Source organism: Ochotona curzoniae, unplaced genomic scaffold (assembly GCF_017591425.1).
Source record: "Ochotona curzoniae isolate NIBS_2020 unplaced genomic scaffold, NIBS_Ocur_1.0 scaffold_1852, whole genome shotgun sequence".
NCBI classification, from domain to species: domain Eukaryota; kingdom Metazoa; phylum Chordata; class Mammalia; order Lagomorpha; family Ochotonidae; genus Ochotona; species Ochotona curzoniae.
Genome location: NW_024467087.1, coordinates 16,024,207 through 16,096,295, shown reverse-complemented (window position 1 = coordinate 16,096,295; position 72,089 = coordinate 16,024,207).

Sequence of the window (72,089 nt, the reverse complement as noted above, 5' to 3'; positions counted from 1 at the left end):
TCTGATGCTGATGACTAGAAAATCCATGAGGATCAGTGATTAGTAGCTGTGTGTTCTGACCACTTAACCTAGGAAGACACAGATAATGAAAATGTTGGGCAGAAATATACAACTTTTTCCTTTGCACCAAGGACAGTACCTTTCCAAGGCAGGCTTGCTGTCAATTTTTCAATTCCACACAAATAGAATAGACATCATTAACCGGTCATTGCCTTCTTTCCTGCTGTGTTCAGATGAGGCCCCAAACAACTTCTCAGCACAGTGCCCTATGTGGCCACTACCATTCAATCAGAATTGGCCCAAAAGATTAAATGTATTTATCATCTTGGCTCCACAGAGGTCCATGAACCAAGCAATAGATTAGTCCCGGAAAGAAAATTGTTATGATTCTTTGATTTTTTTTTAGGCCAGAGAAAGGTATGAAATAATCCACTTAATGGCAGAGCCTGAGGCAAAACTACATACACACAAACATACACACACACACACACACACACACAGCACTCTCCCTGATGCCAACGTGAAGAGCTGGCACAGGCAGCAGAAAGGAGTATTGCCTGGCCACCAACTCTAGCCCTAACTTTGCATACTGTTGAAAATAACAAGGTTGTGTGTAAGTTGAACAAATAACCACCCTCCAAAAAGTACACAGAAATGTGTATAAGAAAAGCCTACACATACTTTTAGAAATCTCTGTACCAACACTTAGCATGCACTTTTCTTTAAATTTTTTAGGTGACATGTTTTAAATTTACTATGTATTCAAAGGCTTAATGCTCCACTAAACACAGATGAACACATAAAAATTAAAATGACCATAGTTCAGCAGGAATATAGGGAAGGGTTATAAACAATAATGAAATGAAAATGTCAACATGAACTTTGTGAGGTATCTTTATACGTGTATCTCATTCTTTTTACCAGCTAAGTCACAAGATAATTGAAACCTTCTTGTTCCTATGAGCAGTAACTGAAATATACCCACAAAGCCACCAAATTTCAACTCATGTCAACCCCCAAAAAGTTGGTTCTTCAAGAAAACAAATAGAAGAGACATCCCATTGGCCCAACTAACAAAAAAAAGCAGAAGACAGAATTAACATTGTCAAAGATGAAAAAGGGAACAGAGACCTCAGCCATACAAAAAATAATCAGAAATTACTACAAGCAACTATACACCAACAAATCAGAAGATTTCCAATAGATAAATACGTTCCTGGACTCATACCATCTACCAAAACTAAGTCATGAGGCAACAGAAAATCTAAATAAACCTATAACAGAGGCAGATATCACATCAGTAATTAAAGCCCTCCCAACAAAGAAAAGCCTTAATCCAGATGGCTTTACTACTGAATTCTATGAAGCATTCCAAGTAGAACTGGCCCCAATTCTTTATAAACTATTCAAAACAATAGAAAGGAAGGCAATCCTCCCACACTCTTTCTACAGGGTCAACATCACCTTAATACCAAAATCAGACAAAGACACAATAGAGAAAGAGAGCTACAGACCACTATCCTTGAGGAATATTGATGTTAAAATCTTCAACAAAATATTAGCCAACATAATGCAAAAATACATCAGACAGATCATTCACCAAGATCAGATGTGATTTAACCCTTGCATGCTGCTTAACATACACAAATATATAAGTGTGATACATCACATCAAGAAACTGAAGGACAACAATCATATGATAGTCTCAATAAACACAGAAAAAGCATTTGACAAAATCCAACATTCCTTCATGCTAAATACTCTAAGCAAGATAGGCATATAAGTAACATTCCACAACATAATCAAAGCAATATATGAAAAACCCAGTGCCAGCATCATACTGAATGGGGGAAAGATGGGAAGCTCTCTTACTAAGATCTGGATCTATACAAGGATGTCCAGCATTGCCACTGCTATTAACATAGTACTCGAAGTACCCACAATAACTATTAGACAAGAAAAAGAATTAAGGGCATTCAAATTCGAAAAGAGGAAGTCAAGCTATCTCTGTTTGTAGACAACATGCTCCTATACAGAGAACCAAAAGATTCAATGAAAAGACTGCTAGAACTTAAATGAGAGTTTGGTAAAGTGGTCAGGTACAAAACAAACAAACAGAAATCAACAGCCCTGGTGTATGCAAACAAGTACAAGATTGTAAACAACTAATCAGCATGGTACCTTTCATAAAACAGAGAAGGTACTGAAATACCTTGGAATAAACCTAAGTAAAGATCTAGAAGATCTTTATTAAGAAAATTACAAAACATTGAAAAAAGGAATAGAAGACTTTAAAAAGTGGAGAAATACACCATGATCCTGGATGGGCAGTGTTAATACCATCAAAATGTCCATATTACCAAAAGCAATGTATAAATTCAACATGATTCCAATCAAAATACCAAGAACATTCTTCACAGAACTGGAAAAATTGATTCAAAAGTTCATCTGGAAATACAAGACACCTCAAATAGCCAGAACTATCCTGACGAATAAGAATTTAGCTTGAGGAATCACAATCCCAGACCTTCAGACATACTATACAGTGGTAGTAATCAAGACAGCCTAATACTGGTACAGAAACAGAGAGGAAGACCAATGGAGCAGAATAGGAATATCTGAAGGGAGCCCACACATGTACAGCAAACTAATCTCCAGCAAAAGAACAAAAAAATAGCCCAGGAAAGAGAGGAAGTCTGTTTAATAAATGCTGTTTGGACAATTGAATAGCAGCCTACAGAAGTAAGAAACAAGATCCTCACCTTTCATCATACACAAAGATCAAATCTAAATGGATAAAAAAAAAATCAAAACCTACACCCAGAAATCATCAAACTTTTACAAGAAAGCATAGAAAATACTCTACAAGATATAGACCCAGGCAAAGACTTCCTAGAAAAATCCTCAAGAGCAAAGGCAGTCAAGACCAAAGTAAACAAATGGGACTACATCAAACTAAGAAGCGTCTGCACAGCAAAGGAAGCAATCAACAAAGTAAAAAAGTAGCCAGCAGATTGGGAGAAAACCTTTGCATACTACAGCAGAGCGGCTAATATTCAGAATGTACAAAGAACTCCAGAATAACCATAACAAAGCAAACAAGTGAAGAAATGGGCAAAGGAATTGAGAAGACACTTTTCAAAGGAACAAATCCAAATGGCTAACAGACATAAGAAAAATGCTCAAGCTCCTTAGCAAAGAGGGAAATTCAAGTGAAAGCACTGAGGCTCCATTTCACTCCAGTGAGATACAGAAAAATGCCAACACCTGCTGGTGAAGATGCAGTGGAGTAGGGTTCCTTTTTCCCTGCTGGTGGGATTGCAGGCTGGTGTGTCATTATAGAAGTTGGTATGGACAATAGTCAGGCAACAGAAAATTCGCCTACCATATGACCCAGCAATCCCAGTCGTGGGAATATACTCAAAGGATCTGACGCATGAGAAAGCAATTTGCACCCCTGTAGTCCTTGAAGCACAAGCAACAATCACAGAACAGGTAAACAACCTAGATGCCCCCTGAAGGAGGACTAGATAAAGAAACTATGTTTCATTTACTCCATAGAATACTATTCAGATATTAAAAAGAATGAAATTGTATCACTTTCATTCAAATGGCCCCAACTGGAGACCTTTATGCTAAGTGAAATGAGCCAATTCCAAAAGGACAAATATCATATGTTAGCTCTCATCAAAAATACAAAGCAAATTTTTTTTAATTAAGGAGATTAAACACACATATGTAACCCCACTAATGAAGGATGTAATGGAGACCAGACTACCAGGAATCAAGGGAAATTGATAGAAAGCATCTCTACTAAGGAATGACGGCAGACTCCCAATGAAACTTTCAAATATACCTAGACAACAAAAGATTACAATCCCTACTATTGCCCATGCCAACAGTGTCATGACCTGTGTAAAGAGTACAAAGTTGGAATCTTTTCTCTTTTATCTCTAATTTTAAGTGGCTGTCTCCTCATAATACTCATTGCTAATATGGCTGAGGGGTTGTTTTGCTCATCTTAGGGAATGGCTCTTGTTTCAATCTGCAGTTTTTTTGGTATCAAATCTAATTATTTTTACTGTGATTTTTAACTTTCCATGCTTTCTAGTCACTTGTATCCGTTTCAATATGTCCTTGTGATTCATTAATTGATCATCTATAAGAGAATTTTTGATTGCTTGTAAGTAGCACCTGAGGCTGTAAATGCCCCTTCCATCACTGTTTTTGCTACATCTCACGGGCAATGATGTTCTGGTTATTATTGCCTTTTCTTCAGCACAAGATGGAACATGCAGTAGCATCAATTTGCACAAGAAGGTTTTGGATTTTCTTTTTCATCACATTAGTGATGCATTCTGCAGCATGCTGTTTAGCTTCATATTGATGAAAATTTTCTGTTTTTCTCCTTGTTCTGGCCTGTATTTAGTGGGTTTGCATTTAAGGGGATGTATAATGGAAGTGTAGCACAGGCTGACATGTCCAGATGTGGAGACACAGTGCAGTCTGTTTCTCTTTGCATCCAGACCAAAGATGGACTCCCAGTGAAACAGTTAAAAACATCCCGACAGTACGATGCTGGACTCTCCGACATTATCCATGCCTATGCTGGAAAAACACTTCAATAGCTACATGATGGATTTATGGCTGTTCATGAAGGACCACCCATGGTAACACTAGGGGGGAAATCAATAAGGGCAAAAGGAGTCTTGGGGACAGGGGTGGGAAATTCCAGAACCTATGGAACGGTACCATAAAATAATTAAAAATCAATCAATAAATAAAATATATGCACAAAATCGTCTTTATGACCATTACTGGGCATAACCAAAGTGCACTGCTTTTTCTAGGAAACTCTTTTTCACCCAAACCAATAATAATGCCATATGCAAAAGAGACTAAAATAGAATTTTTAATGGAGCTATGATGATGAACCATGATAGAAATGCATACTTAAGAAGCAATAGAGTTTGTAAAATAATTGACACGTAGAAGTCTGGAGAGCTTTTGGTATATTCATTTTCTTTTCAAGAAGTCCTCAAAAGAGGGTAGGAATGAAATGGTCACTTGGCCTCAGACTGTCATTTTTGCCCATGTTTATGCTCCAGTGGGAATGTGGTCTTTTTGATTTTGCTTATTGAAGACTATGGTTAGTAGCAAATTAAACCTGGGGATATACAGTGGATTAAAATTGTGACTGTGCAAATACTGTTGAAGAGAGGGCAGGGATGGAGGGGGAATGGGAGAAAGCAGGGGAGGGAGGAAAGTGTGGCTATTTTTCTTGGAGTTGTGTCCATGAACACATGGAATCTGTTCTTTTTATTAATAACATAAAAGAACTCTGAAGTGTTTATTCAGTTTTCCTCTTTCTTCCAATAATTCTCATCCATAATTTGAGAACTAATCACCCCTTGCCTGGATCATTATATAATACTATGTAGTAATTCACATTCCCACCAACGATGTAAAGGGTTTCCTTTTCACCAGATACAAACTAGCATTTACTGTCTCTTTATAATAAACTTAACTGGAGCAAAATGGTATCTCACCATGCTTTTAATCTGCACTTTCCAGACAATTAGTAACATGAAGCATATTTGGTTATTTGTACATCTTCTTATGGAAAATGTTTATTCTGTTCCTATACCAAATGTTTAATCATATTATTTGCTTGCCTGATGTTACATTGTAGGAATAAATTATATACTTTGGTTATTATCCTCTTAGCAGAAATATTACTTGTAAACACTTCCTTGTGATCTATAGGTTGCCCCATTACTCCATTAAACTGTTTCCTCTGCTATATAGGAGGTTTTTTGATTTGATAAAATACCATATGTTTATTTTAAATGCAATTTATTGCCTGTGCTTCAGTGATCAAATAAAAAAAATTACCCAGACCAATATCATGGAGCTCTTTCTGTTTTACTTCCAGACCTGTAACAATTTATATAATGTGCCTTGGGTTAATTTTGTGTATGGTCTAGGACAGGGACTGGGGTCTAATTTCACTACTCTGCATCATGGATGCTCTGTTTTCCCTATACCAGTTATCAAAGAGATGGTGCTTTACCTGCTGCATGTTTTGGCACTCTTGTTGGAAATAATTTAACCATAACTATGTAGATTTAAGACACCCCACTACTACTAAAAGCCCATAATCTCTGATTGGACACTGCATTAAAAATGGAGGGTATGGAAAATGACACAGAAAAAAAATACATATTTAAGCCACATTTGCTTTCCAAAGCCAGAGGTGTCAGAGTTCTGACAATTGTGAGGCTACTCCTGTAAGTACCCATGAGAAACGAATGACCGGGCTCCACCTTTTCATCATGAGGGCATCCCTCTACCCCTTAGGTGGGACACCTCAGGATGGAACATTTCAGAGTTTTGGGCATACTCAATATTATCAGTGCCATGATCTCTTTCTCCCATACTCAGTATTATCAGTGCCAAGTCACATTATGCTTCAATATTCATCAACCGCATCAGTCATTACTTATTAAAAGGCAGAGTTAAGAGAGAAGGAAAGAGACAGGAAGAGATATTCCTGCTGGTTTACTCCCTAAATGACTTCAGTGACCAGGGTTGGGCCAGGCTGAAGCCAGGAGCTTCTTCTGGGTCTCCCACATGGGTCAAACACCTGGTCAAATCTTCTGTTGTGTTTCCCAAGGCACAGTAGCAGGGAACTGGATCAAACATGGGGTAGCAGGGACTCAAACCAACACATACATAAGATGCTGACATTGCAGACAGCAGTTTAATACACTATACCACAAACTCAGTTTCTTATTAAATTTAAGTTTCAAGTACTAGAAATAATGACCATTTTCATCTTAAGCACTTAACATGTATGACATCATTTACTTCTCAAAAAAAAAAACCATCTGAGGTACATACTATCATCATGGTTATTTTTAAAATTTGTAAGTCAGGACATGGGAAAGTTAATTATTTGCCCAAACTCAGAGAATTAGTAAATGGTTTATCGCATTCAAATCTAACATTAGCGCCAGTGTTGTTTAAGGCCCTGCAGGCCTTACTGCCGAGTTCCACAAGACTTTGGAGAGAGCAGATTTAGCAAAGCTTTGAAGTCTGCTGTTTCCACTGGCTTATGGGAAGGCGAGGAAATGGTCTTCAGGGTGGCCACACAAGGTGCTGGGACTGGCAGGAAGCACACTCCTAGAGGTGCCATCCATGGCATAGACGGGATGGACAGTATTTGCTGACCAAAGAACTAGAAGTTCTCTGAAATTCTGTAAATGTCAAGGGCTGTGAAATGTGTCTCCATCAAGAAAAGTGCTTGGTGCTTGATTTTCTTTTCAAACTCTCACACAGCAATGAAATTTCAGACATACTGATGAAATCAAACAAGATACCACAAAGCTAAGGGTGAGTTAGGAAAGAAATTGAAGTGTTAGTGGAGCAAGGAAAGGCTACCCCTACATGTAGTCTGCCGTGCCTCTCTTATGGAAACCCATCCCATGCTTGAGAGACAGAGTGTAAACATGAAAGGGAGATAGTTTATTTGTAGCCAGTTACATATTTTTCAGTTGAGATCACCCTGGCAATATGCACAGAAGGCCAGAAAAGCTGGAGTAAAACACACTGAAAATTTATAAATAAAGAAGCAAAAGGGAAATATCCTTGTAGCAAAATTCTTTGAGTGGTGTATTTGGCATCTATTTTGTAAGGAAAAAAAAAAACACTGGAAGAATTTAGGGAACAAAAATAAAGCTCAGCAGAAAATAAAATAAATGTGGAGAGGTTTGAAGTTATTAAAATAGTTAGACTGGAGCAAGCAATTTTTGTGTATATTTATCCTTATGGGAGCCATTGAGGTAACTGGAATTGGAAGTTCAACATTCAGGAAGCTCACATTTCAGAGTGTAGAAGACGACAGGTTACAGTTGATCAATGTGGAGCTGTTAAAACAATTCACATAGTGCAGGAGAAAATGATTAAACGTATGTGCCAAAAATGGACTGAGTTTTTGCTGGTGTTAAAGATGCCATGTTGGTACCCCATAATGCCACTCAACCCATGATGGAGTATCTGGGCACAAGTTCCATCTCTGATCCCAATTCCTGCTTCCTGATAGTAAGCAACCTTAACAGGTAAAAACTCAAATACATGGGTCCTCAGGGTCTGGGCCAGAGCCATGGCAAAGCAGCTAAAGCTTCTTCCTGCAGTACCAGATCCCATACTAGCAACAGTTTGAGTCCTGGTTGCTCCACTCCCAATGCAGCTACCTGTAAACAGCCTGGGAAAGCAGCAGAACATAATCCCAAGTTCTTGTGCCCCTACATTTATGTGGGAAACCCAGAAACTCCTAGTTTCTGGCTTCAGACAGACACAGCTCCAACCATTGTGACCATCTGGGGAGTAAACCAGCAGAAAGAATCCCTCTCTCTTTGTCTCTTCTTCTTTCTTTGTAACTCTGCCTTCCAATAAAATTAATGTATTATAATATAGTACATTATATTCCAAAAAATATTTTGTGTATTTTCTCATTAGTTCTTCACAATAACCCACTGCATAAGTTATCATTATCATCCTTATTTTATAAATGAAGAAACTTACTCTCAGAGAGATGAGATAGTTTAAGTTACCTGGCTAGTATGTTTTAGACCAGGGATGCCAGCTGATATTTTTCTGATATATGATTCTTCTTTAAGACAGTTTCATTTTTAAATTTGAAAAGGGGAGGAAGGGAGAGAGAGAGAGCGAGCGAGTGAGAGCCACTACTACTTCACTCCCCAAAATTCCTACTGCAGCCAGAGTTTGAGCAGGCTAAAGCCAAGAACCCAAAACTCCTTCAGGGCCTTCCAAGTGAGTGACAGGGATAGCAAGAACGTCAATAGCCTCTTCTGAAGAAATTCAACTTGAAAGAAAAAAAATCCACATAGCAGCACTTTGGGTTCAAAATAGACCTTCTGAATATGCATTAGTGAACTTCTTCAGGCTGCCCACCCAACCCACACACAGAAATCTCTCTGTCAGCATTTTATGAATCAAACACATGGAAGTATTTCAATAAAATTACAGGAAATGAAACATTCTTATTTATTTGTCTTGGAACTCAGAGTTAGAGAGAGAGAGCTTCCATGTGCTATTTCACTACCCAGCAGATTGGGGACTAATATCAAGGATTTACATAGTACTTCAGAAGCACAATGACAGCAAAACAATCAACCCTTTGAAGAAATGGGTAAAGGAAATGAGCATGCACTTTTCAAAAGAACAAATTCAAATGGCTAATACACATATGCAAAATAACGTTCAGGCATCCTGTCAGAAATTAAAAAAAAAAAAATTGAGGTTCCACCTAACTCCAATGAAACATTGAAATCTACATTTGAAAATCTACTGCCAACAACTGCTGCTATGGGTATGAGTTAAATGGTACCCTTCTCCACTGTTGGTGGGAGTGTAAGCTAATGCAGCTCCTATGTAAGTCATTATGGAGAGTGCTCAGAAAACTGAAAATGGATCTACCATTTGACCCAGTTATCCCACTCCTGGAAATATATCCAGTGGAAGTGAAATCTGCATATGAGAAAGTGATTTGTAAACCTATATTTATATCAGCACAATCTACAATAGCGAAGACCTGGAAAAAATAGAGATGCCCATCGAAAAAACAAGTGGATAAAGAAACTGTGGCAAATCTACTCCCCCCCCCCCCCGTGGAGTACTACTCAGCAATTAAAAAGAATGAAATTTTACCATTTGCTACAAAATGGTTCCCTTTCTACTAACAGCAGATTTCTTATCAGAAATCACACATGCCAAGATAAAGGGGTACAACCAGAGGCTGGCATGGTGACATATCAGGTTAATCCTCTCCATCCGTGGCACCAGCATCTCATATGGGCACAGGTACATGTCCCGGATGCTCCCTTCCCTGCAGAAGACAGTGGAGGATGGCTCAGTTCCTTGGATCCTGGCACCTATGTGGGAGACGCAGAAGAAGCTTCTGGCTTCTGGTTTCTGGATTCAGATCAGCTCAGCTTTGGCTGCTGTGGCATTTGAGGAGTGAACGAACATGCACAATCTCTTCTATGTGTCTCCATCTCCCATTAACCACACTTCCAAGTAAAAGAAATATTTTTTTTTTTTAGAAGCGAGGGCAGAATTCTTCAGGGACTGAGTCACAAAAATTGTCAATCCAACTCTTATCTCCAGCAAAATTATCTTTCAGAATATTCTGAAAATATTCTAAGCAATATTCTCAGATTCAGAAAATCTAGGGGAATTTATCGCCAGAAAAATTAACCTATCAGAGTGACTGATGGAAATTCTCTCATAAGAAAAATGAAAAACGAAGGTGCCTCAAAACATATGAAAGGAAAAAAACACAGCCAGCAACAATAATGACTACATCTAATGGACCTCTTTCTAGAATTTTCTAAATTATGTTTGATGCAAAAATTACAATGCAGGGCCCGGCGCGGTGGCGCAAGTGGTTAAGTCCTCGCCTTGCACGCCCGGGATCCCATATGGGCACCGGTTCTAATCCCGGCAGCCCCGCTTCCCTTCCAGCTCCCTGCCTGTGGCCCGGGAAAGCAGTCGAGGACGGCCCAAAGCTTTGGGACCCTGCACCCGCGTGGGAGACCCGGAAGAGGCTCCTGGCTTTGGATCGGCATAGTATCGGCCGTTGTGGCTCACTTGGGGAGTGAATCATCGGACAGAAGATCTTCCTCTCTGTATCTCCTCTCTGTATATCCGCCTTTCCAATAAAAAATAATAAAAATAAATCTTTAAAAAAATTACAATGCAATATCTGATGTGGTTCTGAATATATTTGGAGTAAATATTTTTTTAAAAATTACATTATAGATGGGGCAGGAAAAGTATATAAATGGTGGTAAGCTTCCATACTTCCAACTGGAAAAATGGTTACTGAAAAGTTATGTATGGATGTCATAATGCCAAGAACAATCACTAGAAATTTTATATAAAGAAATATTTGCCATAGGTCAATGAAAACATAATTCTAAAAATTACTCAAGGAGCTCAGAGAAAAGCACAGATTTAAAACATAGAAATAAAAAAGAGAACAAACGGACAACAGGGTTATATGGTAACATATTAATAATCATATCAAATATAAGTGATCTGAATACATGAAATAAAAGATGGGAATCAGCAGTGTGCTAAAAAACATGACCCAACATTATGCTATCTATAAAAAATCTCCCAAACTATAATGACAAAAACATGTTTAAAATAAAATGAGAAAAAAATTATGTATAATACAAGTAGCAATCAAGAGAGCATAGGAATAGCTACATTAATATCAAATAAAGTAGACTTCAAAGTAAATTACCAGACACAGAGAGGGATATTACATAATGATCAAAGTATTAATCTACCAGGACATCAGAGCAATTCTAAATATGAAAGCTATTGCTGAAAACACATATATGAAAAAAGGATATAACTTGATTTAGCATTCTAAAGAGATAATCCTGTTTGTATTTAGAAAAATAGAAAACATTATAATTATTGTTGGAGACTTTAATAGCTCAGTCTCAGTAATTGATAGAAGCAGTCAGAAAACCCATTAGGCTACGCTTGAATACACAACGAACCAATAGGATCTAGTAGACATATATATAGAGAATGCTATACACAGAAGTACAATATATATTCTTCAAGAGCACATGAAGCATACAAACTCAGACCAACCATATTCTTAAAACTAGCCTCAACACATTTAAAAGGATTTAAATCATAAAAAGTGTCTTCTGCCACAGTGGGATCAAGCAAGAACTCAGTAACAGAAACACCAGCAGGTAAGCACTTGGCATAGTGCTGAAGACACTGGCTGAGAGCATACATGCCACATTACAGTGCCTGGATTTAAAGCGTCTACATTGGCTCCTGTTGCCAGCTTCCTGCAAACATACACACTGGAAGACAGTAGGTGATGGCTCAAGTCCCCTGCCACCCACATGTAAGACCTGGATTGAGTTTCCAGATCCTGGCTTCAGCCTGACCCATTCCTAACTGTAAGAGCACTTGGGAATCTAATCAGTAGATGGAAATGGGAACTCTCTCAATTTTTCTCTCTTTTTCTCTCCTTGTATTCCTCCTCCACCCACTCCCCAGTGTGTATGTGTATGTAGCTGTATGTATCTCTACACTTGTATCATGCATATAAATAAAATTTAAAAGAAAATGGGGAAATCTGAGCACTTGGAAAACAAATAACATACTAAATAATCTATGAGTCAATGAAGAAATTTCAGAAGATATCAAATGCTGAGAAAGCTCAAACACAACACATGATGGTTGCAGAAAATTGCTGTATTAATGCTGAGGAGAAATTTATACTAATAAATACCTATATGAGGAAAACAGGAAAAGCCTCAACCCAATATATAAGTTCCCTCCTCCCTCCTCCCCTGCAGACAAAGGAGAAAAAACTGAAACTTGTGTCCCACCCACCTGCCTTCATACCTAGCCCTCCCCATCCTAATCCGAGGCCCACATGGTATGTATCCCTCTCACCTACGTAAGCAATATTAAAAAGAGTATTTTTAATTTTTGCAAAAATATTTTAAAAATATTTTAAGTTACCAGATCAAGGACCCAGACAAAATAAAGAGCATATATACCCAAACTGAACAGAAAAAGAAAATCATAAAGAGCAGATGCCAAAGAATTGAAAATAGAAATGCAGTAAGAACAATGACACAATGGGCTGGCTCTAAGAAATGACCGATGAAGTTGAAAACACCTCTAGAAAGCCTCACAAAGAGAAAAAGACACAAATCCCTGGCAATCTTAGGAATGAAATTGGATACTTCTACAGATGCCTATTTTTTTTTAGAGGTTTCATTTATTTTTATTGAAAAGTCAGATATACAGAGAGGAGGAGAGACAGAGAGAAGATCCGTTGGTTCACTCCCCAAGTGGCTGCAATGGCCAGAGCTGAGCTGATCCGAAGCCAGCAGCTACGAGTTTCCAGGTCTCCCACGCTGGCACAAGGTCCCAAGGCTTTGGGCCATCCTCAACTGCTTTCCCAGGTCACAAGCAGGGATCTGGAAGGGAAGTGGAGCAGCTAGGATATGAACCAGCACCCATATGCGATCCTGGCACATGCAAGGCAAGGACTTTAGCCACTAGGCTACCGTGCCAGGCACCACAGATACTTTTTATTAATAGTTTAAGGAAGGACCTGGCACCTATGTGGGAGATCTGGAAGAAGCTCCTAGCTCCATGCTGCCTATTGGCTCAGTTCTGACCACTGCGGTCACTTGGGGAGTGAGCCAGTGGACAGACGATCTGTCTCTCCTTCTCTCTATATATCTGCCTTACCAATAAAAATCAATATTTTTATAGAAAATAGGGGGGAAACAAACATGAAGTTGACAATTTAGGATCGGGAATGGCTCAAAAAATACTGAAGAAGCTGAGTCGACCTCAGCAGCAGAAAGATACCAGAAACACAATGGCAGGACCATTGGAAAAGGGGATTGATGGGAATTTTCAGACAGAACAGACTCCATAGGATAGTGAGCCAAGACAACATACTGACACACTGCCTCAGGCAGCCCCATAGCCAGCCACACCCTGAAGCCATGCAGCTGGCTGGCAGCTGCCAGCTGACCTCAAGTCAAAGGAGGAAGAATTTGGCATGTGTCCTACCTGTAGTAGCTTTATCTCAGAGACAATTGCACAGCTTCCCCCACTGATTTCAACCCCAGTTGACTGGGGTCTAAGCAACTCTTGTGCTCCAAACAGGAAAGCCATAGTCCCTCTCTCCCTCTCCCACATCTGCAAAGAGTCAAATTCAGTTGTCTGTGTAGAGTAGCACAACTGATTCTGTTCCATAGCTACCTGAAGCAACCAGAGCCAGGGTCAAAGCAACTTAAAGGATGGAGAGCAGACTTCTCTAACGTGGAAACTCTGGGGCTATGAGCACAAGCCCCAGAGGAGCATTCATTCTACAGAGCCCAGGGAAGCCCTCCCCTCCCTCAGCTTCTAGGGGCTAGTACCAGAAGCAGACCATAAAATATCTGAATCTGCCCTAAGCAAAGTTCCTTCCATATCTTCTAATTCCCTGGGAAGAAACCACAGCATCACTTTTATATGCCACATGAAAAGTAAGGACAGTTTAATCTGTGCCTTGAAGAACCAGGGCTGCTGATGTTGTTAGTATAGTCTTTGGAGTAACTCCCTCTCACTTGGTCTCTACAGAGCTTTATCTACTTCCTTGTGCTCAAAACAGGTAGCTACTTCACTATCAGCCTCCCACCCTGGGGGTTCAGAGAAAGGATCCCACTGCATCCTGCAACAGCAGAACTGCAACTATCATTACTAATGTCCTCAAACTCACTGCAGTCCACCTGATGGGACCAAGGGAAGGACATTCCATCTCGCTGGATCCATGCCAGCCAATCAGTGCAACATCTCCAATATAGCTTGTGGTCACCCTGTAGGACTGGAGCATGATTCAGCTCATATATCCCAGTCATGGGACTGGTACTTTATGAGAAGAGAACAGAACTGGGACTCCACAAAGCAAGCAAGCAATGAGCAAAATTGCTCTAAGCCCCAGCCCAGTTACACTCTCTCACCAGGACTTGGGGAAGTCCTGTCCACCTCACACAGCCCCAGAGCCATAGTTATTGGTGCCACAAGCTCCAGCATCACTCAGGCTTAGCAGTGGGACAAGGGTACAGCCTCTTTTGTATCCCTCAGCACCTAGAATATGGTTCTAGCTATCCTAATTACCAGCACAACTGATGCACAACCCTCTGGGGAACTGAACGCACACACCCTAGGAAGTCCACATTCAAAAATACACACTTCCACTCCTACAAGCTGCTGCTGAAGACTAGATCACTTATATTCACAGCTGATACTGATTAAAACAAAAGAGATCAGTCAGAGATCTACTCCTAGACTCATTAGAAGCCAAAGCCAAAGTAGGAAGTTAATGGAAATCCTGAATTACATCTAACCCATTCACTCTTTTCCAATAAAAATAGTTATAAACCAAATAAGGGACTATTGCACCAGATGTGCAGATCTTACAAAAATTAGAAAATGCTTGATGAAATCAAGGACACAAAAGATATTCCTTGCACACAGTTTGGAGCAATTAATATGATTAAACGCCTAGGCTACCTAAACGCAAACTACCACCTCACTCAATATAAAATACATAATTTAAATGTCACTACAACAAAATTGATTTTGTAATTTTAAAACTACCCCAAAAAAGATCAATAGGGCTAGGTGGTTTCACTGGATCCTAGGTGGTTTCAACTGAACTCATTTGCTATAATGATACCAAACAGTTAAAGAATTTGCACCAATTCTATACAATATTTTTCAGATAATAGTAAAAAAAAACCACTCTCAACTTACTTTATAAAACTTTAAATCAAAACCAAAGCAAAAAAGTGCTAACCAATATTCACAAATATAGATGTAGAAGTCAATAACAAATTATTACAAGAAATAAGCAACAAATAAAAAGAATTATTTACTATTATCAAGTATACTTTATACCAAGAATGCAAATCTGGTATACTACTTACCACTACAAAAAAAAAGTCATATAACTCATTAACAAGCTAAAAACTTAAAAAGCAAAGGATCATACAGCATCTGACAAAAGTTGCCAAACTTAAATAATAAAATTCTCGGGAAAATAGGAATAGAGAGGAACCTTTCCAACTTGATATAAAACACCTCCATAAATGCTACAACTCATAACATATTCATGATAAAATGAATGCTTCTCCTAAGATCAAGTCAAGGATATTCATTTTTTTATACTGATTTATTTTTTTATTTGAAAGGCATATTTCACAAAAAGAGGAGAGATAGAGAAGGTCTTCCTGCCGCTGGTTCACTCCCAAAATTGCTGCCGTAGCCAGAGCTGAGCTAATCCAAAGCTGGGAGTCAAAAGCTTTTTCTAGGTCTCCCACATGAGTGCAGGAGACAAGGACTTGAGCCATCCTCCACTGCCTTCCCACGCTATAAACAAAGAGCTGAATTTGAAGTTTTCTGCTGGGACACAAATAGGCACCCATATGGGATGCTGGAGCCACATTGCCAGGGATTAGCCTGCTGCACCACTGCACTGGTGGCATGAACATTCATTCTTATCACTCTTGTTCGACATAATGTTGGAAGGTCAAGCCATGTAGTGAGGCAAAGGACAAACTAGTCATCTAAACATGCAGATGGGAAAAAATAAGCCCATTTAAACATTCCCTGGTTAATTTACAAAAAATTTACAAAAATGTACAAGAAATTTACAGAAGCTCAGCATAGGAAAGATACAAAATCGCTGAAATCCTCTTTTGCCAACAAATTGGATGAGACTGGAAATGATTATGCTTAATGAAATTATCCAGTAGCCAAAAGACAAATATCATGTTTCCCTTATTTCCAGTAAATAACATACAGAGCACAAAAAGTGTAATGTATATGAGTGAAATGGACATTTTGATTATTGTTTGTAGCCCTTGCCTTTACTCTTAAGAAACAGTACTTTTTCTGCTTACTTTTTGTTGAATTTCTTATTTGGTGGAGGGTTACGTTTGTGGTTATAAAATTAACGAAACATGTCATTGTCAAAAAAAATAAGGAAGGAAGGCGAGGGAGGGTTGGAGTGTAGGAGTATAGGTGGGATGGAGGATAGAGTAGTAAGTATCATTACACTCTTAAAGCTGTACATATAAAATTTGTTCATCCCATATAAATAAAAAATTAAGAAAATGAAAATTCTAAGATGAGTTACAAATTTAACTCAATTTCTGCACTAATCTCAGCATGATATTAGGTTAATTATTATAAAATTTATTTAAAGGGCATGAGACTAAAATAGATGAAACAATCTCACCAAGTACAATAGAGTTTGTAGCTGTACAATGTGTTATCCCACTACTTGAGATACTGGCATTGCATATCATAGCAATAGTTCATACCCCAGCTATTCCACTTCTGCTCCAGTTCCCAGCTAAGCCACTTGAGAAATCAGCTAATAATAGATCAGTTATTTGAGCCCCAGTCATCTACACAAAGAACCAGATGGAATTCCTGGCTCCTTACTGCAGCCTGGCCCAACTTCAACCAACACAGCTACTTAGGAAACAACTAATGGATGAAGGATGTTTCTCTGGCACTCTGCCTATCAATCAAAGAAGAAATTTATTTTAAAGAAAAATAAGGGTGAGAGAGGCAAGATGGTGGTATGGGGTACAGACATGTTTGATATGATGAAGAATCTTTAGACAGGGTGAAGTACAAGAAGTAGATTACAGGGGCAAATTGGGGTCAGGCAGTAAGCAGGGGGTACCTGGAGAACCCCTGGACAAAGGGAAGCTGCAGCGATGGGACGGCAGTGTTGCAGTGAACTGAAAAACTCTCCAGCAGTCAGCGAGCAGCAACTCAGACCCCAGTGATAAACTGCAAGAGGAGCAGCGGTAAACTGCATGCACTAATTCAGTAGCACTCAGATATCAGTGTCACAGGACCAGGCACTGTTACACTGAAGGGATGACAGCTGAGCTGCCCAAGAACTAAGCTGGGAACAAAAATCATCTTCATCTTAGAGCACTGCACAGGCTCTGCAGAAAAAACAGCCCCAGCAGGGCATGCCACCAACTTCACCCAAAATAACTCCAGGATGGACTTAGACTTATCAGCCAGCTGTTGTCGACAAGATCAGTGTTGCCTACAAAATCAGTGCCACCAACAAACCAATTATTCAGGACAATTGTGTTTTCCAAATCCAGGACACTGGTTAAACATAAAAACCAACTTGTAGACTTTTAGGTAATACATGTTAGAGAAGATTCCATCAACCAGAATAGCAAATACAAAAGGTAAAAGAAAAGACAAAGGCACTATGATTGCTACTGAAGACTCTCCAGCAAAGAAGCCAAAGCTTCACCCACCCTCAGATTAACTGAGGAAGACATTGAAAAAATGGGGGACACAGAATTCAGAAAACTTGTTATAAAGCTTCTGATCAACAATGAAAAGCACATGTAAGAGTTCAAAGAATTTAAGGAATATGTTACACAAGAAATAGCAGCAATGAATCAAATCAAAGCTGATATCAGAAATTAAAAACACAGTAGAGCAAGTTAAATGTACAGTGGAGAGTCTAAAAAACAGAATGAATGAGGCAGAAGAAAGAATTTCAGAATTGGAAGATATTTCTTGTCACCATGAAGAAACAAACAAAAAGCTGGAAGCAGAGCTGTGTCAAGCTAAAAAAAAGTATCCAAAAATCAAAAGATATGATCAAAGGCCCAGCATAAGAGTTATGGGAGTTTTAGAAGGTGTAGAAAGAGAAGGTAGGATTAAAGGTGTATTTAATGAAATAATAAATGAAAACTTCACTAATCTGGAAAAGGAATTGGAAAACAATATACAGGAGGGCCACAGAACTCCCAACAGAGTTGATCAAAAATGAACTTCACCACGACACATGAAAATCAAGCTCTCTTCAGTTGAACAAAAAGAAAGAAAATCCTTAAATGTGCATGTGAAAAAAAAAATCTAGTGACATATAGAGGAACCCCAATCAAACTCACAGCTGACCTTTCAGAGGAAACACTAAAGGCCAGAGGAGAATGGAGTGACATATTCCAGATTCTAAAAGAGAAAAATTTTCAGCCCAGAATAACTTATCCTGCAAAGCTCTCCTTTGTCTTTGAAAATGAAATAAAATTCTTCCACAATAAAGACAAACTTCAAGAATTTGTCTCATCTAAACTTGCCCTACCAATGATACTCAAGGATGTTCCCATGAAAGAAAAAAGAAATAACAACCACCAAAAACAAAGGCAAATGTGGAGACCATCCACTAAACAGCTAACAGAGGACTCAATCATAGAACAACACATCGCCAAAATGACAGGACCAAACTGCCCCCTATCCATAATAACACTGAATATAGATTACTTAAACTCAGTCAAACACCATAGATTAGAGGACTGGATCAAAAAAAAACAAAACGCAGCTATCTGCTGCTTACAGGAGACACATCTCACCAACAAAGATCAGAGGAAATTGAAATTTAAAGGATGCAAAAAGATATCCCAAGCAAATGGTAAGGAAAGATGAGCAGGTGTAGCCATTCTTATATCAGATGATGTAAACTATGATGTGAAGACCATCAAAAGAGAAGAAGGATACGACATAATGATCAAAGGATCCATTCAAGAAGAAGAGATCACCATAATAAATGTATACAAACCAAATGCCAAAGGATTTAGCTATGTGTAACAAATATTAATGGGTTTGATGGGAGAAATAAACTCCAATACGATCATATTGGGAGACCTTAATGCCACATTAACATCAATGGACCAATCAAAAAACTAGAAACTCAGCAAAGAAATACCAGAACTCACCCTAAACTTAGAGGAAATGGACTTATTTGACATCTATCCAACTTTTCATCCTACAGACAGATAATATACTTTTTTTATTAGTACATGGAACCTTCTCCAGAATTGGCCATGTTATAGGCCACAAAACAAGCCTCAGCAAATTTTAAAAAGTCAAAATCATGCCATGCATCTTCTCAGACCATCAAGCAGTGAAGCTAGAGACCAAGAAGTCGAAACACCAAGGAAGACTTGCAAACACATGGAGACTAAATAATATGTCACTAAATGAGCAATGGGTTAGAGAGGAAACCAAAGGGTAAATTTAAAAATTGTTTGAAACAAATAAAGGCATCAACACAACATATCAAAACTTATGGGACACAATCAAAGTGATGCTAAGAGGAAAGTTCATTTCAATCAGTGCTTGTGTCAAGAAACTAGAAAAGCATCAAGTAAATCAACTAACCTTACAGCTGAAGGAACTAGAAACACAACAACAAAGGAATCCCAAGATTAGTAGGAAAAAAGAAATCATCAAAATAAGGGAGGAAATAAACCAAATAGAGTTCAAGAGAACTATACATAAGATAATCAAAGAGCTGGTTCTTTGAGAAAATCAACAAAATAGACTCCCCACTAGCCTGACTAATCAAAAAAAGCAGGGAGAAAATGCGCATCAATAGTATCAGAGACGAGAAAGGAGATATAACAACAGATGCCTCAGAAATACATAGAATCATCAGGAACTATTACAAGCAACTATATGTGAACAAATTAGAAGAACTAGAAGAGATGGATAAATTTTTGGGCACATACAACCCACCAAAAATGAATCAAGAAACAATTAACAATCTAAATAGACCAATAACATGCTCTGAGATTGAATCTGTAATTAAAACCCTCCCAACCAAGAAAAATCCTGGACCAGATGGTTTCACTGTGAATTCTACCAAATATCGCAAGAAGAATGTATCCCAATCCTAAACAATCTTTTTAAAACAATAGAAAGAGAGACAATCCTTTCAGGCTCTTTCTGTGAAGCTAATATCACCTTAATACCAAATCCAGATAAACAACAGAAAAAGAGAACTACAAACTGATATCCTTGATGAACATAGATACAAAGATCCTCAATAAAATACTAGCCAACAGAATCCAACAACACATCAGACAGATCATTCACCCAAACCAGGTGGGATTCATCCCAGACATGCAGGGATGGTTCAACATCTGCAAATGAATGTGATACATCGCATCAACAAATTGAAAAATAAAAACCATATGATCTTCAATAGAGGCAGAGAAGGCATTTGATAAAATCCAACACCACTTCATGATGAAAACCCTAAGCAAGATAGGCATAGAAGGAACATTCTACAACACAATTAAAGCAGTTTATGAAAAACCTAATGCCAGCATCATACTAAATGGGGAAAGATTGGAAGTCTTCCCATTAAAATCTGAAACTAGACAGGGATGTCCACTCTTACCACTACTCTTCAATGTAGTATTGGAAGTCCTTGCCAGAGCTATTAGGCAAGAAAAAGCAATTAAAGGAACACAAATTGGAAATGAGGAATTGAAATTATCTCTATTATGATTCTCTACATAGGAAAATCAAAAGACTCAGTGAAGAGACTATTGGAACTCATAAGAGACTTTGGCAGAGTAGCAGGATACAAAATTAATGAACACAAATCAATGGCACTAGTGTACACAAATAATTCCATGGATGAGAAAGAAAATGTAAGTACAGTCCCCTTTAAATAGAGGAGAGGAATTTTAAACAGCTAGGAATTAAGCCAGCTAAATATGTGAAAGACCTCTATGATGAAAACTATAAAAACATTAAAAAAAGAAATAGAAGAAGATCTTGAAAAATGGAAACCCTTACCATGTTGCTGGATTGGCAGGATCAACATTATCAAAATGACCATATTACCAAAAGCAATATAAAGATTCAACGCAATCCCAATCAAAATCCCAACAACATTCTTCTCAGAAATAGAAAAAATGATACAGAAGTTCATCTGGAATCACAGAAGACCACGAATAGCTAAAGCTATCCTGAAAAATAGAAATCAAGCTGGAGGAATCACAATACCAGACCTCAAGACATACTACAGAGCAGTGGTTATCAAAACAGTCTGGTACTGGTACAAAATCAGAGAAGATCAGTGGAACAGAATAGAAACACCAGAAGGGAGCCCACACATGTATAGTCAACTAATCTTTGACAAGAAAACTGAAAACAATCCAGGCAAAACTCCTGGTCTATTCAACAAATGTTGTTGGGACAACTGAATAGCAGCTTGCAGAATTAAGAAGCAAGATCCACACCTGTCATTATACAAAAATTAGCTCTAAATGGATCAAGGACCTAAATCTAGACCCAGAAACCATCTAACTATTAAAGGAAAACACAGGAAACACACTCCAAAATGCAGGAACAGGGAAAGACTTCTTAGAAAAGGTGACAAAAGCACAGGCAGTCAAAGCCAAAATGAACAAATGGGATTACACCAAACTAAAAAGCTTCTGTACAGCAAAAGGAAAAAATTAACAAAGTGAAGAAGCAACCACAACAAAGTGAAGAAGCAACCAACAGAATGGGAGAAAATTTTGTACAAGACACAAGTGGTAGGGACTAACATCCAGGATCTACTAAGAACTTCAGAAACCCAGAGACAGAAAAAAAAATGTACAAAGGAAATGAACAGACATTTTTTCAAAAGAACAGATTCAAATGGCTAGCAGACATACGAAAAGATGCTCAGGCTCCCTAGCCATCAGAGACACACAAATGAAAACCACATTGAGGTACCACCTAACTCCAGTGAGACTGGCCTACATTCAGAACTCAACTTACAACAACACCTGCTGGTGTGGATGTGGGGAGAAAGGCGCCCTCTTTCACTACTGGGAGTGTAGGCAAGTGCAACCACTGTGGAAATCAGTATGGAGAATGCTTGGAAAATTGCAAATAAACCTGCCATATGACCCAGCTATCCCACTCCTAGGAATATACCCAAAAGAATTGAACTCTGAATATGAGAAGGGGATCTACAATCCTATATTTGCAGCAGCACAATCTACAATAGCAAAGACATGGAAACTATCCAGATGTGTGTGCAAAGAAAAGTGGTTGAAGAAACTGTGGTACATCTACTCCATGGAATATTATTCAGCTGTTAAGAAGAATGAAATTATTCTATTTACAACCAGGTGGTCCCAACTAGAGACCATTATGCTCAGTGAAATGAGTCAATCACAAAAGAACAAATACCATATATTCTCTCTTATATAAGGAAAACAGCATGGAAAGTGTAACTCCAATAATCTGATCCATACTTTTTTTGTTTGTTTGTTTGTGTTTCTTTGGCTGTATCCCATGTGTTTTGATGTTTTTATTTCAGTTTGGTTCATTCAAAATAATCTCTTTTCTCTAGTCGAATTCATCCCGGGCTCATGAATTATACGATGGCATCATTTTTCCCAAGAGACTTTTGTGTTTCCTTTTTGTCACACATGTTGCTTACTCAGTGGCGCGTTTTTTTCATGGTGCTGTAATTTGTTGTTGTTGTTGTGGTGGTGGCTGTTCTAATTCACACCAGTTGTTGACCTTGTTTCATGGCTTCAATAATGGGAATATATAGTGATAGAGTACTGGGGTCTATCATATGTAGATGTGGGGGTATAATGGAACATGCATTCCTGCATCCAGATCAAAGATGAATTCCCAGTGAAACTGTTGGACATGTGTAGACAATGGGATGCTGGACTGTCGAACGCTGTCTGTACCAACAATGTTGGGGCACACGTAAACAAGAGACTGATAGAATTATAATTCCTTATGAAGGACTACATCATTGTAGTAAAATGGGAAAAATTTGTAGGGGGTGGGAGTTTGGGGGGGAACCCCAGTCTATATGAAGTTGTACAACATAATTCAAAATTCAAAATAAAAATACATTTTAAAAAAGAAAAATAATATAGGAAGAATCAATCTATATAATTTCAAGGCTCATCATACAGCTACAGTTGCCAAACTTGTGTGGTCCAGACACAGGGAGAGATATATAAATCAATGGAAAAAATAGAAAATCCATAAATATACTCACATAAATACATCCCAACTGATTTTTGACAGAAGTAGAAAAGGAATTAAATGAGGGAAAAATAAGCTTTTAACAGATGGTGCTGAAGCAAACTGACATCCATAGCCAAAATATGGACCTTCACCTAAATCCCATGTATTACTCAAAAACTAATTCAAAATTGATCATGGATTTAAATGTAAACATAAAGCCTTCAGAGAGAAAATGGAGAAATCCTTGACATTTAGACCAAAACAAAAGCAAAATCCATAGGAGGAAAATTGGCAAATTAAACTTTATCAAAATTTAAAACTTTAGTTCCATGGATATCCCCACTAAGAAGATAAAAAGGTGAACTACATAGTGGTAGAAAACATTTGCCAAGTACAATTTCTCAAAGTCCAATTTTTTTTGTAGTTTAACATAGTCTTTTTTTAAAAACAAGATTTATTTATTTACTTCGTAAATTTGCCAGTTTTATGATACAGTTTCTTAGAATCAGGGATTTCGCCTGCCCCCTCACTGATACGGTTTGTTTATTTTTAAAGGCAGATTTTTCAGAGAGAAGGAGAGACTGACAAAGAGGACTTCCATGCATTGATTCGCTCCCAACATGGTTACAATCGCCAGGGCTGAGCTGAGCTGAAGTTAGGAGCCAGAAGCGCTTTCCTAGTCCCCCATGTGGTGCCGGGACCCATAGACCTGAGCTGTCCTCTGCTGATTTTCCAGGCTATAGCCTGGATTGGAAACAGCAGCTTAGGACTACGGGACACTAATAGGCATAGGATTAGCTTGCTGTGCCACCCTGCCAGTCATCCCCCTCAAAGTTTATTTTCTTCATGTATTTTTTAAATTAATAAACAGGGCACTTTGTCAACACAAGCAGATTTCACAACTTTCATAAATCACTTTTCAATGTTAAAGATGAGGACCTGGATGCTTTACATTTCTGTTCCTCCTTCTGTCCCCTGTATTCATTTGCATATTCATAACAGTAATGATATCTTAAAGCCCAATTTTTAAAGCACTATTTTTTTATTTTTGTTTTTTTTAAATTTTTATTGGAAAGGCAGATATACAGAGAGGAGAGACAGAGAGGAAGATCTTCCGTCCAATGATTCACTCCCCAACTGAGCACAATGGCTGGAGCTGAGCCAATCTGAAGCCAGGAGCCTCTTCCGGGTCTCCCACGCGGGTGCAGGGTCCCAAAGCTTTGGGCCGTCCTCGACTGCTTTCCCGGGCCACAGGCAGGGTGCTGGATGGGAAGTGGGGCCACCGGGATTAGAACTGGTGCCCATATGGGATCCCGGGTGTGCAAGCTGAGGACCTTAACCACTTGCGCCACCGCGCTGGGCCCAAAGCACAATTTTAAAAAATGTACACACACAGCCAATGTATCTTCCTATTCTCTGTTACTTCTTCAGAGTTACATTCTTAGTTTCCTGTATTCTACATACAACTACCCCCATCGGCACATAAATTGCATTTACTCTGATTACATACACACACACACACACACACACACAAACACACACTTGAAGCTCCGTATGTTGTATAGCTGGATTTTGTTTGGTTATCTTACTAGACTTTATTTTGTTTTTAATTTCAATGCCTTTGGGTAGCTTAACTTTTTGTTTAGTCTTTATCCCTTAGTGCCCTGGTAGAATCAACCATTTGTTACTTATATGATTCCTGTAGATATTAAGTTTTTCAACATCTGACACCAACGACTCTCAATCAATCAGTAGCCCAAACTATATTCCTGTACTCCACAGAATATATTCAACTTTTTGCCACTAGTTTCATTTGGGTATCTGTTAAATATCTCAAAAACTAAGCTCATGAATATTCATTCACATCTTATCCTCCTGTGACCCAGCTCTCAATGAATACTTCTCTCAGACACTCAATTCCACCTGAGAGTTATACTGGCTCTCTCCTATCCATCTTACTACTAATATCCAACTGGTTTCCAAGTCCCATCAATTTTGCTATGTGAATTTCCCTTAAATGTATGTCCTCTTCTTCCCTATTTTCATGTTTTTAACTCAAGGCCTCATCATCTCTACATGGATCATTACAATGCCTCCATAGGGCAGTTCATGATCAGACTCCTACTCCTTCACCCTCAACTATTTCCACTTCAGTTCACATTTAAGGTCAGGCTTAGAACTCCCAGGAACTCTCCAAGTTCTCTACAATTCAGAGACTGCATGCTCCCTCTGCTTGAAACACCCTTCCCATTTCCCTTGTTTCAGGAAAACCAATACTGTTTTTATTTCCCCACGTCTACAATGAATGCTTTTCCCGACACCTCACATCTTGTATGCAACAGGCATCTTCAAACCTCTCACATATCTCCACTGATTTCTCCATTGACAGCGAATTATTCCCCATGATTTTTGAAGTGCCTTGTCCACAACAGCTCATAAACAATTCTTTTTAAATTAGTGGTTCTATTAATAAAGTGTGTCTCCACTAGACTGTGTCCAGAAGTCTTTGTAATCCAGTTCCAGCCTCCATTTTCATGCGGATCTGTCTCTGTGCTACTATGAGAATATTATGCTGCAAATAATGGAAACAGCTAAGAATATCACATTACAGCTTTCAAGTGGAAAGAATATCTGTAAAACTTAACAGTTATACTCACAGTCTTCATCTACCAGATTAGACATTGTTTTCCTGAAAACTGACTAGCTTTGCTTGGCCAGAAAAAGAAGTTAATTGCTCTGACCACTAAGTTCCTCAATACTCAAGATTCTCTAATCAAGATCCAACTTTGCCTTGTTTGGTAGTTTTGAAGTGTGTAGCTTTATCCCCTGCCTGATTATAATCCCCTTCAGAACAAAGAACATGCATTTTTGCACTCCAGATACCCAACAGAACCTTGAACCTGAACTTAGAAGATACCTAATGCATATTTTAAATGAATATTAAAACACAATCAGATTCGAGAAGCATTTTAACTAATGACAAATGCATCTGGCATTTGATTATTATCCCAAAAGTCAACTGCTTTCTGAATTTTGAAAAAATAGAACTCATCCACTCTGATAATTATTAATTATCATAATGTTGTTTCCCATTTACAAATATTAACATAGGGAGAAGGGGCTTTCAAAGTCACTGAGAGATGCCACTTTTCCATTTCTAAAATCAAACCTACAGAATATATTTATTTCCACATGGTCTGCTTCAACAGCAAAGTGACTGCCTCAGCTTCCAGACCAAGCTATACTGACAACTTGGAGGTATCGCTTCAAGCCCAGAGTAGGTCCCCTGGAGCCTTACCGAGAAAAAGAACTGTAGTTTAATTTGCCATTGCATAACCCAGTCACGGAAAGCATGAAGGAGTTCACGTTTTCATTCCCTTCATAGTAGACATTTAATTATATGATAATTACTTACAGCTTGCTGCTCAGCTTCTACTTTTATGAAATGTAAATTACACTTCACTCAAAAGTGCAAGATGAGCATTTAAAATAGTTCACTAAAAAGGTTCAAAGAATTTTCTGATATTTTTTCCCCAGGCCAAGAATTAGAAAGGCAATATCTCTTTAAAGAAATTTTCATTTAGATACACCAGAAAAGCGGAGTTCTTAATAAATACCTGAAAGGAAGAGAAGCTTCAAAAAAAAAAAAAAAAACCATAGTGAGCTCTAAACAAGCTCATTGGCCTCAGTAAAGCCAAAACCTCGTATCTCAGAATAAGTCAGTCATCTTATCAATTTTGCATGCTGGTAGATTCAGTAACTGAGTTTCTACTGGCAAGGTGGAGGAAAAGAGAAATTGATGACAATGACAAAAATGAAACCACTTGAACGACTACCTTTGGAAATGAATGTCAAGTATATCTTAGTATTCTTCCATTACCAGTATATTCCCCTGACACTAAAAAGTACAGACTCTAAACAGAGGTCAAGTGGTTGGGGAAAATCATTACTTTTGATGCTGCTGCATTATGCATTTAAATAGGAAAGCCAGTCTGGGCTGCCCAAAGTCACAGATGACTCAAAGGAGCCATGATGCAATCTCCTTCAAACTCATACCATGCGTTTGGAGGCCTTGCCACTGGTTATTGCTAGCTTCAAATGTAAGCACTCAGGATTCACTCTGTAAGATTTCTCTCTGGCAGTTCATCTTGGATCCTGACAGAAATTAGGAGGGGAATGTAAGCCATAAAGAGGAACTTGAATTTTCAACTAGGAAATAAGCAAATTATTGGTTGCAGTTTGAACAGGAAATAACCATGAATTTAGGGTCAACTACCCCTGATAATAAGATCTCATAATAAAGAACTTTATTTTTTCAAACTATTTCTGCATAAAATTGTAGTGTTAGAGCTACAAGGAACATTAAGATTTACCAGTGTAACTCTCCCTCACTTTTAGTATATCATGTTATTATATACACGTCTAATTAATAGATAACAAATGTAATACTGTCAGTGAACTGATAACTTTTACAAAACAAGCACATTTATTATTACTGCCTAGATCAAAACTTGGAACAAACACTATCTCATGTCCTTCTGAGCCTCTGCCACTACTCTAATTTGTATTACCACAGACTCATTTTCCCTGTATTTGAATTTCATATAAATGGTTTTCCTTTGCATCTGACTTTTCTCAACCTTACCTCTATGAAATTCATCCAGATCATTTAATATTTTAGTATTTCACTTTTTAATTGCTACATGAGATGTCATTATATAAATATACCACAATTTATCCATCCCAACATTATTCAAAGATAGCTTGTTATGTGCTAAGATAGCTAAAGTTACTGTGAACATTTTGCACATGTATTTAGGTGTACACATATACACATTTCTGATAAATATGTACATAGCAACAGATCAGTTAGATGGCTGTATACACATATATTCAATCTGAACACATACTAATGGCTTTCCAAAGTGGTTGCACCAAACTACACTACAATAAACAATGTCTGGAGTTCTACCAGCTGAAGCCTTGACGTATTTATTGTCACTGCTCTTTTTAGTCTTACCTATCCTATATACCTGTATACCAGGCACCATATATATAATGGTGCCTTATTGTGTTCTAATTTCCATTTCCATGATGATAAGCAATGCTTTCTGATGATTTCAATGTTCTAGTTAGTAAAATGCCTATTCAAGCCTTTAAATCTTTTAATATGGTTATCTGCCATTGTCTTACTGATCTGGAGGAGTATATATAACCTGAACATAAGTCTATTGCTAGTTATGTATATAGCCAATATTCTCCAGCTCTAATTTGCTTTTCATCATATTAATATTGCTGTTAGATGAACAGAAATTATTTCTTTTAATAAATTCCAAAAGAAAAGGTTCAAGTTATCAATATTAGAAATGTAAAAAGACTAAAATGCAAATAACTGTCAACTTTATGAATATAGTCCACACACTACCTATTTTCATTCTATGAGCCATCACCACTGTACAGATTTAAAGAATGAACAATTGAGAAAGTGGATTTCAGGTTGTTACTTCTCAAATACAGAAAGAAATCTTTACTTATTCAACATCAATTTGTGTCTTTTAGGTGTCAGCTATTATACGAAAAGATGAAGATGTAACAATAAACAAGAAAGGTCAGTCCTCACTATTATGTAGCTTACAAACCAGTGGAGACAGCAAACATTAATAATCTATATACTAATTCACTGCCATTATAAGCAGGTGCTACATAGAATAGTTACAGGGAATGATACAAATGTGTAATGGGGGCCTTATTAACACGAAGCACAAAAAAAGTATCTGAAAGAGTTAAGTATCTGACACTTGTAGGATAGTTATGAGCTTCCTAGGTGAGACAGGTTAGAGAAATAGAATGGCTAAGAGAAAATTCAGGAGAAAAAAAAAGAGCACCCCTTCCTACCCACTCACTCAAACATACATGCATGCATACAACCTATCTAGGGCTGTATGGCCCAGAAATCCAATGGTTCCATGCCAAACTTAAGAAAATTCTGAGTTCCAAAGCTAAGGCAATGGGAAGCAAAGAACTAAATCACTGTCCTAAAAATCAAAGTGGTCCTAAACCTTGGACAACAGAAGGGAGCAGCTGAGTTCAATGTCCAGCTCCACTTCTAAGTCCAGCTTCCTGTTAACTCAGACACTGAGAGGAAGTGGTAATGACTCCAGCAATTGGTTCCTGTCACCCACGTGAGAGACCTGGACTGCATTGCTGCATCCCAGCATGAGTCCTGGGCCTCATCCTGGCCATTACAGGGCATTTGAAGAGTGAATAAGTAGATTGGCAGTTAATGGTTACACTAGCTCATGTTGTCTCTGTCTCGCAATTTTGTATTTAAAAAAAAAAAAAAAAAGGACCTGAAGCTTTAAAGTAAAGTTATTGCAATTTTACAGTTTCCCAGGAGAATCCAGATGGCGGAATGGGGTAAGGACACGTTTAAACGGACAGAAAACATTTAATCAGGATGAAGCAGAGAGGACATATTTCAGGAAATAGGAAAGGACAGAACAACAGCAGAGGGGTACCTGGAGACTGACAGACACAGGAAAGCAGCAGGCACAACAGTGTGGTGTTGCAGTGAATGAAATTCCAGCACGGTGATCTGAATTCCACCAGCAGCCAGGTGGGAAGGGACTTTCACTGGAAGCTTGGGAGGTGAATCCAGACAAAGAACTGTCCGTCCTGCTGGTCTGTTTGATTTGACCAGGAGCAGAGACAGAGCAGCAAATCTCAGGTGGGCAGTGCAAGAACAGAGTGGATTTCAGAGCCCAGTCAGCACCCCAGAGCTGAATCGGGCGCCATTTTGCATAAGGAGGAAAGGGCAAGGGAAAGGACCAAGCATGGTCTGAGTTGGGAGTGAACTCATTTCTGACACAGTGAACTGCAACGACATGGTTCCACCCAGGGCAGGTCTGGATAGCCCTCAGATCTGACAGCCAGCAGATCAAGACCTGTAGTGGTGGTACATCAGGCACCATTTTGTGCACTGTGGCAATAGCTTTGGGACTACAGGGGACAACAGTGAACTGCGCACGTGCTAAGCTTGCAAGAACTCGCTGAGGTGCCACAGGAAAATACCGACTGAGGCATCGAATGGGTCAAAGTAGCTCCATGTGGCACCCAGATCTAACATCCAACAGGTTCCAAAAAGATCAGTACCACCAACAACCTAACTATATAGGACACCTGGTGTCTCTCTAATCCTGGGACTTGCTCCAACCGGAAGTGGGAGAAAGGTTGCAGAGACAACAGTGCAGCCTCAGTATGAGATCACAGGAGGTGGAGACTGGTGAGCCAGGAGCTGAGGCTACGAAGACCATGGTAGAAGTCTAACACAAGTACTCAGGCCTTGAATTCGCTGGAGGTTGTGACAAGTGGCTGCAAGCAAAAAGTTGTGTACCAACTGCAATAAGTAAAATTGAACTGTGGACCTTTGGGTGACACAGCTTAGAAACCTGCCCCAAGAAGAAGACTCTGCTAACCAGAAGTGCAATGATCAAGAGCAAAAGAAGAGACAAAGGCACAATGAGTATTACCGAAACCTCCCCTGCAAAGGAGTAAAACCCATTGCCAACCTCAGAGTTAACTGAGGAAGACATCAAGAAAATGGGGGACACAGAATCCATAAGACTCATTTTAAAGATTCTGATCAAAAATGAAAAGCTCATGCAAGAGTTCAAAGAATTTAAGGAAGCAGTAAAGCAAATCAAGGCTGGTATATCAGAAATTAAGAACACAGTAGAGCAAATTAAAAGTACAGTGGAGAGTCTCCAAAACAGAATGAAGCAAGCAGAAGAAAGAATCTCAGAATTGGAAGTTATCTCCTGTCACCAGGGGGCAGCATACAGTTTCCCACATAAAAAGGGGTCTGCTTTCATAACACTACTCAGGGATGCAGTAGGATTTCAAACAAAATAAAGAAACAGGCAATATGATAGTGAAGTAAAGCCAGCCTCTTCCCAGCCTCCAACCTCAGGGCCATTCCAGAGCAGAACTGCTGTTTCACTCTGCATAGAAATCCCTGTGTCTCAGCTTGGTCCAGGCTTATCAGAGCCACTAGCCTCGAAGAGACTGTGCAGACCTGGATAATGCAGATATAATGGGTGACTAGTGTATAAACTGAAGACCCAAGGACTCACTATGATTGACTTAAATGCTACACACCTAGCCTCAATGACTAAGATTGAATGTTCTATCAAGTTCCAGTTGGGAGGTATGGCTTGTGAGCAAATTAAATCATATTTTTTTAAAAATGTCATTTCTGTCACTTCACATTTTGGGGTAAAATTCCTGCCCACTGGGAACAACATGGTGGCATATCAGACTAATCCTCCACCTATGGCACCAACACGTAATATGGGTGGGCATCAGTTCTAGTCTTGGCTGCTCCAATTCTGATCCAGCTCCCTGCCAATGGCCTGGTAGGACAGCCCAACTCTTTAAGCCCCTGCACCAGCATGTGCCATGAATTCTTATTCAGCATGCTTCTGCAGCAAGAAGGGAGCAGCTGTGAGGCTCCTTGTATTCTCAAGGTTGGGCACTCATTCCTCGCAAGGCTACCCTTATCAACCTTATCAGAGGCATAGGAGCTACCAAGCTCTGAGAGACCAACTACCTGAGAAAGGTGGTGGAAGGCCAGCATTTTGGTGTCACTGTTGGAGGAACCTTTCTAGTTGATTGAGTGCTAATCTGAGAATATGTGTAGACCACCTGTAACCCCACTGTCAGGAACCACTAGGTGAAACAATAAGACCCTGTAATTTGTTACTATGGTTCTGTGTTCTTTGCATTTTTCTACAAGACCCTCAAATCTTTGTAATAACTTATTGGAGAAACCTAATAAAATCAATGCCTGGGAGCCACCCCTTCATTCACTTGCCTGAGACTGTGTTGAGTCCACTAGCCCCCACTATTAATCTTAAATTTTGTATTTGTATTTCTACATCTTGCAGCTCTTGTCCTTCCGCCTTGTTTCTTGCAAGAGTTCTGCATAATAGTATGCAACATATGTGGAAAATCCAGAAGAAGCCCCTGGAGCCTAGCTTTGGACCAGCCCAGCTCTAACTATTGCAGTCATTTACGGAGTGAGCCAACAAATGGGACATTTCTCTTGCGCACTCTCTCTCTCAATCTCTCCCTCCCTGACTTTCAAGTAAAATAAATATTTTTGTAAGAATCCATGCTCACTGACCCCTAGTGGCTAAAGTCCTCATCTTGCATGCACCAGGATCCCATATGGGTGCCAGTTCTAATCCCAGTGGCCCCACTTCCCATCCAGCTCCCTGCCTGTGGCCCGGGAAAGCAGTCGAGGACGGCCCAAAGCCTTGGGACCCTGCACCTGTGTGGGAGACCCGGAAGAGGCTTCTGGCTCCTGGCTTCCGATCATCTTAGCTCCAGCCATTGCAGCCACTTGGGGAGTGAATCAATGAATGGAAGATCTTCCTCTCTGTCCCTACTGTATATCTGCATATGCCCCTCTCTGTATATCTGACTTTCCAAGAAAAAGAAATAAATCGTTTTTTTAAAAAATCAATGTTCACTATAAAATGTAATATTGGAGGTGCGAGGCAACAGTAGAACCCAAAGAGAGACCCAGAGTAGTTGGGACCAAGCTATTGGTGTCTTTGATAGAACTACTTTGGTCATGAGCAGGGAAGGGGCAGTTAAAGGCCAGCATAAACATCCAGGATATGATAGCATGAAAGGTCCTTGCTCTTTCAGGAAGCTATTCTCATCTCCAGAAAGTCCTCTTTCTATCAGACCTCCATCTCTCCCACAGGAGACACACAGAAAATGCTGTGCTGCCTTTCTTTAATCTATTGCTTCCCAGCAGTGAAAGTAGACCTCCCAAGTGGCCACCAAGGTTGTAGGGGCAAAAATGTGCTTCATGCTTAACTGAGAAAGAAGCACCTCCTTGAGTTATGTGTCATTAGTGAATCTTAATGTCATTAGGTACCAGAATCAGAATTTGCATAGAAATCATTGCAGGGAATTGTTTCTTCCCCATGCTAGTATTGATTTCCCAGCACCGTTAGCTGCTTAATGCTACTGCTTTTAATTGATTACTCCAGGGGAGTCCCTCAATAGCAGGCTTCTTCAATTGAGATGCTAGAACATTCATTGAATGTGATTCGACAACCCCAGTTGTCTCTGGAGACCTCTGACTATTCATAGCATAATCACAACAGCCCCGCACAGTTTAATAAATAACGTGGCCCTTCCAAATCAACACTCAGCCTACAGCCCATTTAAAAATATGAACCTGTCCAGATCTCTTTACCTGTTAAAAATCAATGATCAACTCCAGCATTTGTAACTATATGCATAGTTAGGTATCAGAGGCTTATTTTCAAACCTCTGCTTGCTTCAGTATCTATAAATGTAGAAAAGTTCTGAAATCGCTGAGCTCACCGTCCTGTCCTAGTAAGTAGCTGGGTCGCTCTAGCTAGGCTCTCCTTGTCTAACCAGGGACCCCACAGTGTTTAGCATTTGGAGCACCACTGCCGCTATCAAAGACCAGAGAAGTTGACAAGTATTGGAATAAAATCAAACAACAGCTCAGGGAACACCTGAATCATTTACCCAGGCCCCAGCAGGAACTCCTTGTTTTCTGATTTACTTTTCTGCTAAATGTTGGCCTCAGGAAAAAGGGCCTGCTTCATCAATTCAACCCAATCGACCAAATATAGTGTGTCCCAGTGGGATTGATATAAACATCTACCCATAAATTCAGATGTACAAGAATGTTCTTAAAGCTCAGTCTATTTCGAGCCCCCTCCAGGTAATAGAAATCTTAACTTCATCAATTCAAACTATCTACAATCTCAAAACCAATGGCTTAAAACCAGAAAGTAATTGACGCCCTGGTTACCTGCTGCTCTTCACCCCAGAACGTGATGGGCACAGTCACGTGTAACCTTGTCCCTATACTTGTGTTGCAGAGACATTCAAGTTCCACTCCGGCCTTGGTTACAAGTACACTTACAGCACTTCTTAGGCTCTCTTAGGTCTCAGGGACTCTTGTGCATACCCAGGAAACACTGGCTCCATCCAATTATCTCACCAGGGTTCAGAAAATTGTGAGCTGGCTCAAGCCCCACTTCCTGAGATAACAAATGTAGCTAAAGCATGGTCACATTTGCTCTCAGATCTCTCTCCTCCCACCCTCCATCTAAGGTAATATTTTTCACCCAAAGTCTCACCATGGACAGCTTAGAATATCTCTGTCAAGGCACACATCAAGGATTCACATATTCCAGTAATCCTACACCTAACTTGGGGGAAAGTAAACATTGGCTTTGACTGATTCCCAAACATTTCAAATCTATTGGGTATACAATTAAGTGTATTTCCAAGGTTCTTAGTCACTTGAGCACTTGCAACTCAAAGATTCTGGTTCCTGTACGTATGCGCCAAATGCTAAGAATTTTGGTTTCCAGCTCTTCTAGTATAAAAGCCTTTCTCTTAGGTGATGACTGCCTTTGCTGAGTATGACACACATATCCCACAATAATTTAAAACATTATCACGTTATGATCTACTTAACGCCATGGTAAACACACACATAACTAAAGGAGACAAAAGAATAGGCACAGCCTGTGTGCTAAGGAAAAGGGTTTCATTTTGCAGATCCTAGCGCAAGTACCTGAGACATTCAACAAAATGCATCACCGGACACTGACAGATCCAAGACAACTGAACAGAGAGGCCCTGCACTCACGGTGCCAGAGAAGAACCAGAACAAAGGAAGAGCCACTTTTCCAGGAGACCATATGAGGGAAAACTTCAGTAAAGAGATCATGGGAACTCTAAACAAGAGCAGAGACTTTGAATGCCAGCACAAAGAAAGAGGGGGGAAGGTGGGAGGGAGGGAGGGAGAGAGAGAGAGAAAGAGAGAGAGAGAAACAGAGAATACCACAGCGCCTACTCTAGTTCCTTGGCCATGGTGCCCCACTTGCTGAGAAAAGGGTAAGAAGAAAGTTCTGCAATTCCTGCCATCACTGCAAAAAGGGCAGCTCTAACTAGCAGGACAATTACACTGTCCTTATCAACTTTCAGTCCAGTCTAGAAATCCGACTGGATTCTGAGGGACTATCTGAAGCAGACCTACTGTGAAACAGCCACTACTAAACTCCATTCTCAGGAGTTAGCAAGCAGCCCTGTCACTGCAAGGGCATTTCAGGGGACAGAGAACAGGTCCCTCTGTATCCCATGGCTGCAGCACTGTTGAACACGGGCCCCAGAGTAACACTCACTCATTCTATGGAATCTTGGAATGCAACCCTTTGCTGCTTGTGGCCTGGTGCCAACAGCAGGTGATACATGAGAACAATAGTTCAGACCTGAGGAAATCTCCTTCTGCATCTCCTGGCATAGGGTGCTGGCTAGGGCACATGCCCCAGCATCACCCTTACATGTCCTATAGCAACTGTGGTCACTCCTTTGCATGCCCTGCAACTCTAAGACAGTGGCTGTTGGTGCTACAATCCCAAGAGTAACTTTCTTGTGCCAGGTGGGAACCAGAAGGTCCTATCTGCAATCCCATGTTCCATATCTGTAGCTACTGGTGCACATTCACCAGCATAATCTGTGTGTGAAATGCCACACCTGGGTAAGGTCCTCTCTGAACCTTGCAGCTTCAGGACTGGGACTGTTAAATGTAGAAGTTCCTGTGGGACATGAGGAAAGCTCTGTATCCATGTCACTGCTGCAGGCCCACAGCTTTCAGTGCACAATCTCCACTAGACCCTATGCTTTACCTGTGGGGTTTGGACAGGTTGCCCTTTCTGCCCTGCAGTATCAGGACTATGATTCTTAAAACTACATTCCTCGGAGTCACATAAATCCATACTTCAGGACCTAGAGAACACCCTGCCTGCATTCTATGGCTCCAGGTCCACATCTGCCAATGCACAATCCCCAGCTTAGCCTGTATCCACCTGGTGAGCCTGGTATATTTCTTCCTTATTCCTGGGACTATGGTTTGCAGATTTTTAGCCCCAACATCACCCACATCAATCCAGGAGGACCTGGACAAGGTCTTATCCACATCACATACTTTACAGGGTCACAGCAGGGTCTGTACAAGCCCCAACAATATCACATAGTTTACAGAACCATAGCAGGTGCTGACACAAGCCCCGGTATCACTCAGGCTTGCCTGGTGGGACAGCCCCCTATGTCCAACTGCACTAAGAATGCACCTACAGCCATTACAAATGCTAGTGTAGGTCATGCTGAACATTCTGAGATCTAAAGACACACAAATTTTTAAGTCCACATCCACTTTAAATTCATACTACCAACAAGACAACAGTGGCATGCGTAGCCACTGCTGATTTTTATTACAACCAAGGAAATTACTCAGAGGTTACACTTTTCGGGTCACCTGGAACCAAAGACAAAGCAACTACCAGCTGACATCTACACTCCATCTGAACTTCAAAAAGTCTTTTATGATGAAAGTTACTCCATTAGAAAAAGAATGAACTTGTACACCATAAGTAAAGATGTCAGCACAGAAAAACAGGACCTGCGGTCCTGCCCCCATGTGGGAGACTCACAGAAGCTCTTGTCCATTGGTTTTCACCTGGCCCAGCCCTGACCACTGTAATCCTTTGGTGATCTTTCTCTCTGTCACTTTATCTGTTTCTATTACTTTCAAACCAATAAATAAATCTTTTAAAAACAAAAATAAACAAAGTGAAGATTTCTGAGAAAATAAAATAGTATCTACCACACTAAAAAAAAAGAGGAAAAAACAGAAATACAAAGAGGTGGAGCTGGCATGGTGGTATAGAAGCTAATCTTCTGCTGTGGCACTGGTGTCCCATATGGACGCCATAAGCTAGTCCTGGCTGCTCTACTTTTAATCCACCTCCCAGCTTATGGCTTAGGAAAGCAGCAGAGGATGGTTCAAGTTCTTAGGCCCTTGTGTCCTTATAAGAGACTCAAAGATAGTTATTGGCTTTGCATCAGTTCAGCTCTGGCAGTTGTGGACATTTGAGGAGTGAACCAGTAGATGGAAGGGTCCCAGGGAAGGCTAGATTGGGCCAGGCCACAGCACCTGTTGGCACACACAAGAGCCAGTACAGGATGTAGGCCACATTTGGTTTGGCTAGGCTGCAATACCTGCCAGAAGATTTGAGACTGCTAGTTGGCCATTCCAGAATGAGATGAAGCACCTGCCAACACATACAAGATTCAGGGCTACAATCAGACCTGATAGGGAAAACTTTGGGGACTCCCCTGCTAGGCTGCAGCTCCCACTGGGAAGTGTGAGGGTCATGACTATGGGCAGAGTGGGTTGGGCAAGGTTGTAGTACCCATTATCATTGGTATGCAAGTGGGCTCAGTTTGGGGGTGGTCCAGACTGAATTGGGTCCCCGCACGAGAGCTGTAATGGGTATTAGATGGGCCAGGCTAGGCCAAAGTATCCACCAGTTCAAGAAGAACCCAAAGTCTTAGGACCCTGCAGCCATGTAAGAGACCCAGAAGAAGCTCATAATTTTTGATAAAGGTGCCAAGAACTTACTGTGGAGGAAGTATGCTTATTTTAAATAAATTTTGCAAGTAAAACTAAATAAACATATATAAAATGAAATTAGATTCCTAACTTTCAACATATGCAAAAATACACTCAAGGTAGATCAAAGACCTAAATGTAAATGTATGAAATTGCCAGGAGAAAATATAGCTAAAGCACTAAAATCATAAATGTAAGTGATGATTTTTCAAGTAAGACCCCAAAAGAATATTAAACAAAAGCAAACCCAAACAAATGTGATTATATGAAATGTGATTAGAAGCTTCTGCACAGCACTGTAAACAGTAAGTGTGAACAGGCATCTAACAGAATGGGAAAAATGTTGCAAACTATTTATCTGACAAAACACTAATTTCCACAATGTAGCAAGGATTCAAACAACTCAAGAACAGAAGAGGAATGAATCCAGTTAAAAATGACCAAAGGAGCTGTGAGGCCAGCATGTGTCATAGTGAATAAAGACACCAACATCTCACACAGGCACCAGATCTAACTCTGCTACTTCACTTCCCATCCAGCTCCCTGTTGATGGTCTAAGAAAAGCAGTGGAGGATGATCCAAGTACTTGGGCCCCTGCCACCTACATGAGAGAGAGAACTGAACAAAGCTCCTGGCCCCTGGCTTTGGGCTGGCTTAACACTGATCTAACAGCCCTCTGGGGATTGAACCAACTGGTAACAGATACTCTGTATAAGAATCAAGATGGCAAAATAGGTAAGGACATGTTTAAACAGATGGAGAAACACTAGCCAGTGTGAAGCAGAGAGGGCACATTCCAGGAAATAAGAGAGGACAGAACAACAGCAGCGGGGTACCTGGAGACTGACAGACACAGGAAAGCAGCAGACACAATGGTGTGGTGTTGCAGTGACAGACATCCTAGCAGCATTCAGTGAGTGATGATATGAATTGCACCAACAGTAAGAACTCCACCAGCAACCAGGTGGGAAGGGTCATTTACTGGGAGCTCGGGAGGTGAATCCAGATAAAGAATTGTTCAACCTGCTGGTCTGTTTGATTTGACCAAGAGCAGAGACAGAGCAGCAGATCCCAGCGGCAGTGCAAGAACAGGGTGGATTTTGCAACCCAGTCAGCCCCCTAGAGCCAAATTAGGCCCCATCTTGTTTAAGCAGAAAAAGGCAAGGGAAAGGAATGAGCATACACTGAGCTGGGAGTGAACACATTTACAACTCAGTGAACTGCAACAACGGGCATCCCACAGGTTCCATCCAAGAGGTGAGGGTTCCTCAGCCCTCAGGCCGGCAGATCAAGAACTCTGGTGGTGGCTCATCAGGTGCCATTTTGTACCGTGTGGCAAAAGTTTTAGGACTGCAGTGACAACAGTGAGCTGTGCATACACTAAGCTTGGTGAGAACTCACTGAGCTCAGTGCATTGCACTGGTCCCACAGGGGAAATAATACCGAGTATGGCACTGTGCCGGTCAAAATAGGTCTGTGTGGCACTCAGACCCGATGGCCAACAGGTTCTGGCAAGATTATCACCAACAACAATCTAGCTATATAGGACTCCTGTTGTCTCCCTAACTCTGGGACCTGCTCCAACCAGAAGTGGGAAAAAGTTTGTACAGACAATGGTACAGCCTCAGCATGGGATCACAGGAGGTGGAGACTAGTGAGCCAGGAGCTGAGGCTACGAAGACCATGGTAGAAGTCTAACACAAGTACTCAGGCCTTGAACTGACTGGAGAGTGGCACCAGTGACTTCAAGCAGAGCCGTACAACAACCACAATAAGTAAAATTGAACTGTGGACCTTTGGGTGACACAGCTTAGAAACCTGCCCCAAGGAGAAGATTCTATGACCAAGAGCAAAAGAAAAGACAAAGGCACAATCAGTATTACTGAAGACTCCCCTGCAAAGGAGTAAAACCTTCTGCCAAATTCAGAGGAAGACGTTGATCACAAAGATCCTAATGGGAGAGATGAGGAAAAAGTCGACTGCAGAGGAGAAGATGGGTGACAGAAGCAGAGATTTGAGGGAAGGGGCCGAAAGCCAGGGAATGCGGCCATTTAGTAGAAGCAGAGAAAGCTAAGCACATGGAGATTTTTCCTTAGAGCCTGCAGAAGGAAGTAGCTCTGACTACACTATGATTTTCACCCCCAGTGAGATGCATTTTAACAGTTGACCTCGAATATCGTAAGACAACAAATCTGGGTTGCATTAAGCAAGCTGCCCCCCAAATTCTCTTAGATGTGCTATAGAACTGGAAGCTCACACAAAATTACTGCATTGGGTGTTATTGCAGAAACACAGTTGCTTAAAACTACTATTAAAAGATAAAGGGCAAACACATTAGGCAACATTGAACCTGTTGTGCCTTGGTCTGACTAGGTGACACAGTGTGTGGCTGCACACACATCGAGTAAGTGATGTTGGCAAATAGAAGTGCCAATAGAAGGTGGGGGTTGAAATTAAGATTCAGATTGAGATTGAGACAGAAAATTTAAAAACTAAATCCCATATGTACCATTTGTCATACTTTTCCCAGGAACAACCCAGTAGAAAAAGTCAATACTTGAATGTATGCATAACTTTTCTATATGACTAATCCAGTTCCAAGTCTGTCCCATAGAGCTCCTGGTGAGCCTAGAGAAAGATACAACTTTTTGTGCTTGCCAACTTTGTAGAGTCCCGGCTTTAGAAATGGACTATATTTTGGCCTACCCCAATAAGATCTGGAGTCTTTTTGGTATTTTGTAGAGTACCATTCTTCCAAGTATATTGGACATCGTTTTTTTGGTAGGAAATGTATTCCCACCACTTGGGTATCAGACAATGAATCAGACAGGGGAGTAAACAATTAGATGAGGTCCGATTATGGAATTACCTGATTATGTCAGTAGAGTTGTAAGTAGAAACATGTGTTGAATTGCTGAATCTCCTCAAAATCATCTCCTAAAATTTGTGCTAACTGCTATTTATATGTAGTCAGAATGAATTTTTAAACATGCTAGATTCATCTCATTGCTTCTTTGAATAAACACCAAACTGCATGGTTTAGCTCCTGCCTACTTCATTCTCTCCATCTTCTACCATTTTCTGTTTCTCTCTTGGTGCTACTCCATTTCACACTGTTTTCTTCAGGAGCCCCAGCTCCCTACTCTTTCAGAGCTTTTACATATGCAACACCTTCTGCTTGAATTGTGTGTCTTCATGTTTCCAATCTCTGTGTATCACATCAGGAAGGCCTTCTCTGATTTGTTTGCATAAAATCATATCCCTTTATTCTTTTTGTTTCCTTCTGGTGACAGGAAATATCTTCCAATTCTGATATTCTTTCTTCTGCCTCCTTTATTCTATTTTGGAGATTCTCCGCTGTACTTTTAACTTGCTCCACTGTGTTCTTCATTTCTGATATATCAGCTTTCAGTTGATTCATTTTCAGTGTGATAAATTCCTTAAATTTCTTTTATGCCTGCTTTATGTGCTTCTCGTTGTTGTTAAAAAGATTTATAACATGTTTTTTTGAATTCTGTATCTGTCATTTTCTCAATGTTTTTGTGATTACACTGAGCTCTACCTGCCTCACCACACACAAGGATACTCCAAGCTGATCTTTCATATCGACATCCTTAATCCAATATTAATCCCATCTGCAAACTCCTTTCTACAAATAAGGTAATATAGAGAGATTCTAGGGTTTTATATGTGAACACAGTCAAGAAATTCATCCCACCATCAGGAACATGTCACATTGTACCATGGTTCAAACATTTTCTTGTAGAGCTTATGGATTCTAGATTCTGTTTTTTAAAGACTTATTTCATTTTTATTGGAAAGGCAGGCATACAGAGAGGAGGGACAGAGAGGAAGAACTGCCATCTACTGATTTACTCCCCAAGTGGCTGCCATGGCCAGAGCTGCGCCAATCCAAAGCCAGGACCCAGGAGCCTCTTCCAGGTTTCCCACACAGGTGCAGGGTCCGAAGGCTTTGGGCTGTCCTTGACTGCTTTCCCAGGCCACAAGCAGGGAGCTGGATGGGAAGCAGGGCAGCCGGACTATGAATTGGTGCCCATATGGGATCCCAGCACATGCAAGGCGAGGACTTTAGCCACTAGGCTAACATGCTGGGCCTGGGTTCTAGATTCTTAAATATGAAACAGTTTAGTATTTATCTCTGCTGAATGAGTGGCATCCTCCAAAGTCTGAGTAAAGGTGGAAGCAGACGTTTGGGAACAGACTGGGAGACAAGACAAGAGCACAGCATAAAAGTTCTACGACAGGACATTTAGAATTGGTCTCTTACCTGACTAACTCTTCTGCCAATTAGGCCCAGGCTCTGCCTTGCACTTTCATTTGAAGCCTCATTTCATGATAATTCATTTTGGAGATTCTGCTGCTTTTCCAATACAATTTGCTCTTGAGCTCAAATGCTGCTCTCAGCCTGCTTGGAGATTGAAGGCCAGCTTCCTTCAACTCTGGCCTTGATCGAGGAAATAGGAAGTGGACATTTAGAAAATTTATCTGGGAAGGGAGGGAAATTAAAAGTGAAGGAAATCCAATTGTTCTTCAGAAATGTCTGAAGAAGTTAGAGCAACAGTGACTCACAATGACATCCTACTTAGCTTACAAACTCCCCTTGTTCAGCGCTCCTTGGGGCAGGAGACAGCCTGAGTCTTGGCGCCCGGGGAATCCTCATAAGTCTCAGGAGCTGAGGGTAAAGACATAGTGACGAGCAAGACAGGTGCTAACAAGGGCCACTGCTTCCTAAAGTTTGCCTTTTCGGAATAAGTCTATACAACAGCTAGCATGGGCTGTGTACAGGCTAAGCAGAGTGTTCAGCATACTGCATGTTTCTTGTCATTTAATCTAACCTTCACAATTACTTAAGCTCAATAATAGGTCCCTTTTTGTCAGGTAATAAGCTGAGGCACAGACAGGCTAAGTGACTCGCCAAGCATCAAATAGCTCCTGTAAGGGAGAGGTAAAATGGGAGTTCAAGTGTGTGTGTCTTGTGAGCCCATGTGCTTATGCTCTTCTATATGGAACTCTGGGGGACTGTGAATTAAAGATATGAACATTCATTGTACCAAGCACATCATCACATCAGCTCAGTAAAATGATTGGCTGCAAATACTTAGCATTTACTTAGGCTAAGCACAGCCTGGACCATTTTACCAGATTTTCATGAATCTTAGTATTTGGGTGAATCATGAAATCCAGGTACATGTATCTTAAAAAGCTACTTCTGTGATCATATGTTGGGCCACACACACTCAATGATAATATGACACACACTTTATCATGCAGGAGTAAATCCCTTCTGGAGAGGATGTGTACCTGATCATGGTGTCAATTCCAGCAAACTCCCTAAAACAGGTGATCCTCATTTTTTTTGCTTCACATACGTTCTGATGAAGTCTCACAAAGCCTATACACCTTAAGAATGGACGAAGCCCTACATATCATGTCTACCAATCAAAAGCTTCCATAAGTCACCTTTTCTCAATTACCCAATATGGCTCAAGAGATATGAAGACTAACAAGAGCATTGGATCTGAAACTTAAATTGAGGAAGGAGAAAAAAGAATGAAGAGCAGGCAGGGAAAAGGAAGAGAGAAAATGGAAGGGACGTTTAAGTACCTTGCTTATAAGGTATAACGAAGGCTCTGATTTTGGAGGCTGCCATTGACAGCTAAGGTTGGGCAGGACCTGAGTTTGATATAGGCAGGGCAATGTGGAGACTTCTCTATTGGGTCTCAATTTAGCACCGTTGCCCCCCCGCCCCCATCAACTTTACATATTGTCTCAGCTCCCACAGTTTTTTGCACTGTTTGTGTAGCAAACCACTAGCAATGACAATTATATGCCCAGAACTATGCTAGACACTGTGAAAATATGAGATTTACACATAATAATAATAATGTATAATAATTCTTTCTACTTGGAGCCTTCAACAAGAACAGAAACTGTACCGCAGTGTAGACAACAAAAAACCTCTTTTCTCAGTGATCAAGATCTCTTAACTCTGGATCATTTTCCTTTTTTCCCTATTACTTTTTTGTTGATAACCTCATTCTTTGAACATCAGATTGCCATTCCTTTCCCCTTCTCAAGTTCCTGCCCATTTTCTTAATATCTTACTGCCACTTTCTGAAAATTGATCCCAACTCTGATACCTTCACCTATTCATAGTCATCACATTACCCCAAACCAGACACATATACCAAAAACAACAAGGAAAAACAATTCAAGCTTTAGTTTGAATTATAAGATCCTGTGAAGGGACCAGGGGAGGCAGGCATAGCAATCTACACCTCCTCCCATGGCACTGGCACCCCATATGGGTGCTGGTTCAGGTCCCAGAAGCTCCAATTCTGATCCAGCTCCTTAATTAAGGCCTCAGAAAACAGCAGAGGATGGCTCAAGTCCTTGAGCCCCTGTACCCACAATGGAAACCTTGATAAAGCTCCAAGTTCCTGACTTCAGATTGGCTCAGCTCTAGTCATTGTAGTTATTTGGGGAGTGAACCAGCAGATAGAAGACCTCTCTCTCTCTCTTTCTCTCTATTTCTCTCTCCCCCGTCTCCCCCCCATCTCTTCCCCACTACCTCCCCCCCTATCTCCTTTGTCTCTCCTCTCTGTAACTCAAATAAAATAAAAATTAAAGAAAGATCATGTGAAGGAACAAACTGGCAACCACTTGGTGGCAGCATACTCAAATTCAAATAGAAGGAAATATTTCTAAACTGGAAGGAATGACCTAAATTCACAAAACTAAAGTTAGAAATGCCAGATTTGCAAAGCTAAAGTTAGAAAATCATAACTATGTCACTTCTGTAAAATAGCATCAGTTGAACTCAGGAAGAGAATTAAAAGTATGTTGCAATACTGATAATTTTTCTAAGAACAGGAAAGAATACAATCATTGTGAGGCATGTTCACAGGGCACAAGAAAGAACCCCAGTCCCTAAGAGTTCAGCACTAGAAGCAAATCTCTCATTCCCCCAGAGAAAACTGACTTTAGACTCAAATAGCTCAAGCTACTGGAATTAAGGACAAGCCAAATGAAAATGCATAGACATCTTTGTTTTTGGTATAATGGACTGTTAACAATAGGATACTTACAAGAATATACACAGCAAATATAGGACTTTGGGGAATGCACTCACTAGGGATCAAATCCTCCTCTGGGATCTGTATGAAATATCAAATGAGTTCTCATTGAAGCCAGAGGAAGCGGACTGACAGAGATGACCTCTCAAGGCTATTGAATTCTACAAGAACACAGAGACTGTATTCCACTTTTTAGCAGGCAAAATACGGTGATTATTAGCTGTTTAACACAACAAATTACTCCTGATGTCTTGAGAAATGTGCGACTGAGAACAGCTTTGGAATTGGCCCCTTAGTCAATGATGTCCAATTGATTAAGGCATGCCTGTTTTGCATCCAAGATGGCCCAAAAAACAGTTTATCCTGCTCTTTAAAGCTTTTCTACTTCTAGGTGAGTACATCTATAGTTATCATGCACAATGAGATATCCAAGCTAGGAGGTTTAATATACATATGTACAGTAGCTCAATATATACTTTATTTCAACTGTCAAGTATAACCAAAGTCAATCAAAAATATATATACTGGCTGGGAAGGCAGTGGGGCAGAGTGTGGAACAGCAAGCATTTGTCTTATCAAGACATTGAGTCAAGATGCCTGCATGCTATGTCAGAGTGCCTGGGTTCAATACCCAGGTCTGAATCCTGACTTTAGTTTTCTGCTGATGCATACTCCTGGAAGCAGCAGCAATGGCTCAAGCAGTTGGGTCCTGGATGGAACTTCTGGATCCCAGATTGGAGCCACAGCCAGAGGCAGTTGTAAGCATTTGGGGAGTAAACCAGAAGATGGGAGTCCTCACTCTTACTTGCATTGTCTCTGACTTTCAAATAAACACATTTTAAGAAATATGTACTAGGCCCCTACTATGTACTTGAACCAGCTGCTACAGAGCAGAGAGAAGTATTGGCATGGTGCCTGGTCTCAAGTGCTTACAACTTATTTAGGAGCTAAAATTATCATAATGTATACAATTAGAAAAAACAATGTTTTGGAGTTGACTTGTTCAGAATGGAAGTGCTATGGCATTAACAGGAAATTTCATATAGACTACGATTGTTGTAATGGACTGTGAAGTACCTGCAATTTTACTCCATTTGCAAATTAGCAAGTTACTTTACCACAGTTTCATGGCTAGTGTAAAAAAACTGAGATTCTGAGCTTAGAAATGAAAGCTAATTTGTTACTCATCATATCAATAGTTGACATATCAGCATTTTTAATGTTGGTTCTTGAGTCCCAAATCCCACAGGCTAATGTCACAAGGATGGAAGATCTTCCTGTCTCTCCTCCTCTCTGTATATCTGACTTTCTAGGGAAAATACACAAAGCTTTTTTAAAACAAAACAAAACAAAAAAGGTGTATTCGTGCCCAGTGAACTCAAGTATCACAGTAGGACATTTATTGTTAAGTAGGTTGCTGAGAAATAATCTCATTGAAAGTCAAGTTTCTACCTGTATCAGGTTTACACTGATGTGTTGGCATCTTTAGAACTCATGTAAGTGAACCGTGAATGTAATACACTGTAGTCATTCTCCATTGAATTCCATCAGACTTCAAAAGGATCACCATTCTGATATACCTGCTGTTTGCCATTTTCACAGAGACTCTAGCTGGATTATTCCCAACGAAGAGACAACATTATGGAGCTCTGATTTACTTCTAGTAAATGTCACATCACTAACAATAGTCATCACACTTCATGTTAAGTCTCCGTATTTACTCACCAAATAGCTGCTAGTTTGGACCTTAAACCCCCTTTCCCCTACCCTACATCATTCATTGGCAAACACCATGCTAGTCTTGGTGATTATTAGTTTGATTTTTTTTAAGTATTCCTCAGAGTCAGCCCTGTGGTGTAGCAAGTAAAACCACCTACTGCAATGTGAGCATTCTTTATGGGTGCCATTGATAATTTCAGCTGTGCAGCACCCATGGGTGTACACGAGACCCTAAGGGAATGCAAACTGGACCAGGATAGACTGTTGCACATGCCAGCACATGCAAGATCAGGGTCTGGGGAAGGGCCTGATAGGGGTTATTCGGGATCACCCTGACTAGGCTGTGGTAGCTGCTGACATGCATGAAGACTGGGCCTGTGGCAGGCTGGGCTGGGCTAGGTTGCAGCACCCATCGACTTGCATGAGGGGCAGAAGTTTTCAGGCACCTGCATCCACCAGTATCTCTGTTGGCTCGTGTAGGTGTTAAACTGAACCTGACCCTGCACTGGCTGGAGCACAGAAGAGTCAAGTCTGAGGTCATCCCAGGCAAGGTTTCTCAGGCAATTCCCTAACTAGGTGGTGGGGCTCAAATCCTGGTTACAGGGGAAATCACAATATATGTGCTCCAACCTTGGAGTGCATGTGTTAGGAATAGGTCTCCTCAGTTACTGATGCCTGTGCAGTACACAGCATGTACAGATGCACTCAGAGGATATGACAGCCAGCTCGTTTAGTTCAGCCAGCGATGTCAACTGCCTTGTCAGAACTGGAAAGCAGAACAGACCAAACAATCCTCCTCGCCAAGCTTTACAGCATGTTCCTGGGTATGTGGATGCACTAAGGTGGACTTGGTTAGCAATTAGACCTTGGAAAGATTTTCTCAACCCTGGAGCAATGAAACCAACCACTTCTCAGAACTTTCAAAACCCCTTGGAACACTCTTCCCCATATCAGGGTCTCTAAGGCATCATCAAATGACCATTCTACACCCCTGGGTTCTGACGTAGTTTGACAGCAAGCAGCTGCCCCACTGCAGAATAAAAAGGAGAAACTGAGAAACATGATTGGGCTCTGTTACCTCTTTGAACATCTCCCACAGTGAATATTTCAAAGGGGAGAACTTTCCCCTTGCATTTTCTGTCTCTCCAAGCCAGGATTCTGACATGCTACAGGAGGAGAGTAGGGAATCAGGAAAAGTCCTCTCCAAATGTCTAGCTTTCAAGCTATTTTCCTGATATAGAATGCTATTTTGAATGTCCAAAGCTAAAGTTAATGTTTTCTTTCATTTTTAATTCTCAGTCTTATTTCCTAAGCAGCAGATGGGTGTCTTGAGCATTTTCCTGAAGTTAAAATACAGCATACTAAAAAATGCAAAATGGAAAAGGCATTTTTTAAAAACTATTTCCTCGATTACATGTATCACCACTTATGCAGCACTATTCATGATAACTACATTTGATCGTAAATACATGTTATATGCTATAACATGGCATAAGTCAGGATTATTTTAGAAGATTTGGAAAAAACAACTTAAACTAAATGAACAAAAAAAGTGTGGGGACTCATTAGATTGTTGAAGTTCAAAGGATAGCCTGCTTCAGACACAGGTGCATTCAAAAACATACTGTTTTCAACTATTTTCTTTGGTTCATTTTGGTTCATTCTGCAGACTCCCTACATGTGCAAATGAAGATAACTGCCCATAGCTTCAGGCTTATATGCTCCTATTTAGATAGTTTATGTTCTTCCCCAAACCCAAAATTTAATTTACAAAGGCATCCAATAGGCCCTGTTCAAATCTGGTCCCCCCCACCCCTAGGCCAATCCCTGTTTCCAGGTGATGGATACTATTAAAAGTTCACCGTAAATAGTATCATTACCACTAGTCAGGCAATGGAGTGCCTCCTGATTAGCAATGCCTCCAGGAATGCTTATGATGAGAGAGGGAAAAACCCTCAAAAGACCCAGAAGGTTGGGTACACTGCCAGGTGTTGACTCTACAAACAGCACCTCAATACTTGAAATACTCCATCTTATTCTTATTTAATTCAAATAAGCTAAATAACTTTTCCAAACACTCATTGCTGTGTAATAGACAGGAATCTAAAACTAATCTCAACTGAGTCCCAATAAATACCCTTGCTCTTTCTATTACATCTTCTACTTTGTAAATGCCTGTTTGCCCTGGAATGGTATTTGGTGTCCTCTGCTTCCATCATTTAATGCCGGTCAAAGTCTGCTGTGAGACAGGGAAATGGCAAACATTCTCACACAGCTGTCTGACAATGAATGACTTAGATTTGGGAATTCCTCCTAGAAAAATATGGTAATTTAGTATGTATTAAATCGAGGAAGCCAAATGACTTGATAATTAATGGAATGGGTTTAAGAATCAGACAGACGAAGTACAGCCTTGCCTCAATTCTTTAAGTGTGTGATCTTGAGAGAGTTATCACTTTGAGCCTCAGGCTATTCATCTGACAAATGGAAAGAATAACATATATGAAAACAGACATGTAACGGAGTTAGTAGTTAGTTCTGTTAGAACATCCAGGCCAAAATCTCACAATTGGTGCCAAATATTTTCCTCTATGCCAAAGAACTAATTCAAGTTTTATTCAAGTTTTGTTACTAACCCTTGGATATGGAAAGTTGGTAGGAGACCAGCAATCTCTCTTGCTCCTCAGAAATTACACCAGAAAAAAAAAAAAAGCTCTTATATGTGCATAGCTCTAGCACCTCAATTTCTTTCATATACTTTAGCTCTTCTGTCATTTTAAGCAACTCATGAAGAAAATAAGACAACCCTGGTTAAATACTTTCTTAATTAGGAAATATGGGTTCAGAGAAAGTTGAGTCACTTTGATAAATAATACCTAGCTGGTATTTAACTCCACTGGAGCCAGAACTGAACATTTTTATCTTCTTTTAAGATTTATTTACTTTTATTGGAAAATCAGATTTACAAAGAGAAGGAGATACAGAGGGAAAGATCTTCCGTCCATTAGTTTACTCCTCAAGTGGTCACAATGGCCAGAGCTGAACCAATCCAAAACCAGGAGACTCTTTCAGGTTTCCCATGAGGTTGCAGGGGTGCAAAGCTTTGGGCTGTCCTCTACTGATTTATTTCCCAGGCCACAAGCAGGGAGCGGATGGCAAGCAGAGCAGCCAGAACATGAATTGGCACTCATATGGGACACCAGTGCATGCAAGGCAAGGATTTAACCACTGAGCCATTGGGCTGGACCGAAGATTCTTATCTTCTAATCTAGAACTGCCTTCTGATAGATAAACTCATATTTTTCAGTAGCCATAGTAAGGCAATAACATTTCCCCATATGGAAATTTTTTCCTCCCCATTTTTACCCACCATCCAGGTTAGAGCTAACAGAGGAAGAACAGCTAAGGGACAAAATAAGTCTTACATGATAGTCTGTTAGCGTTCTTCAAAATAACAAAACCAATATTAGGTGTGCACCACTCACACAGGAGATCCAGATGGAGTTCTGGATTCTTGATTTTGTCCTGGTCCAGCCCTGACCATTGCAATTATCTGGGGGGTGAAACAGTAGTTGGAAGATCTGTCTCTCCTCTGTTAACCTTTAATAAATCTTTAAAAAAAATCCACCATGTGAATATTCAAACAAGGATTACAAAACCAGTTTTCCTGCTACCTTCGGTGGCTAACATAATCAACAGTAGATCAGGATTTTCTACTAGTACTTCTTTTAAAGGTTTATTTTTATTGGAAGGGCAGCGTTACAAATGAGGAGAGACCAATTTTCTTCGCTGGTTCTTTCCCCAAATGGCTGCAATAGCTGGGGTTGAGCCTGTCCAAAGCCAGGAACCAGGAGCTTCTATCAGGTCTTCCACTTGGGTGTAGGGACCCAAAGATTTGGCCATCTTCTGCTGCTTTCCCAGGCCTTTAGCAGGGAGCTGGATTAGAAGTGACCTTGAACAGGTACCCATATGGGATGGTGGCGCCACAGGTGGAGGTTTAACATGCTATGCCAGGGCACCATCCCCCTCTACCACAAATCTTTAATTAAAAAATGAATTAAGAACACAAATATATTCTGAGAGCTACTGCCAGCCAACTAGAGGAATTCAGTCTGGGGGCTATTTGTTCCAGCAACAGTAACAAAAAAAAAAAAAAGTTCCTTTACACATGAAACTCATTTGCATGAAAGCAGAAGGCCATTTCCCTTCATTTGATAATTGGTAACATAATTTTTGCTGTTTCTTTAACTGATACATTTCTCCATGTCAGGGATACTGCACTTCACTGGCACCCTGCATGGAACTCACAAAGCTTGGCTTCTAGTGATTCTCCCTGGAGTGCAGTGCTTTCAGGGGGTTCTTGTGGGTCTGCTTGTTTGTCTCACCCAGCAGAAGATCCGCCTGAGGGCTGGGTCTCTGTGTGATGTCTCACTGGATCCCTAGCACAGTCTGGCATGCAGTATTTTATCGATTTCCTGACATTTGGCAGCCTTTCCTATCCTCTGAGAACTCAGTGTCTACTTGGGAATGTTTTATGTCCCCTAGTGTAAGATCCTGAAAACAAATCAGGACCTATATTTCAGTCATCATTTCAGCATCATTCTTGGCACAACCAGAGCTTGCCCATGGAACTACCCCTAATGGTAATTGGAGAAGACGCATAATGCTGAAGGGATATGGAGACTTCATCTGAACTGTCTTTCACAAGAAACAATGTCTTTGAAGTCTGACATCCTATCTTACAGATTCTTATGAATATTATATTTCACAATACAACCATTTGTGTTTTCAGAAAACATTCTAAAATATATTAAAAATACTGAGAAATATGGCCAGGTAACAAATATAAGCACCCATCCAGAGTAGGATGCTACAGATTCCACTTCCTAAGCAAAGAGACGGCTTGAGAGCAGTTTCAGTGAGGGACCTGGCCTTTTCTATGCTGATTGGCACAATTAGGAGCCAGGATGAGCGGTGCTCAGTTGTGTCTAAAATGACATAATGGGCTTATTCCATCCCAGATGAGAAGCGTCCATTAAGTGTGAGGCTGCAGACCAGAATCAGGGGAACCTAACATTTCTTGGGGAAGAGGTAAAGGGATTTGTAGGAGATGCTGGCCTTCTGGGAACACATTGCATGGCATCAGACCAGAAGAACGACATACCTCAGTCACTTGCCCATCTGAGTTCCAGCTCTGAAAAGATGAATTCCGAACTCCTGGTTTCAGCCTAGCCTACCCTAGCAATTCAGGCTATTCGGAGTATGAACCAGCAAGCAGAAAGTAGGTAAGCAGGGGGGATGGGGTGTGTGTGTGTGTGTGTGTGTGTGTTTCTCTCATGCTCTGCCTTTTAAATAAATAAATACACAAAGAGCACAGATGGCACTATCTATAGGGAAAAAAAGTTGTGATTCATTAAAAGATGAATTACAGAAAACTTACTGCATTTTTTTAGTTTTGCCGTTGCTTATGGCCTGAGACTGAGCCCTGAGCCCAGTCCCTCCCAAGTTCCCAACGCAGCCTACAGTTGGAGCCCTAACCCCAACAATCACATCACAAAATAAGTAGTTGACTAGATGAGACAGCTGAAACACAAAAGAAACATAACATAATATATCAACACTTCTCACCTTTAATGTCCATATGAGTTGAAAGTGAATCCTTAAAATGCAAGTTCTGATTTGGGAGGTCGAGAGTGGGGGCGCGGAGCTCAGATACTGCATCTAACAGGTGACTCCCAGGTCTGCTGATCTACACCTCTTCTCACTAATGCTTACCTCCTGGGCTCACTCTTTCAATTTTAAATTGTTCCTCTTTGGGACTTCAGAGACTTCAGAAGAAAGGTGCAATTTGAATAGAAGGCAATCAATTTTTACTCCATGCTATCATTATAGTTAAGTGCTTTTTATTGAGCACTATGCACTATAAATAATCCTATTTTTCCCAGCCTAAGAGACATACATCTGGACCAAAAGAAATCAAGCTGTAGGCCATAAAATAAATTGGGCAAAAATTTATCTCCAACCTACTGATGCTCCACAACTCAAAACACCAATATATCTCACACAAGTATAAAGAAAAAAGGAAGGAAATATGTGGAATGCACTATTACACAAGTATTCTATTAGGAACATCACTGGAGATGGCTCTGTTACTGCAATCAAGGGAGGTAAACGGGATGACTAAGCAAGCTCTTTATAGCATAGTAACTGCTTACTAAAGAGAAACCACTCAGATCTTTAAACCAAGTGAGAATAAAATCTTTAAGTTTTTTAAAAGTTGTTTTATTTATTTGAAAGACAAAGCAAATGGGAGTAGAATGGTGGGAAGAGGACCGGGGGAGGAGAGAAGAGAGCTCCCATCTCGGGTGGGCCCAAGTACTTCAGCCCTAACCCATATGGGAGACCCAGATGAAGCTCCCGGCTTGGGCCTGGCATGACACCAGCCATTAAGGCCAATCAGGTGAATGAGCCAGCAGATGGAATTCCTCTCTCTGTCTCCTTCTTTCTGACCCTTTCAAATAAAAATTAAATAAACCTTAGTGTGTACATACCATACATACATATAAGGGTAGTAGTTCAAAGGTTTGTTAAAAAATGTAATTAGGATATCTTCATTTTCACACAATTTCGAATTCATATATAATGTTCTAATATCTGAATATTCCTTGGATGTACGGATTTCAAAAAATTTTGCACCAAAATAAAGTTATCTTTTAATTCCATTTTCACAAACTCTCTGTCTCTCATATGCACACATACACAGTATCGTCAACTAGCTCATGGAAAATGAATATCCTGGAAAAAAAAAACAGGCCTGGATGTCAACACCATTTTACACTACAAAGCTTATCTTTTAATTCCATATTCCCAGCAAAACAAATTTGAACACAGAAATTTCTTTACCTTAAAACTTGGCTCAAATGACTTGGGGTGGGTAGGTCCAAAATCTGACAAGCCGGCTGGGAATCTGGAAGTTCATGCAGGAGTTGATGCTTCCAGCTTGAGGCAGGATTTCTTCAGCGAAACTTCTGCGTTCTTCAAGTCTTCGACTGATTAGACTAATTGCATTCACATTATTCAAAGTTAGTGCCTTAAAGTCAACTGATTATAGATATTAAGCACACCTACAAAACATTCCTCAGTAACACCTAGATTGGGCAGGCTGACACATTAAACCATACAGGGATCATGCTACATCATTGGTTCTCAGCCCTGGCTTCATAATAGTCACCTGAGGGTTTTGTTTTGTTTTTGTTTGTGTTTTTTTATACTAAAATCAGATCTCAGTTGTGGGAAGGTCTAGCATTTTACACAGCTACTGAGATGATTCCAACATGCATTGCAGTCAAGGGCAGGAACAACTGATACAGAAACTAACCCTCTTCCCTTTACCTGTGAAGAAATTGAGGTCAAGAGGTTTTCCCCAGCATCCCTTAATAACTAGAGGCTGCCTCTGGACTTAGCTCATACCTCAATATAATATGTTCTCAGCATCTACTCCTGATTCACTAGATGAACAAAGGGATTTCCATATTATAATTTTCACTTGAAAACTGTTTGATTTTAGGGTTGGGAAGAGTAGACAGGATGCTTATAAAGCCAGTCACTATGAGGTGATGATTGTTGGAAGCTGGCAACATGGGCTTGAGGAGTAGCATACTTCTCACTTTACTTTTGTTTGTCCTCCAAAATATCATTAACACTGTTTTATTTTAAAAAAAAACATAATGGAGGGTATTCATACATCTAACTACATCAAAATATCAATCATAATCAGCTTCCACTGAATTTGAATAGTTTCTATTGAGTTTAGAGAAACTTTCCTTATTTTTCAGCTCTAGCAAGAAATAAAATAGTCTGTCAGTTCTGGACACTTTCCTGTAGCTTTAATGAATGCCGATTTCTATTACTGTCTCTAAAATAATACACTACAGGACCAAACAAAAAGATATCGGTATCTACAAACATGTTAATAATAAAAATGTGCCCTTCAAAAATCACAAGCTTTTGAAAGCCAACTGCAGAAAACAGGATTGACCTTGGTGAGATACAAGGCACTTGAGGAGATACCCAATATTAATCACAAAAAAAGATTATTACACAGTTCTTGGGTAGAAGTTTATAGATGTCACTTAGGTCAAATTGGTTGATGGAGCAGTTTCAGTTTTTATAACCTTCCTGGCTTTCAACCTTATTGTTCTATCCATATTAAAAGTGGTGGAGTGGGTATTTGGCATAGTAGTTAAGATGTCAGAACACCTGCATCCATTTGCAGTACATGGGTTAGCGTTCCAGATCAACTCTTAGTTCCAGCTTCTTCTAATGCATACCCAGGCAGGTGGTAGGTGATGGCTCAAGTGGTTGCAGGCCCTGCTTCCCCCATGGGAGACCTAAATTGGATTCCCAGCACCTGGCTTCACTTTAATCCAGTCCCGGTTTTCATGGGGATTTGAACCAGCAGGTGTGGGATGTCTTTCCTATTCTCTTTCCCTCCCTCCTTTTTCTGTTTCAAACAACTAAAATAAATGTATTTTTAAAAAACAACAGGATAGTATTGATGTGTGCAAAATTAACGCTGAATTGTCTCACTTCAATTCCACCAGGTTTTACTTATATTCCTGATGAATTAAGCCTTTTATCATTTTAACCCATACCCTCTTTATCCCTGCTAACATTTTTTAAATTCCACTTATCTGATTTTAGAAAAAGCACTCCAATTCTCTTAATTATATTGTTCGTATATTATTATTTCTGTTTACTTTCAACGTATCTCAAATATAAGCTGTATCCCTGTCTTTTTTTTTTTTTTTGCAATGAAATGGATGCAACTAGAAATCATTATGCTTAGTGAAATAAGGCAGTCTCCAGAACACAAACATCACGTTTTCTCTGATATGTGGCTGTTGAGATCGAATATAAGAAATATACAGGAATTAAATGGCCATTTTGGGGATATGACTGTTGTTTCCTGTTTATACTCATGTGGAAGTGTGGTCTTCCTATTTTCTACTTGCTCAAAGTAATGATTTGTGGTGAATTAAGCCTATAAATATAGAATAGATTTAAATTATATCTTAGCAAAAACTGATGAAGAGGAGGGAGGGAGGAAGAGGAACAGAAGGGAACATAAGAGAGAGACAGAAGAACCATTTCTTCTTGTAACCATACCTATGAAATGCATCAAGTCCATTCTCTTGATATTAATTTTTAAACTGTATTTTAAAAGAAAAAAAAAGCAGCAGACACCCATGCCTTCCCATGTTCGCCACTGTCCTGACATTGTGATCCAAATGACCAAGGTTAGGGTCAAGTTTTATGGTTTTTTGTGAGTTTCCGAGTGACTCCGATATCCTCCAAGAATCCAGAACTGTGAATCTAGTGACTAGCTAAGCAAAGCTATAAATGGCCATCTAGCGAATAAGAAACAAAAGGCAGGACTAGAATTCAGGTTTTAGGATGACAATTTGGATTTTACTTCAAACACAGTCCTTTGCAGTTGAACAATATGCATATAAGGGCACCTCCAGAGAACCTGGTAGCAGAATTCCTAATCACAAATAAATAAATAAATAAATAAATAAATAAAATTTAAAAAGAAAAAATAGTAATAGGACCTGTCCCTGACCTTCACTGTTTTCATTCTGTAACTCCTGAATAAAAATATCCCAGGGGAATAGATGTTTGCCATAGCAGCTAAGGCACCACTTGAGAAATTTACATCCCATGACAGTGCCAGATTTGAGTCCCAGCTCCTCTACTTCTGATTTAGCTTCCTGTTTAATGTGCATCTTGGGAAGCAGCAGATGATGCCTCAAGTATTTGGGTCTATTCCACCCATTTTGGAGACTGGGATGTAGCCTGGCATTCCTGGTTTGGCCTGGTCCAGCCTCTACTGCTGCAGGCATTTGGGGAATTACCACTCTTTCAAGTAAAATAAAAGCAAATGCAACAATAAACAAGCCAAAAAACAAATAAATAAAACGTAAACTGTCCCAGGACATCCCAAAATTTCTGCCTTTTCAGGCCCGGCACAATAGCATAGTGGTTAAAGTCCTCATATTGCACACGCCAGGATCCCATATGGTTGCCAGTTCTAATCCTGGCAGCCCTGCTTCCCATCCAGCTCCCTGCTTGTGGCCTGAGACAACAGTTGAGGACGGCCCAAGGCCTTGGGACCCTGCACCCACATGGGAGACCCAGAAGAGCTCCTGGCTCCTGACTTCGGATTGGGTCAGCTCCAGTCATTGTGCTCACTTGGGGAGTGAACCATCAGATGGAAGATCTTCCTCTGTGTCTGTCCTCCTCTCTGTATATCTGACTTTGCAATAAAAATAAATAAATCTTTTTAAAAATTTCTACCTTTTCTTAAAGTGTATGGTCCATTTTCATTTATTGCATTTATAACTAAAATAAAATGTATGGCTGCTATCTTGTTATTTGCTTTCTATATGTCATGTCGTTTGTTCCTCTGCTTAATATTTCTACTTTCTTCTGTCTGAATTTACTTTTCTAGAATACCATTTTTATTTCTTTAATTATCTTAACCATACATTTGAATTGCTTTCCTAGTGATTGCTTTGATGTTTACAGCATGCATATCATTATATCAAAACCTACTTATAAATTATATACTAAATTTCAAAAACTATAGAAGCTACTCCAGTATAGCTCTCTTCCTCCCTCTGTCCTTCATGCCATAATCACTGAATATACTATACCTATATACATTACAAAAAATAATGTAAGGTCCAGCTTCGTAACACAGTGGCTTAAGCTTCTGCTTGTGACATCATGTCAAAGTGCCAGTTCAAGTTCCAGTTGCTCAGTTTCCAATCCAATTCCCTGATAATATACCCTGGGAAGTACTTGGCCCTCTATCGTCAATATGAGAGACCTGGATAGAATTCCAGGACTCTGGCTTTTGCCTGGCCCAGCTCCAGTTACTGTGACCATTTGAGAAGTATACCAGTCAATGATACATCTCTCTGTTTCTCCCTCTCTATGTTTTTCTATTGCTCTGCCTTTCAAATTAAATGAAAGGTTTAAAAAAAAAAAGATTGCTCTCCCTGGTTTAGTTTCAAAATGCCCACAATATCCAGGACTAGGACAGGAACCCAGAACTCAATCTGTGTTTTCCATACAGGGGGCAGGAACTCGACTACTTGATTCACTACCTGCTACCTCCTATGAGGTACATTAACAAGAAGCTGATATTGGAAGCAGGGCGAGGACTTGAACTAGCCACTCCAATATGGGATATAGGCATCCAAACTGGTATCTTAATCTGCTGTACCGAATATACCTGCCACAATCTTTACCTCTTAAAACATTTAAGAAAATAGAGGATAAAATGTAAGTAGTACCTTATGTATTTAATATTGCTTCTATTTTCATATGTTCCTGTAAAACTTGGTTACGGTTTGGTTTCATTTCGTTGCTCCAATACAGATCTATTCTCTCTTGCTCAATTGTTGTAATATGTTTGCATCTTTATAGGTTATGACCAAAATGCAGTTTTTAGCAGTATTTTAAGTAATTATACATTAAATCAGTGAAAAATATATGTGTGCAAAATTTGTTTTCTCATATAGATGCTACATTTTCATAATTATGTACTTTGTTTCCTTGTGTATATTTGTTAACTTTGTGTCTCTTCCTTTGAGCATGAAGAATTTCCTTTAATATTTCTTATAAATCAGGTTTGATGATGAAATAATTTTATTTATTTATTGTTTTATGATACAGTTCCATAGGCTCTTGGATTTCCCTTCTCCCCTCCCCAAAACTCCTCCTCCCCCGATTTCCTCTATATCATTACAATAGTATACTCATTCATAAACAGCCATAACTCCATCATTCTGCTATTCAAGTACACTCCCATTTTCACAGATTCCTATACCCTTGATTCTGAAAATAGGGTAAACACCACCATATGCGGGCATTCCATACTGATACAGAGCAAATAGAGCTTTCTGGAGACTTACAGGACAATATATTGGTGTCTTCAAAAGGCCATCCCAATGATTGTATCAATCCAGCTGACTCAAGATGGTGAGGAACATAATGAGACCAGTGAATTTCATGAACATGGGACCATTATTGCATTTCTTTTTTTTAAAGATTTATTTTTATTATTTTTTTTTATCGGAAAGGCAGATATACAGAGAGGAGAGACAGAAAGGAAAATCTTCCATCCGATGATTCACTCCCCAAGTGAGCGCAATGGCCAATGCTATGCCGATCCGAAGCCAGGAGCCTCTTCTGGGTCTCCCATGTGGGTGCAGGGTCCCAAAGCCTTGGGCCATCCTCAACTGCTTTCCCAGGCCACAGGCAGGCAACTGGAAGGGAAGCGAGGCTGCCGGGATAGAACCGGCGCCCATATGGGATCCTGGGCGTGCAAGGCGAGAACCTTAACCACTGCGTCATCGCGCCGGGCCCCCATTATTGCATTTTTTTTTGCTGTAGTGAGTTGTTTGATTGGAAGGAATATTGTGTATAGTAGTAAGGCAGTAGATAAGCCATTAGGTAAGTTTATGGATGATACTTTATCAGAAGTACAGTATGCACACAAGGTAAATCTATATACAGCCGAAGTTTCTGTTTCATTAAAAAAAAAAATTACTTCCCCTCCCATAGTGGGAACAGTTTGATATAATCAGCTTTGCCACAAGGTAGCTGATTGATCATCCTAGAAGATAGTGCCATATCAAGGGGCTCAATGTAATCTTTGCTATCGGCAGAATAGGCACTCAGCAGTGGCCATAACCATGTGGGTCTTGATAAGTTGAAGTCCATGTGATTGAGTTGAAGCTAACAACTCCATTCCTATTTCATGGCCACTTTTATTTATGAATCTCCTGGATGATGACAAGGATGGCTGGAAAAAGAGACTTACTGATATGCATAGAGTAGGTGACCCTACCCATTTGATTATCAAAATCCTCCTCTTTGGTGAGCTGTCACATGAGACAGTTTTGCCCTTTGCAGAAAACTCTAGGCAGATTCCTTTTCCCAAAACGTCCTTGCTACCCATATTCCAATCATGTTCCTTCCTAGTCTGTGACAATCCAGCCAAGCAGCCCATGAATTGGTGTATAATTGCATGTTTGTCCATTTCCATACAAAGTGAACAAATAGGTGGACTATTTAGATTTCTGCTCATCGGAAAGATTTTCCTTCACTATTGTCCCTAAGGGATATCTCAGAAAGGGGCTATAGTACTGCATCTGCCCACCTAAAGATAATTCCTACATATTGTGTCCTCCCCATGAGGTCTTAAGTGAAAACCAGATATAGAAGGAAATTTAGCAGGTGTTAAGGACCAAGGATCATTTTATCCACTTTTCCAAGTACCTGGGCCTTCAGAACCTGCCTAGACCAATTATATATACCCCACCTGCATTTGATATTGTGCTGTGATGCATGCCCACCGGATCACAGGCAAATGAGGTTACGTGATAATCTGGTGGGACATGGTTATGTATTTATTATCTAAGAACCAGAATTGCTTCTCCAAAAAAGTAGCTATCTGCAGATTATGGCAGGGCAATGTTCTAAAATCCCAAGGAATTCCATGGTAATTCACTTATAGGAGCTTGGCCTCGAAACAGTGTCTGTATTGCTGCTAACATCTCAAATACCATTGGATCTCCTGGGCCCAAGTTCTATTTTACTCAAAACTAACAGCTTTTTCAGATTACTGTCTCAGTGGGCTGGAGTAGCACACCTAAATGAGGACTGTGTTGCCTCCAAAATTAAAAACGTCCTACTAAGTATTAGACCTATTATTTTAGCTGTAAAGAAAGCTAGATACATAAATGTATCCTTCACCTTACAGAATATATTTTGGCTCCACACCACTGAAACCTTAGAAATTTCACTGATATAGAAGCCACCTGATTTTTTGTTAGATTTATTTCTCACCATTTGGCAGCAAAATACTTTATGTCTTACTCCCTATATTCAGCCAGCAAAATATCATCAATGTAATGGGCCACTGTGATCTCACTTGGAAAAGAAAGCAATCAAGATTCTTTTAACTACATTATGACATACAATTGGAAAGTTGATGAGCCCTAAGGTAGGATAGTGACAGTGTATTGCTGGCCTTGTCAACTGAAAGCAAACTGCTTCTAGTGGGCCTTATAGAGAAAGTGGAATTTTCCAAACCCATAGATGCATACAAGGAGACATGTCAATCTGTTTAAGTAATGAAACTACATCTGGCACAGCAGCTTCAATTGGAGACAGCACGTAGTTAAGTCTATAAAAATCCACCATCACCCTTCAAAATATATCTGACTTCTGCATAGGTCAGACAGTGCAGGTAAATATGGATATGGTGGGAATCACCACCCCTTCAAGTGTTGGATGGTGGCACTCTGATATCTTTCCAAGAATGTGGTACAACTTTGGTTTCATTCAATCCCTATACAAAAACAATTCTAGTGGTTTCTACTTAGTCTTTCCCATCACAATAGCCTTTACTCCACAGATCAGGGAATAAGTGTGGGGATTCTGCTGGCTGATAAATATGTCTGTTCCAATGATGCATTCAGGAACTGGGCAAATAACCAGAAGATGGGTTTAGGACCCACTGGATACACTGTGACATGGATTTGACCTAAAATTCTATTTATTAACTGACCTCCATACGGCCCTAGCTGACTGATTTGCTACAAGGACATTTATAGGTATCCTGGAATTTCAGAGCTAGTGTCTAATACTTCCTGAAAAATCAGATTATTTGCTTTTCCCCAATACACACACATTCTGGTAAAAGACCATAGGTCCCTTTGGAGAGGCTTGGGAAGAAGATCAATGGAAAATTTAGTAGTATGCCAGGATCCCTTCTTGGTATCTGACATTCCTTCATTCAAGGGTTTATAAAATAGCTTAAGTCTGGATTCTGCTCCACCTAACAGTGAGAGGACCAATATCTTTACATACCACATGGGAATCTCTGCCTTATTTGGCCTAACACTGCCCTTTAAAATAGGCTAGCAAGTCCAAATATTCAATATTGCGTGACCTTAGACTTGGGCCAGCTTCACTTCTCATTTGTAAATGGAAATATTTATAAATATTGTTTTCCTTTCCAGGCTCAGAGAATAAAGTGAGGATTAAGTGAGGTGATGAATATAAAAATGCTTTGTTTAGAAGTAAAAATGAGACATGAAGTAGGTACTGTTATTCTTTCCCCACATTTAACACCTAAGAAGTTTCAATGCCTATTGACTTGTGCGACAGCAGAATGGGATGTAGGACAGACTGGACCAGTCTGCTGTTCATGCTGGCAAGCACAGAAATCAGGGCAGGGGGGCGGACCCAATGGAGGTAATTGCGGATAGCTGCAACTAGGCTGCAGCTCCCACTGGTTTGCATGAGGGCCAAGTGTGGTGGGCAAGATTGGGGGGGGGGGAACTGCAACATCCATTAATTTAGCATAGAAGAGAAGGCTGGAAACAGAACTGACCCAGCAATTTCAACTACCAGTATGTGCATAAGCTGATTTGGGTGACAGACTATGCCAGACCCTGTGTTGGCAGGTACACACAAGAATCAGTTCTGGGATCACCTCAGATGAAGTTTCTTCGGGAAACCACTGGACTCAGAACTCCAATCATGAAGACAATTGCAGGTGCCACAGTCTGACCATAGCTTGCATATGTCAGAGCCGGGCCTCCTCAGTAGCCAAGACAGAGCAATGAACAGCGTATCCACATGCAAACATAGGATATGGCAGTACACTGGAGCCTGAAGAGGACACTTGGTACCATAACAGAGGACAGAGGAAAAAACAAATCAATCAATTACCCCAGACGGGCATTGACAGTGAATACCTGGGCAAGCAGAGACTCTAAAGTGGACTATGTCAGCCAATGGATTCTGGAAAGAGTTCATTGTAATTGGAGTGGTGAGATCAACAACAATACAGAGCTGTTGAACTATCAATACCACTTGAGCAGGACCCTCAGAGCATGCCCCACATTGGGGACCCTGGGATGGTTGGGAGGCTGGGTGTGGTTTCTCCCCTTATAGCCCACCTTCCCCAGGTACAGGAAGGAAAAAAAGAGAATGTGAAAATGGTCTCATCCACTTTCCTGTAGCCCTTGACCCTTTGTACCCTAATCAACTATGTTAAAATTATCAAAAATAAAATTTTAAAATAAATAAAACCTAAGAAGCTTTAATATCAGGGAGACTGACACCTCATTGGCAACAGCAGCAAGCAATCTCCACAGCAGAGTTAAGTGTTTACTTTGGCCAGTAATACTAGGTGCTGGTAACCACATTTCTGAAATCCAGCAACCCAGTGGCCATGCCTCACAAAGTCAGCCAGTTCACATCCTTCATGCTCCTGTAACCACATTTCCATGGCTAAGATTGAAAGTCCCTAGATAATTCTGTTTCTGAAAGGTCACCAATCCCTGAACCCCATATGTCCCAAATCTTGATATCCTATAAACTAAGCTCTCTCTTATATGGACAAGCAATAAATCTGGCCTTTTGGTTCAGTGATCACATATGGCCATCAATAGCACTAGCAAGTGTTATACAAACGAGTCAAGGATAGCCTCTGTTCTCTGTCTCTATATATTGGTCTTATGTTGTCTACTTCTTCCTAACTGGCTGAAGATCTCTTCATTCAAAGGCCAATAGGTACCAAATTCAACTTTTTTCATATCCCAAAGTGTCTGTTTTGCATAGTGGGAAAAATGTGCCTGATGTGCGCTAATCATGGATATGATGTTGCTATAAAAGATCCCAGCTACAGCTGCCTTCTAGGTCACTAAGAGGCTCCTCCGTCATGCTGCTGAGTGACATCATCTAGACATAAAAGTCCCTTTCTCCAATTTCCCTCTCCCCTGGAAGTTTCTTGCTCTCTTCCCTTTCCCTATGGCTTTTGGATTTACCCTCTCTCCAACCCATGTAAACCTGTGAACGTGGCATCCGAATAAAGCTTGATGTGTGCTGTTGCCACAGGCTGCCCTCAAACCCATACAAGAAAAATTAGACTGGCTTGAATGTCTGTCCTCCAGAAGTTTCAATTTGATGCAGGACTTAGAACAAATCCATCAAATCAGAGGCCAGTTGTTGGACATACACACTCTAAGTAGTCAGATTCAAGAGGTGATACAAATAGGAGTAGAATATCAGGAATAGCTTCCTGGAGGAGGTGGAAATTAAACTGTGTAGTGACATAATTGGGCAAAGAAAAGACAGCAAAATAAATAAATAATACAAAAAGCAAATAGGATAACTTTTAAAATTCAAAATCTTCAAGGTCCAGGTAGAATGAGGCTTACTGAGAGAGAGCAAATACTGAAATCCAGTTTCTACCAAGTGATGTGTATCTAAGCAGTGCCTCAAAGGTCTTTTTATTCCCCGTTGTTCAGAACAATAAGAATGCTTCACATGAAAATGACTGCAGCCTGGTAATATGGAGATCCCAACACAGAACAGCTTTTGATGACTCCCCCTCCCCTTTGTCCATGGGTCTAAATAGCCCCAGAGAGAAATAACCTTTATAAACACAGGGGAGAGACTATATCCCACCACAGCTTTTCAAACACACACAAAAAATGCTCATAAATATTCTTTGATTTCACTGGTAACAGCAGGTTGCTCACAGGCAAATAAAACTGTTCTTCCCTGCTGTCCTCAGCCTTCCAAAGGTACCCCACTGCCCTGATCAGGTTATCCTCCCTGAAACAAAGTAACTTTTAATAAAGTGTGCCAGTGGCAGGGAGAACCTGATATGATCACACTCCTGTTATAATAGGATTTAATTCTGCTTCAGATGTGCTAGTTTTAATAAAAAAGGATTGAGCAAATCGAAAATAAATTGCATTGAAAGGTCAGGCTTATTGCTTGTACAGTTATGTTAACTCCCCCACCGACACTTTTAGAGACTATATTTATGACACCTTTTGATTTGGGAAGGAGAGGTATAAAACACATCTACAATTTTCCCATTATTTGCAGAGGTATTTCATTTTCAAGTGTCAATTCCAAGCACTTAAGTATGGCATTCTTTAGCAGGAGTAAATCTGAAAAGTATGAGTTGTTTACAGAATGCTGTTACTCACTATATTAATAAAATGAGTTTTCTATCCAGTGAAAAGTTAGAAAAACCCTTCCTGAGTTTACACAGCACAATAATTCACTTCAATGCAGGTGGAACATTTATTAAGAGTATGTTGGATGTTAGCTTCTGATGTGAATGAGCATATTCCTCTGACAGCATTTCTTTATCAGAAGAAGAGACTACTTGATTTAGTAGGGACGGGTCAACTAATAATAACCCACCCAGGATTATTTTCCTACTATTTCCAAGTGATAGGTAGCAGCAGTCCTCCCCCCTTTTGCTTAGCTCCAATTTAACCAGAAGTATCACACAAATAACTGCAAATATCCTTCCTCGCTTGTAGGTTGTCTTCATAATCTAGCCACCAAATGTGCCAGAATGTGGAAAGGGACATTTATTACCCCAAAATTGGTGACTGAAGACAAAACGATAACGATGCCATCATCGGGCTTTATCTTAAGCACTTTGCAACCATTAATCCCATTAGCCCTCACCGTGACCCTGTGAGGTTGATACAATTCTGAATTCTACCTCAAAGATGAGGAAAGATGAGGCCTGGAAAAGTTAAGTTGGTTGCCAAGTGGCACACAGTTTGTAAGTGTAACAGCCAGGATTTAAACTTAGGGACTTTAACTCCAGACTTGAAGCAAAATGTGGCATTACTCTGTCATATTCTTTAAAATATAGATATGTATTTTCTTTTTCATGTGAAAGACAGAGTTACAGAGGAGGGGAAACAGAGAGGGGGCTCTTCTATCAACTGGGCACAAATGGCCACAACTGCTGGAGCTTCCTATGGGTCTCTCTTCTGGATACAGGGCCCCCAAGAACTTGAGTCACCCTCCACTGGTCTCCCAGGCCAACAAGCAGCAAGCTGGATCAGAGGTGAAGCAATGGGGATACGAACTGGCATTCATATGCAATGCTCACCATCATACCAGCCCCAACTCTGTCATGTTGTAAAGGGAGTTACCAACAGACAGAGGCAGACATCTGCCTCAACACTTATTGGACACGCGAATACTGTTTTCTATCCTTTATTACTCACCACCACCAGTCTGCTCCAAGCCCACAGAAAGGTAAGACATTATTGCATTTTCCAACATGGGAGAAATGGCAGGAAGGGCACAGAGAGGATGGAGGAAGGAAATGTTTTTCTCTCTACCAAAGTCCAGTGAAGTGAAAGTGATTCCCCCAAGAAGACCACATAGATTTGAGGAGAGCCTGTAAATAAAGGACACTGTCATCTTGTCTCCCAGCAGGACACAAGGGAAGCTGTGGACAATGCTGACTTAGCCAAATTCTTTAGGGTGGAACCAGGCAAGACTGTTCTGGTGAGTGTCATGCATAGTCTCTAAAGGTAGACAGAGAGTGTGAATGAATCCCGAGGCTGGACCTGCTCCTCACCTGGAGATCTATGATGGCAGGAGACTTGCTGGAGCCACAACTCTCAGGAGCACATGAAAGGACAGTGGCATCCCATAAGTGGAAGAGGCTGCAACTCCAATCCTGGGACCTGGCTTTCTTGTAAAACAGAGGACAGGATCAAGGCAGCTCCTCAACTCCATGCACAGGAGGACAGGCACACAGAGCAGCAAGTTCCTTAGCGTCCCCTGGCCACTTAGGGCTAGCCCAGAAGTCACAGTGACCACACACAGATAGGGTTGAACACCAGGAATTTTGGGCATGGCTAAGAGAAAAGGGGATGCTCGTCTTCAAAAGAGTCCTCAGTTACAGCAAATGCTGTGATGTGGCCCAGAAGCTGAAACTACCACCACCATGAACTAGAAGTAAGTATTTCCAGGGTATAACCACAAGTGTCTGCCTAGCATCCAGCTGTAGAGCAACACCAGAATCACTAGCTTACATCAGAGAAGCCACAGCAGCGGGGAGCAGGGGTACTGGAGAGCACTGGGGCCCTGTAGCTACTGCTCCTAGTTCTCCTTCTCACCCAGCTAGAAGCAACAGGGTAAAGAGTAATCTTTCACTCGGCTATGAGATTAGAAGGTTTTTCAGAGTGAAGTTTAATAACTGCAAAGCACTAGAAGGTTATGAATTTAAAAAATAATTCAACAGCAAATGTGAAACCTTGACATGCTGATGCCCTTCGTCCCTTACTACTCTACTTTGACCTGGTCACGTCTGAGCTCCACTGGGAGCAGGCTGTGGGAGTGTGGGGATGGCTCCCCATGCCCCTCACAGTGAAGAATCCATCTCTATGACAGCATTCTGAACTTCTATGAGCCAATGTCAGCTTGGCACACACAGACTGAGAAGCAACAGGTCTCTGACCACACTCTCTGGATACCTGTACATCATTGCTGCCCAAATGCTGCATTCCACCCTCATGATACTGCCAATGCCACCCTCTCCACTGTAGCAAAAGGCTTCTTCTATATAGGTACTTTTCATCTCATAGAGATATACTACACTAGACTGTGCTGGCATTCGGGAGACTACAGGGAGTCCTTCCTCCCTTGAAATCTGACTTTTTTCCAGAAAGGATACACCAGAAAATCGCATGTGTGTCAGCCCTTCACAATGCATCTTAGGATCCCCCTTTCTGCACTACAGCATTACCCTGCCCCAAACTTACAGACTCCAACTTTCCCTGTTACCAAGGTGAGTTCCCAGTAAGACTACACACCGATTGGGTAAGTGTTCTGTAGTCGAGCACTGTGAAAACTATTCTATTATACTTAATCCTTAAAACTGTCCCCATTACATAATTCCTGTTTAGGATTAGTTTTGCTTGGAAAGACAGGAAGTAATCCTGCCTTGAGCAACATCAAGGCTTAGTTTCCTCTCATGTTCAAAAATATGATGCCTGCACTGTGTCAAAAAACTACACTTATTTCACTGCTGTATTTAGTGGATCTGCCATTCCCATTTACATGACATGAACTGGTATGGCTTTGAAGTAAAATAAGTGACATATTGGTTGCTGAGATTCCAGCCATGGTTACTCAGTTCATTATGGAAGGAGAAGGACACCCCATCTCCCTCTATGAACTTGTCCCAGGGGAATGTTGCACTCACAAATTGTGCTTATAATTTGTTGGCCAAAACTTATCACTTGGAAACACCTAGCCACAAAGAATGGCTAGGGGATGACAGCTTTGTGGCATGGCAAGTTAAGCCACTGCTTACAATACCAGCATTCCATAGGAACACCAACGGAGGCTTGGCCACTTCACTTCTCATGCAGCCCCTCCTAATGGCCTAGGAAGGCAATGGAGGGTAGCCTAAGTGCTTGGGCTTCTCTTTCCTCCTTCTCCTTTCCTCTCTCCCTGTCTTTCTCTATATATAACTGCCTTTCAAGTTAAATACATAAATCTTTAAAACAAAAACAATAGCTAGGAACTGTAATCCTAACTCCTGATGACCAGGTGACAAGCTAAGGCACTAAGATTCTACTGCCCTGATGGAGGAAGGGAGTACATTGTGGGTGAGCAGAAATAAACAATAGCTACCATAGGTAGGTACAAGGTTCCTACAAATAACTGTGCACTCTGTAGACTTAAAAATCCCAAGAGCATTGTGGAAAATAGTATAGAATTTCCACAATAAAATTATTATATGTTCTAGAAGTCCCAGTGCTAGACATATATCCAAAGGAAATGAAATCATTATATCAAAGAAATAGCTATCATGTTTGTTTCAGAAATATTCACAATAACCAAGATACAGAATCAACCAAGGTGTCTACCATCTGATAAGAATATATAAAGAAAATGTGGTATATATACACAAGGAAATGTTATTCAGTGACAAAAAGAATAAAATCCTGTTATTTTGGCTACATGGATGGAGCTGGAAGACTTCCTGTTAAGTGGAATAAGCCAGAAACAGCAAAAGAAATACTGTGTGACCTCACGTGCAGAAGCTAAAAATGTCAAATTCATGGGGAAAAAATGGACAATCGAAGAGTATGGGGGGGTTGGGAGACAAAGAGAAATCAGATAATGAGTACCACAATACAGTTACCTAGGAGAAATAGTTCTGGTGTTGTACTAAGGTAACCATAGCATAGAAAAATTTTTTATATATTTCAAAATAACTAAAAGAATCCTATGTTTTGTGACACATTTAATGATAAATATTTGAGCAGATAGGAATGCTAACTGGCTTGCTTTGATCATTGCACATTGTATGTATGTATTGAATCATCATATTGTACCCCATAAATATTATACATCAATTATTATTTTTAAATCATAAATTTTAAAGGTAACAGGTGACTGAGAGGTAGAGGGGTGATAGATTGTAGCTAGTGCTCCTCTAGCCAAACCCATGTACCCTAGCTCAAGATTCTGTCAGCCTGAAAAAAAAGGAATGTTTTTCTATTAAGTTGAGTCATATGAAATTACCATTTTCATAGATGAAAAATGATAGAATGTCCTTATTTTGACATGATTCAACCTAATAATTCTTCTGCCCAGAAAGGAAAACTTTTTCATAATTCTCACATTACCTGTGGTACTTTGATTGAACAAATGTCCCTGATTTTCCATCTTTCTGATAACCACTCCCTTTCTAATGCGACTTTGCAAGTCCTCTCTTCAAGATGTAGATCCACGTTGATTTAATTCCTGGGTCCTGGAATTTGGACTGGCCTAGTGGTTTGTGTGACCAGCAGAGCAAGGTGGAAGTACAAATGTACCAGGCCTGAATCCAGGTCCCAAGAGATCCACATACTTCCTTTTTCTTTGGGAAGCTTGTCTAGCCCACCTGAAAAAGACCAGGCTAGCTTATCAAAGGAAGACCGGCCTGGATCATCTCCCAGCCAGCCAGCCCCCAAAACACACGCACAAGCTTTTCCAATATCAATAGAGCTGCCCACCTAACCTGAAGCTGTTCACCACCATATGAGCAAGCGCAGTTGAGCCCAGAATCACCCAGCTGATTCAGAGAACTATAGTCAATGCCTATTCAGTTTGCTACTATTGAGGTAATATTGATATTATAAAAGACTTTGGAAGTGCTTTCTCCTCTTCATTGTTTAAAGACGCATTGTGGAAAGTTATTATATGCACCTTAAGTGTTCAGTAGAATTCATCAGTAAAGCCACCAAGGTTGTGGGATCTTTTCTGGTTTTGACTCAGTCTCCTCATTGATTAGCTGGTCTGTTTAAATTTCTTTTCTACTTATGTTTCAATCTTGGTAGGTTGTATGTGTCTAGGAATTTATAGAATTTTCCAGATTATCTAAATTTTGCCATATAATTGTTCATAATAGTTTTGTATGATCATTTGTATTTTTAAGTCTTTTCTATTATCTCCTCTTTCATTTCTGATTATACTATTTAGCATTGAGTTTTGAGGTGGTTAGGTGGTTTATTTCCACAGCAGCAGTTAACTGCTCTAACAGTATAAATACTAATTGCAATATCCCTGTGTAGCTACTAGCCCATTTGATAGCTAATTGAATTTGTTTATAGTTAAATGACTTGTCTAAGATCTCACAGCTTGTTACCAAAGGGATAGCCAGGATTCAAACCAAGCTATTTATACACTCTGTGATCATAATCATTACTCTATATTACCATAGCACTACTCGGAGTAATGGGGAAGGCAAAGATCCCTGAATTCTGCAATGACTAAATGCTAGGAATTTAGAAGCCAGATTCAGAGGAGAAAGTCCTAATTTGCAGAGATAGCTGATTTCCTCTCTCAAACCTACAACCTGAACATGGAGTTGGGAAACTACAACCTATAGAACATGGAGTTGTTAAGATATTTTCAACAGCACTCCATTATATAGTGTTTCTGCCATACAAATACAAGTCAATGATTTCAAAAACATAGATAAGTACAAATTAACAACCAATGAGTTTTGAGTGGTCATCTTTGTTTTAACATAACTTTTAATTATAAGGTTGTGGATTGATTTAATGCTTGTGTACAAAAAAAAAATGGCTTGCCAATGTTCCTGAGGTTTAAACAATTGTTTCTTGTGAGTCAGTATGAGTAGATTCCAGTACATCCTTTGCTGAGGCTCATAATGCAATCATCCACTCATTTGATCACCTCGGTAGCCTCCACGCTTTTCCTGAAACCAATCATGAATAACCCACCTCTTCAGAACTCCTGATGAGTATAATTTAGCTGAGTATTTATAATTTGATGCGCACACTGGAACTTCTGCTGTAATGTCAGAATTTTTTAAGCCTCTACCTTTTACCTTTTCAGCCCCTACCCTTTAACATAGTCAAGTTTTATCTACTCCCCAATGGATGATTTCCACATTTCCCTAGTTTATTTATACCAAAATGATATCACTCAACATCTTGTTTCAGAAAGGGCCCTCACCAACCCTTTACAGGACCCCAAATTTAGACAACTCCATTTTCTCCCTCTCACTAACTTGCCCCTACCTTTCTTGTAGCAAAAATCTCTGTTCTGTCAGCTATCCTCTCTTCACATGGGGGAAACCTAATACTTTGTCATTATGATCAAATTTATCCACTCCTCACCCCTTCTCCAAGGATCTTCCATGTAACAGCTGGACATTTCAGAAGCAGGTGTTTCGAGAACAAATGAGATGTCAAAAAACTGTGTTATCTCTGAGCTCCCTGCAACTTCCCAGCTTGTGTTAATGTGGACAATGTCAGCCTTTCTTGGCTGAATGACAACTTTGGCACAGGACTAGCTTCTTACAGAATTTGTAAAGAAGCTTCCAGAGTAATTTATTTTACAAGTTTTCCCTGCCATATACCCTAAGGCTGAACTTCTGTGATTCAATCTTTAGTCTGGGATTCATTCCTGTATTTCCTTTAGCTAGTGTCATTTTGGGCTATAGAGTAAAACATTTCAAAGTCTTCATATGGCCCTTCATGATGTCCATGGAAGTCCCTCTGTAGGGACTTGAAAATACCCTCTCTTTAGCAACGTTCACCCATGAGGCTTCTCTTCATCTGCATGAAGGTTTTTCAGATACTTTGAGACAGAATTCACCCACCTTTCTACTGCATGATTTCTCTATTGTGCACATACTTCTATTCATATGTGACATATAGGATTGCCAGATTTAGCAAATGAAAATTCAGGACACACAGCTAAATTTGGGGATAGTGAGTTCCATAATACTTTTATTAAATTCGTTGTCAAGGTCATAAAGACAAATTTTGAAAGCACTTAAGAGGTTCTTTTACAGCTGCACTTAGTAACAAATAACAGATATATGTTAATGCAAA